Source organism: Amphiura filiformis, chromosome 7 (genome assembly GCF_039555335.1).
Source record: "Amphiura filiformis chromosome 7, Afil_fr2py, whole genome shotgun sequence".
Classification (NCBI taxonomy): domain Eukaryota; kingdom Metazoa; phylum Echinodermata; class Ophiuroidea; order Amphilepidida; family Amphiuridae; genus Amphiura; species Amphiura filiformis.
In genome coordinates this window covers 4,936,361-5,008,449 of record NC_092634.1, presented here as the reverse complement: position 1 = coordinate 5,008,449, position 72,089 = coordinate 4,936,361, and the positions used below count along the sequence as shown (strand labels likewise).

General features: G+C 35.7%; 2 protein-coding genes across 2 annotated transcripts; both read left to right on the top strand.

The window, feature by feature from the left end:
- The first annotated feature begins 10,806 nt into the window (after positions 1–10,806).
- Positions 10,807–12,436, top strand: LOC140156577 (5-hydroxytryptamine receptor 1A-alpha-like). The gene is made up of 2 exons (XM_072179516.1): positions 10,807–12,227; positions 12,269–12,436. Exons 1-2 carry the CDS (start codon positions 11,059–11,061, stop codon positions 12,366–12,368), a joined length of 1,269 nt encoding a protein of 422 aa, XP_072035617.1. The 5' UTR covers positions 10,807–11,058; the 3' UTR covers positions 12,369–12,436.
- Positions 12,437–37,625: 25,189 nt separating this feature from the next.
- Positions 37,626–68,521, top strand: LOC140156576 (mannan-binding lectin serine protease 1-like). Its single transcript, XM_072179515.1, has 12 exons — positions 37,626–37,648; positions 38,204–38,438; positions 43,282–43,459; positions 43,885–44,007; positions 44,421–44,614; positions 45,834–45,990; positions 46,932–47,105; positions 47,514–47,696; positions 48,352–48,469; positions 49,602–49,797; positions 66,457–66,799; positions 67,690–68,521. Exons 1-12 carry the CDS (start codon positions 37,626–37,628, stop codon positions 67,881–67,883), a joined length of 2,118 nt encoding a protein of 705 aa, XP_072035616.1. The 3' UTR covers positions 67,884–68,521.
- Positions 68,522–72,089: the final 3,568 nt, after the last annotated feature.

Here is a 72,089-nt window from a genome sequence, read left to right as displayed (position 1 = left end):
TGATTTAGCATGGTTTCCATCTCATCAAAATGAATGACCAGGGATTGAGCGTAAACTGGAACTAATAATTAAAAATGGCTCAAAATGATATAATATATACTTGTTTATCATGTTTCATTTCCAAAAAGTATATTGATGATCAGTTATGACGTGTTTGGTTCTTATTATAACATGTTATGTGATGGGCATTGAATATACAGGGTGTCCCAGAAAAAAATACCGAGTGAATAAAATTGAATGTAAGTCGAGAAGTATACATCAAAATCAAAATATTTAAAATGTAGCGCATAGCCTATTTCATTGTGCGTACGAAAATTTTAATTGATTCGGTTGACTGGTTGCGAAGAAATTTAATGATTACATAATGCGCGCATCAATGCAGTTCATTCCAAGTTTGATCACAGGCGCTTTTTTCTTACTCGTTCACCACTTCCTAAAGATTGTGTTTCTCATTAAATTTAGTCCACATTATCTATTTTATAATCTGACGGTGTTATGTTATGCATGCTATCACTGAAGATGAATAACAGTTTGTCCGAGAAAACTTTGATTTCTGCAATTGGAAGCTTTCCAACTTTAATTCTTTAGGTTGTGCAAATATGTTACATTTTAACTTTCCAAAGAACATTTGAGCCAAGAATGACAATGATCAAGTGCTTACAGTTTACGTGTGATTCTTGATCCCAGGCAACATTAATGTTGAAGTTTTAAAAGGTTTAAACTTTGCATTATAATTTCTACGAAATATTCCAAAAAGTTTAATGTTTGTGAGAATTTTTTTAAGCCAGCTGGAATTCTTTTATGCAATAATTATTTACGCAACATTTATATCAACAAAACCGAAAAAAGATATTTACTAGTACCGAGCATCATCTTACATGCAAGCTTTCATTTTCAATGTTGCAAGAAACAGGTTGTTTAAAAAGAACGAAAATGATTTCACAGAACAAAACATGAAGACCATTGACAGTTAACTACTAGTGCGCATTGTGTTGAATGATCTTTCTTTCAAACTTCGAATGAAGTGAATTGACGCATGCGTTATGTAATCGCTCATTTCTTCGCAATCATTCAACCGATTTCAGTAAAATTGAGGTATAGGATGCAAATGGGCTGCACGCTGATGTTTAGATTTTTGGATTCTGATGTAATATATATCTCGACTTACGTCCAAATTCATTCGCCCGGTAATTTTTTTTTCTGGGACACCCTACCTCATCTTGACGCATACAGTACCACTTTTTTTCTTTGAAATCTCGATCAACTGAAGAGAACATGTAACAAAGAAGAAAAAACAATTGTTCAACCATACCTGTTTGTTCAGGTCAAAAGGCTAAATTAGAAAACCATCTCAATTATCCGCACCGACCAATGTGGTTTGTTCCATATAATTTTTCCACTAATATGGAATGTTAATTTTGCTATTATATTTACAGTTGATGGACGGTTGATGGGCTTGAAAGAGCGTGGTGCACTTTGCTTCCTGTCTGTTTGTCTGTCTGTAAGTGTGTCGGGGTGTCTGCGTCAGGGACAGGACAGGATTTTGACAAGTAAAAGACCCAAGTTCTTTTTGATTCAGCGCATTTTGGTCGCGGCGGGTTCCAATCTTTACATGTTCAGAATACATAGAAATCTACCATTAAAAATATGAGCTGTATTGCTTCAGAGAGTTTGATATGAAAAGCAAAAACAAACATAACAATGCCCAATGGATAGTACATCTAAACTAGCATAGACTGGGCTCAAAAAGAAACTTATAATTTCTCACAAGGTTATATCTTAAAACCCTGTACATAAAAATGAACCAAAACTACACACAGGATTATTTCAATACTCTTCAATACTCTAATCTAAACACATGTCAGTAACCAAGCAGTTGTTCAACTGACACAACAGCAAAATGCAATCACATGGAACAGCTTCCTGGACCACATTCACAGGCGAATAGCTGGCACCCGGCAAAAGAAATCTGTGAGAATGCGTACAAGATCCTTACACAGGTGATTCTTTTCAATAAACAGGTCTTCCACACTATTCCACTTACTCACATATTTCTTGTGTTGAGTGCGAATTAATGTGGTCCAGGAAGCTGTTCCATGTCAGTAACTTTTGCTGTTGTGTCAGTTGGACAACTGTTTCGTTACTGACCAGTGTTTAGAGTAGAGTATTAAAGTAATCCTGTATGCAATTTTGGTTCACGTTTATGGAAAGGATTTTAAGATATGACCTTGTGAAAAAGTATAAGTTTCTTTTTTAACCCAGTTTATATAGGGTGCTAAATTTGACTGGGAGAATGAGAAAAACAATAATGAGCATTTCTCCTGATAATATATATACCAAAATCTCAGTTCTGATGAAGAAACATTAGGCACGAGGCTGTCAATTGGGTCACATCCCTTTAGATGTCTACCGCGCTGATTGAAACTCATTCTTTTTTGTGTATTTTAATAGAGCGTCAAGCTATTCTGACGTAAACGATAGGCACTAGAAGCCTAGATTTTCAATATCATTTGACCATGCACGTTTCACATGCAACAAGTGACAAGTATGTGTGAAAAAGACATTTAAAATGATTCCCATCAGCACGCGAAGAAAACATTTCTTTGAACATATGAATTGGAATCAGGCCTGTATAATATGGTATATAATCTAAAGTATTTCCGTCGGTATCCTTTACTACATGACGTATGTTTCAATACCATTTGTTATTATGTGTTTAATATTTAAACAAGATATTTAACCATAATGTATTAAGGGTCCATAAACTTGTAACATTATATGGGTCGAAGTTCACTTTTGTCAGAAACACGAGCTGTAAACAAACTAATTAAAAGTACGAAGAAGGAAACGTGTGAGAAATTAATTAGTGTGCGAACGTCTTTTGTGAGCTTAAAGTGATACAGGACATTTGCACAAGAGATGTCCATGATTTGAGATATGGGGAAAAGACACTTCGCATCCAGCTCCGAATAAAATTACTGGCTTTTGAATCAAGAACAAATTATGCACCCACACGGAAACAAAATGGTTTGTCAACATTAATTTACACTTTATTGAAATCAGCCAAAGTCATTGTATTTGCAAGACAACAGAGGGAATTAATGTCGTATAATGTCGTAATTACGATTAGTAAATCTCATAGAGCTCCACGATGAACGGTCAAGATGGCAAATGTGGTTTGTTTCAGTTTACCTCATTATTTCGGCTAAAATAGACATAAAACATTCGTGACAGTCATCACTAATTATTTTCTCATTTTTGGTAAGAATCATCATCATCATCAGCCCATATATAGTCCCATTGCTGGGTAAAGGCCTCTCCCAAATTCTGTCAATTTCGCCTGTCTTCTACTGTTCCCAAGTAGCTGCATCCGTCTCCATCTAGCTCGAAGTCTTCCTCTTTGGTAAGAATAACAATATTAAAATTGGACGGAAATGTTGAATTATGGCATTTGTTAAATCGAATGCAAATCCTTACAGTATAACCTTAATAATATATATATATTTTCCCTAATCAGTATCCAAATCCTACATTTCCTATTGGATTTGGTTGATCAGAATAAATATTTATTGCTCATTGAAAAACATAAAACCTTGTCGGTAATACCAGGTTAACAAAGTAATTACTTGAAACTAGCAAAGTGTCACATATAATGGATTACCACCGAATTCTCGATCAAATGACAAGTAAACGTTACCTTAAAGCAATAGGGTCTTATTTCTTACGAAGATCGCGCATGCGTGTACAGGCAAATCTGATTGGCTGTTTAAGCCCTGGATTTAATTCGAGGATCTTAGTTGTTGTATCACATTACAATTTTATCTCTTAAAAAGCAGAGTTTTAAGAAATTGAGGGCCTCATCTTTCTTCAAATCTTCCATTGTTGCGACAAGCCTTATAAAAAGCTGAACAGATCAATATCACCTTAAACCACTTTGAGTAATCATCGACATTACGGTGACATATAAAATATTCACGTGACGTGACGAGTCATCTATTATTGTCTTAGAGGAGGACTTACTACGGTACTTTTATTGCTATTGAAACATAGTATCGTTGGTAATGTAGACATTTTGATTTCTAAGAATGAATTCAATAATGTCTTTTAAATTCATTATGTTTACTTCATCCGTTAACATTTCCTTTCTTTCTTCCTGTTCAAAGTGCAACGTCCAATTTGTTTCAATTTGCTGAAGTTGGTTTGTCTTTTTAATACAGTGTATACCTAATGGATTGCAAGTCAACGCTACTGACAGGAGGCTGAGTTGCGTAGCAAATACGCGGAAATTTAAAACTAGGAGCTTAGAAGTACGAAGTGACATTTTATCGGTAATTTATGCTCGCTTTCTCTAGAAATAGAAATGACGATATGATGGCGCTTCAGTGTAGCTCATATCCGTGATTTAATTTATCTATCTGTAAAATACCTAACCGTAATGAACGCAAAAAAGTAATGAAGTGCAACAGGCGCTGATCATCTGAGAAAGTATAACTTCATAATATCGCATGAAGAGAAATACTCTGCCTGATGTAATTCATCGATTCATGTAACTATTTCTGGCGTTTTTATAATGAAGTGAAATCAGGCATTAGCGCATGGACTCATACGGTGAAACTGCTACGAGTATTGTTAAAAGGGTAGCAAGCAAGCAATCACAACCATCTGTGGAGTACAGCAAGTGGCAACTCAACTACCTATGAAACAAATTGAAAATGCATTCAAACACGGATTGAGAATACTGACGCCTTGGCCGTTTACTCGCGAAGTGAAAGGCACAGTGAAAAGATAAGATCAACCTACTACTGCAAACAGAAATGGTTACTTTGTCAAATATGTACTGGACTGACAATATTATTGATTTCGAATCCCGCAACGATACCAGTAACGTGTCCGACAAGATGGACCAACAAGGAAACAAAGATGGGGATCTACTTTATAAAATTATGCTTAGTATTTTACTATCAAGCATTGCAATTGCTGGCATTTTTGGTAATTTACTAGTTGTCATCGCTGTATGCCGAATTCGGACACTCAACAGCGTTACCGATTATTTCATCTGTAGTTTAGCATGTGCAGATCTATTCGTCAGTGTATTCATCATGCCATTCGCTATTGCCACGGAAATTTTGAGAGGTGTTTGGCTATTTGGAGACTTATTTTGCTCTATATGGTCTAGTTTTGATATTTTATGTTGTACAGCATCAATTATGAATCTCTGTGCTATTAGTATTGACAGGTATATAGCTATCATAAAGCCATTGACATATAAAGAAATTGTTACGCCAAGAAAAGGACTGATAGCAATTGCTATTGTTTGGATTATAGCATCAACACTGGCATGTTCACAACTGTTATGGAAATATTTATTAAAGGTAAGCGATCCTCCCAATGTGTGCATTTACGCTCCTGATAAATCTTTCCGAATTTACTCAACTGTTACTGCATTTTTCATTCCGATGTTCATAACTATTGTTATATATTGTCGCATAATACCGGTCGCTTTTAAACAAGCGCGTCGTGTAACCCATCTTCAAGGAAGTCCAAGCCTAAGTTCACGTCCGAGTATGATTCGCGATTTAAATGTACGGGGAAGCCCTGACAGAAATGCAGACAGAAAACAATTCCAAAAGGCTGCCTCTGTATCGTCTATTATAAAACAAACTTTTAGTCCAATACGCGAAACAACCGCATCATATTCCACGTCCGGTAATAAACAAGGCAAGAAACCTCGTATAATAGAAAACTTCGCCTTACGTAGAAATCCGTCAGAATTGTCAGAGTTATCCACTACTGGTAGCAGCATCCAGGGACACACCACAGGTCGAGGAGGAGGGCCAGTTATAAGAAAATCCAGATACAAAGAATGGAAAGTGATCAAGACATTAGTAATGGTTGTTGGTGTGTTCTTCGTATGTTGGCTGCCTTTCGCCATCACCACCGCCATTGAACCGTTTGTTTCTCAGCCTCTGTCTCCACAAATGTTGTCGGTATTTCTGTGGTTAGGTTATTTTAATTCCGTTAGTAATCCTGTAATCTACGTATGGTTAAATAGGACATATAGGAGAGCTTTTAGGAAGGTCCTGTGTGGAAGACGGTTAAGTCATGATCAGGATTTAAGCTAGGAATCTTGATTCTATTCTACAAACGTGCATGGTATAATACATACTGTTGAACATAATTCGTTATGAATTCGGTGGAGTGATGAATCGAGAATTTTGAGCAATTTGAGTTATTGTATTTTTATAATTATCTTTCAAGAGATCTTTCATTTCCACCAAACATTAATGGTAAAGCTTACTCCCCGACGTAGATATTGCAATTTTGATTTGGACGAATAACGCCTCAAGTGCGATTAATGAATTTGACATAGAGACGAGTCGTGTGCGTATACTTAGCTGTACAAATCAAGTTGATCTATTGTATTTTACATCTGGAATCCCCGAATTTTCTATGCTGTTATACCGGTATGTGATGCGATCAAGCAAAATCAGTCGGAACTCGGAAATATTGATTTTGAGATATAGCCGAATAAAGGAAATATTTCCCTTTGTGTCCTCTTGTTTTGGAAACGCTTTAATTGCTCATATTTTTGGAACTGGTTGTTCAATTTCAATGGGGTTTTCTGCAAAATCTAGCTTTGTAAATGTGTTTTACTATCCTGTAAGAAACTGAAAATTTATTATTGCTGAGTTCCGACTGATTTTGCTTGATCGCATCACATATTTGATACCAATGGATAGCTATATGTATCTTCTATCCTGTGATACCAAATTAAGTACAAACATTCCCCAATGTAATTACATGAGTGCCCCTCGCGAAATTGGGAAATAAAAAAAAATCTTTTCGACCCCGCATGCAACTCTTTGAACAGCGGCAGACACTTTTTTGATTTAGCATAAAGCTTAGTAGCTGTAAATACCCGTTTTGAGGGATATATCATTTGTTTAAATTCATATAATTATTGCAAATAATTGGTGCACATTCACTTTTTTTTTAAACAGTGCTCACGGATGTTTTCAATTTTTAGAAGCACCAATGGAAAGGTATGTACTAAGATTTCTTACTGAAAACAGCAATTTTGCGTATTCGGCAGTCTGCCGTGTTCACAGGAGAGCTTGAGATTTCCAAAGGCCGTGACCGAACGCACGTCTATCTATTCAAAATCACTCTCCTGTATCCAAACGAGGTTGCGCGTATTGAAGATTTTGCACGTACGAAATGAAGGCGGAGACAACGTTGAAAATGCACAAAAAATGTCGATTTAACAATCCGCCTTGTTCTTCTTCGTGACGAAGGAGCACAATCCAGCTTGCAACTGAGACTATAATAGCAATATCTACGCACGGTCCACGCAGCACGTATGGAACATCGCAATCTCTCTAGTATAAAGCATGACAGAGAGCCTTTAGAATTGTATCATCAATCCTTTGCACGCGGGTATCGACAGCAGACGACAAGTTTCAATTTATTTTTGAAAAAAAAAATTGCAGGATCAGCATATTTGGAATCATCATGAAATACATTAAAATTAGTACAAATAAACCTGTGTTGGTTCAGTGGTTCTTGAGGTAGCTCTTGATATTTTAAGAGAATATGTCAAAACTATGAATTTTACGTTGGAACCTATAATGCTAGCACGCAATGAAAGGATAAAACAAGTAACATTGTAATAAGTACTTACCATGTAAACACAGTGGTTTTTGACGTAACATATATGGAATGGGCACAAACATGACAAAGGTTGCAATAAAACGTTGATGTTGTATATAAATAAATACGAAACGTGAATTGTTGATTTTAGATAAAGGTTTACTGTAAGGAACATTGTCAAATGTTGCCACAAACCAAATAGATTTACAACAGCATGTTACAATATGCACATCAATAAACACCTTTTCCATCGGAATTACAACGCCCGGTTACAACGGCCAAAATAATTTGGATGCACATAAATGACTAGATTTGGTTTTTTCTATTAGATTTGGATAAAGCTTTAGAATTTTGACATTGCCGTTTGTAATTAAACAAACCAGGAATGTTTAACATACCTTCTTAGCAGACCTTGTGAATTTCCTGGTTTGGGCAGGCTGGTCCGCGTTGGGAGATAATGCGATTGCAGCCGTTGTCAAAGGAGGGTGTTATTATACAATACTTAACACTTTCCTTAACTGATATTATGTGAGTTAAAGGTTTACCAAATGACTTTTGTCAAATCGTTTTGTACAAATATTTTATAGTAAAATGTTGTCAACATTATAACAACGTTTTTTGTGGAAATTTTAATGCAAAATGTTTAACAACGCTACGGTCTTTATAATTTTTATTATAAAACAGTATTAAAAGTTAACTTAAACTTGTTTTGACTAATTGCAAAAAAATATATTTAAAAAAACGTGTGTATGTATTAAATTACTGTATTATTTATTTATGTCGTAAATATGTTATTTGTAATATGTCACTTTCTAAAATGTAAAAAAAATCACTTTCTCTTTTACAAATGTGTGAGCAAGTATACAAAGAACAATGTTTAAAGTGAAGAGTTCCAACCTGAAAGAGCTTAAGAGTGCAGTATTTGCACCCTGTAACGATATAAATACCATTCTAATAATAGCATATGTTTGAGAGGAACAACTTCAATCCAAGAAGACTTTTCTTCTAATACCTCTTTCAACAGATATGTGCTCAGAATGTATGACGCATCACAAACAGTATTCAAAGCTTATTTACATTTTACTTCCACGTGTCTTTGATATATTTGAACGTTTAAAACAAAACCTCAATCTGAGCATCAATTTCGGAATTGAAATAGCAACCAGATTAGTGATTCTATAAATAATAAAAAAGATCCAGATTCCGAAATTGCATCACATCTCTGCGTAATATCTCGAGTTCTAGAGAACGAGACACATTTGCAAGGAAAACAAACTATTTTGATGCAACCTTGGGGCCTTAACCTCTTCTCATAAAAAGAAGCACTCTAGAAACAACATAAAAAAGCGTTGATGTGTTTCATTATCACCCACATTGAGTCCAATTTAATATACGATGATTTAAATACAATGTAATAAAATGAAGTAACGTCTCACTGACAGAGCTATAATTTGCCATAATATGTCAACATGCAGTATTATTACTTTCTTGTATAGTACATGGACAACTTACCATGTTACCACTTACTATGCTTATACGTGTTCAAGGTCTCCTGTACTCCGGGGGCAAGGAAGAGGGGCCAACCTCCGAACCCCACTTTCCGAGTAGATATATGGACCAAAATGATTCAATATGGAGGCGATCCCAAAGCACCAAAATTTCCACAATAAACGCTAAGATTATTTAGTTTTTTATAACTCAATTACTATTGAATATTTTTGCTTTTTATAGAAAAAACCCATTGCACTCCGCGCCAGTGCAATAGTCCATTTTCCATTGCACTGGCGCGCAGCTACCATGGCCACGGTGTCGGACGCGGGCGTATGTCGCTTCTAAAATAAATACAGTTTGTAATATTTTTGTAATTTATTTTGTTTTACTGGTTATTTATAAAATTAAGTGGAAGATAAAGAATTTTATATGAGTTATATAAAACAAATATTGAATGTTTTTATTCGTTCAATGGAAAGAATAGTTTCATTCGGTGAAATATGAACTGTTCCATTCAAAGCCTCGTTAAATGGAACAGTCCATATTTCACCTTATGAAAATATTCTTACCATTGTACTCATAAACATTCAATATTTGTATACCATTTCTAATTAGGAGAAATATCATTCGCGATTGCTGGATTTTCATCACTGTATGAAAACTAATGTAAACGAAGAACATAGTAAATATTGGATTTCGCTTTAAGTACAATTTATAACACATCAATAAGTTGACCGTTGCCTTTTGTAATTAGACAAGCCACGGATTTATAACACTCCATGAGGATCTGTAGCCTATACCTTGGCAGACCTGTAAAGTTTCCTGGTTTGAGCAGGCTGGGAGATTGCCGCCGTTTTCATAGGAGAGTACTTAACACTCTCCTTGACTGCTAATGTGTTGACTGCTAATGTGATTTAAAGGTTTAATTGTTTTGTACAAATATTTTACAGTAAAATGTTGTCAACAATAACGTTTTTGTGGAGATTCTTAATGTAAATGTTTTAACACAATATTAAATGTTAATATGTTTGGACCAAATACCAAATACAATTTTTTTTTTAATGTTCTTGAAAATATGCTAGTGTATGAGTTCAAGTAATGTACTATTTATTTATGTCAAGTCATTTTCCAAAATGTAAAAACACACTTCCTCTTTGACAAATGTTTAAAAGCCATATTGTAACATTTGCTGAGGAGGACGCCCTTTTTACACAACTGTAATGAACTTTAGTAAACAAAGATACTCTGCAAAAATCAAAACTTTAGGTGCTGTAGTTTTGTCAAAATCCGAGATTTTGAATAAACCGTCTTAATAAGACGGTTTATTATTACGATGGAAATATTAGTCAAACATGTATGCGATGTTCATAACACAGTACGTACACGACATGCGGGACACATACACTTAGGGATTCAATCATATTTCACCGTTGTTCACCACCGATTAACAACGATGCGTCCGCGTCGTCTGCGTGGTTTACTTCGCGAGGGCATTTTAGCTGCCCGAGCGAAGTAAACCACGCAGACGCGCCGGACGCAAGTTTTTAATCGGTGATGAACAACGGTGAAACATGATTGAATCCCTGTCAACAACGAAAACAAGCTAAAGATCGTCTAATTTACATGACTGATGTAATTCATCGATTCATGTAACTATTTCTGGCGTTTTTATAATGAAGTGAAATCAGGCATTAGCGCACGGACTCATACGGTGAAACTGCTACGAGTATTGTTAAAAGGGTAGCAAGCAAGCAATCACAACCATCTGTGGAGTACAGCAAGTGGCAACTCAACTACCTATGAAACAAATTGAAAATGCATTCAAACACGGATTGAGAATACTGACGCCTTGGCCGTTTACTCGCGAAGTGAAAGGCACAGTGAAAAGATAAGATCAACCTACTACTGCAAACAGAAATGGTTACTTTGTCAAATATGTACTGGACTGACAATATTATTGATTTCGAATCCCGCAACGATACCAGTAACGTGTCCGACAAGATGGACCAACAAGGAAACAAAGATGGGGATCTACTTTATAAAATTATGCTTAGTATTTTACTATCAAGCATTGCAATTGCTGGCATTTTTGGTAATTTACTAGTTGTCATCGCTGTATGCCGAATTCGGACACTCAACAGCGTTACCGATTATTTCATCTGTAGTTTAGCATGTGCAGATCTATTCGTCAGTGTATTCATCATGCCATTCGCTATTGCCACGGAAATTTTGAGAGGTGTTTGGCTATTTGGAGACATATTTTGCTCTATATGGTCTAGTTTTGATATTTTATGTTGTACAGCATCAATTATGAATCTCTGTGCTATTAGTATTGACAGGTATATAGCTATCATAAAGCCATTGACATATAAAGAAATTGTTACGCCAAGAAAAGGACTGATAGCAATTGCTATTGTTTGGATTATAGCATCAACACTGGCATGTTCACAACTGTTATGGAAATATTTATTAAAGGGAAGCGATCCTCCCAATGTGTGCATTTACGCTCCTGATAAATCTTTCCGAATTTACTCAACTGTTACTGCATTTTTCATTCCGATGTTCATAACTATTGTTATATATTGTCGCATAATACCGGTCGCTTTTAAACAAGCGCGTCGTGTAACCCATCTTCAAGGAAGTCCAAGCCTAAGTTCACGTCCGAGTATGATTCGCGATTTAAATGTACGGGGAAGCCCTGACAGAAATGCAGACAGAAAACAATTCCAAAAGGCTGCCTCTGTATCGTCTATTATAAAACAAACTTTTAGTCCAATACGCGAAACAACCGCATCATATTCCACGTCCGGTAATAAACAAGGCAAGAAACCTCGTATAATAGAAAACTTCGCCTTACGTAGAAATCCGTCAGAATTGTCAGAGTTATCCACTACTGGTAGCAGCATCCAGGGACACACCACAGGTCGAGGAGGAGGGCCAGTTATAAGAAAATCCAGATACAAAGAATGGAAAGTGATCAAGACATTAGTAATGGTTGTTGGTGTGTTCTTCGTATGTTGGCTGCCTTTCGCCATCACCACCGCCATTGAACCGTTTGTTTCTCAGCCTCTGTCTCCACAAATGTTGTCGGTAATTTTCTGTGGTTAGGTTATTTTAATTCCGTTAGTAATCCTGTAATCTACGTATGGTTAAATAGGACATATAGGAGAGCTTTTAGGAAGGTCCTGTGTGGAAGACGGTTAAGTCATGATCAGGATTTAAGCTAGGAATCTTGATTCTATTCTACAAACGTGCATGGTATAATACATACTGTTGAACATAATTCGTTATGAATTCGGTGGAGTGATGAATCGAGAATTTTGAGCAATTTGAGTTATTGTATTTTTATAATTATCTTTCAAGAGATCTTTCATTTCCACCAAACATTAATGGTAAAGCTTACTCCCCGACGTAGATATTGCAATTTTGATTTGGACGAATAACGCCTCAAGTGCGATTAATGAATTTGACATAGAGACGAGTCGTGTGCGTATACTTAGCTGTACAAATCAAGTTGATCTATTGTATTTTACATCTGGAATCCCCGAATTTTCTATGCTGTTATACCGGTATGTGATGCGATCAAGCAAAATCAGTCGGAACTCGGAAATATTGATTTTGAGATATAGCCGAATAAAGGAAATATTTCCCTTTGTGTCCTCTTGTTTTGGAAACGCTTTAATTGCTCATATTTTTGGAACTGGTTGTTCAATTTCAATGGGGTTTTCTGCAAAATCTAGCTTTGTAAATGTGTTTTACTATCCTGTAAGAAACTGAAAATTTATTATTGCTGAGTTCCGACTGATTTTGCTTGATCGCATCACATATTTGATACCAATGGATAGCTATATGTATCTTCTATCCTGTGATACCAAATTAAGTACAAACATTCCCCAATGTAATTACATGAGTGCCCCTCGCGAAATTGGGAAATAAAAAAAAAATCTTTTCGACCCCGCATGCAACTCTTTGAACAGCGGCAGACACTTTTTTGATTTAGCATAAAGCTTAGTAGCTGTAAATACCCGTTTTGAGGGATATATCATTTGTTTAAATTCATATAATTATTGCAAATAATTGGTGCACATTCACTTTTTTTTTTAAACAGTGCTCACGGATGTTTTCAATTTTTAGAAGCACCAATGGAAAGGTATGTACTAAGATTTCTTACTGAAAACAGCAATTTTGCGTATTCGGCAGTCTGCCGTGTTCACAGGAGAGCTTGAGATTTCCAAAGGCCGTGACCGAACGCACGTCTATCTATTCAAAATCACTCTCCTGTATCCAAACGAGGTTGCGCGTATTGAAGATTTTGCACGTACGAAATGAAGGCGGAGACAACGTTGAAAATGCACAAAAAAATGTCGATTTAACAATCCGCCTTGTTCTTCTTCGTGACGAAGGAGCACAATCCAGCTTGCAACTGAGACTATAATAGCAATATCTACGCACGGTCCACGCAGCACGTATGGAACATCGCAATCTCTCTAGTATAAAGCATGACAGAGAGCCTTTAGAATTGTATCATCAATCCTTTGCACGCGGGTATCGACAGCAGACGACAAGTTTCAATTTATTTTTGAATTCAAAAATTGCAGGATCAGCATATTTGGAATCATCATGAAATACATTAAAATTAGTACAAATAAACCTGTGTTGGTTCAGTGGTTCTTGAGGTAGCTCTTGATATTTTAAGAGAATATGTCAAAACTATGAATTTTTACGTTGGAACCTATAATGCTAGCACGCAATGAAAGGATAAAACAAGTAACATTGTAATAAGTACTTACCATGTAAACACAGTGGTTTTTGACGTAACATATATGGAATGGGCACAAACATGACAAAGGTTGCAATAAAACGTTGATGTTGTATATAAATAAATACGAAACGTGAATTGTTGATTTTAGATAAAGGTTTACTGTAAGGAACATTGTCAAATGTTGCCACAAACCAAATAGATTTACAACAGCATGTTACAATATGCACATCAATAAACACCTTTTCCATCGGAATTACAACGCCCGGTTACAACGGCCAAAATAATTTGGATGCACATAAATGACTAGATTTGGTTTTTTCTATTAGATTTGGATAAAGCTTTAGAATTTTGACATTGCCGTTTGTAATTAAACAAACCAGGAATGTTTAACATACCTTCTTAGCAGACCTTGTGAATTTCCTGGTTTGGGCAGGCTGGTCCGCGTTGGGAGATAATGCGATTGCAGCCGTTGTCAAAGGAGGTGTTATTATACAATACTTAACACTTTCCTTAACTGATATTATGTGAGTTAAAGGTTTACCAAATGACTTTTGTCAAATCGTTTTGTACAAATATTTTATAGTAAAATGTTGTCAACATTATAACAACGTTTTTTGTGGAAATTTTAATGCAAAATGTTTAACAACGCTACGGTCTTTATAATTTTTATTATAAAACAGTATTAAAAGTTAACTTAAACTTGTTTTGACTAATTGCAAAAAAATATATTTAAAAAAACGTGTGTATGTATTAAATTACTGTATTATTTATTTATGTCGTAAATATGTTATTTGTAATATGTCACTTTCTAAAATGTAAAAAAAATCACTTTCTCTTTTACAAATGTGTGAGCAAGTATACAAAGAACAATGTTTAAAGTGAAGAGTTCCAACCTGAAAGAGCTTAAGAGTGCAGTATTTGCACCCTGTAACGATATAAATACCATTCTAATAATAGCATATGTTTGAGAGGAACAACTTCAATCCAAGAAGACTTTTCTTCTAATACCTCTTTCAACAGATATGTGCTCAGAATGTATGACGCATCACAAACAGTATTCAAAGCTTATTTACATTTTACTTCCACGTGTCTTTGATATATTTGAACGTTTAAAACAAAACCTCAATCTGAGCATCAATTTCGGAATTGAAATAGCAACCAGATTAGTGATTCTATAAATAATAAAAAAAGATCCAGATTCCGAAATTGCATCACATCTCTGCGTAATATCTCGAGTTCTAGAGAACGAGACACATTTGCAAGGAAAACAAACTATTTTGATGCAACCTTGGGGCCTTAACCTCTTCTCATAAAAAGAAGCACTCTAGAAACAACATAAAAAAGCGTTGATGTGTTTCATTATCACCCACATTGAGTCCAATTTAATATACGATGATTTAAATACAATGTAATAAAATGAAGTAACGTCTCACTGACAGAGCTATAATTTGCCATAATATGTGACCGTACAGCACGAATGAGCCGTAAATGTCCTCAATTGTATTCCGAGTTACAGTGTAAAATGGGCATGAAGGTCATATTCATAGGTATTTCAATTTGGTGCTACGTGTATCTCATTAAATGAGGTACACGTATCACCAAATTGAAATACCTATGAATATGACCTTCATGCCCATTTTACACTGTAACTCGGAATACAATTGAGGACATTTACGGCTCATTCGTGCTGTACGGTCACATATGTCAACATGCAGTATTATTACTTTCTTGTATAGTACATGGACAACTTACCATGTTACCACTTACTATGCTTATACGTGTTCAAGGTCTCCTGTACTCCGGGGGCAAGGAAGAGGGGCCAACCTCCGAACCCCACTTTCCGAGTAGATATATGGACCAAAATGATTCAATATGGAGGCGATCCCAAAGCACCAAAATTTCCACAATAAACGCTAAGATTATTTAGTTTTTATAACTCAATTACTATTGAATATTTTTGCTGTTAATTGCACTCCGCGCCAGTGCAATAGTCCATTTTCCATTGCACTGGCGCGCAGCTACCATGGCCACGGTGTCGGACGCGGGCGTATGTCGCTTCTAAAATAAATACAGTTTGTAATATTTTTGTAATTTATTTTGTTTTACTGGTTATTTATAAAATTAAGTGGAAGATAAAGAATTTTATATGAGTTATATAAAACAAATATTGAATGTTTTTATTCGTTCAATGGAAAGAATAGTTTCATTCGGTGAAATATGAACTGTTCCATTCAAAGCCTCGTTAAATGGAACAGTCCATATTTCACCTTATGAAAATATTCTTACCATTGTACTCATAAACATTCAATATTTGTATACCATTTCTAATTAGGAGAAATATCATTCGCGATTGCTGGATTTTCATCACTGTATGAAAACTAATGTAAACGAAGAACATAGTAAATATTGGATTTCGCTTTAAGTACAATTTATAACACATCAATAAGTTGACCGTTGCCTTTTGTAATTAGACAAGCCACGGATTTATAACACTCCATGAGGATCTGTAGCCTATACCTTGGCAGACCTGTAAAGTTTCCTGGTTTGAGCAGGCTGGGAGATTGCCGCCGTTTTCATAGGAGAGTACTTAACACTCTCCTTGACTGCTAATGTGTTGACTGCTAATGTGATTTAAAGGTTTAATTGTTTTGTACAAATATTTTACAGTAAAATGTTGTCAACAATAACGTTTTTGTGGAGATTCTTAATGTAAATGTTTTAACACAATATTAAATGTTAATATGTTTGGACCAAATACCAAATACAATTTTTTTTTTAATGTTCTTGAAAATATGCTAGTGTATGAGTTCAAGTAATGTACTATTTATTTATGTCAAGTCATTTTCCAAAATGTAAAAACACACTTCCTCTTTGACAAATGTTTAAAAGCCATATTGTAACATTTGCTGAGGAGGACGCCCTTTTTACACAACTGTAATGAACTTTAGTAAACAAAGATACTCTGCAAAAATCAAAACTTTAGGTGCTGTAGTTTTGTCAAAATCCGAGATTTTGAATAAACCGTCTTAATAAGACGGTTTATTATTACGATGGAAATATTAGTCAAACATGTATGCGATGTTCATAACACAGTACGTACACGACATGCGGGACACATACACTTAGGGATTCAATCATATTTCACCGTTGTTCACCACCGATTAACAACGATGCGTCCGCGTCGTCTGCGTGGTTTACTTCGCGAGGGCATTTTAGCTGCCCGAGCGAAGTAAACCACGCAGACGCGCCGGACGCAAGTTTTTAATCGGTGATGAACAACGGTGAAACATGATTGAATCCCTGTCAACAACGAAAACAAGCTAAAGATCGTCTAATTTACATGATTCTTTTATTCACAATATCCGTTTGTCATTGCCACTCAACCTTTCAAGAAGATTGATGATATCCCTGTTGATATCAGCAATAAAACTAAGAATAAAGCAAAGCGGTAATGTTTAGCGGTTACTTTACGTGTTTACGCATAAGTTCCAGGCATGACGAATTTTACGCGCTCACGGGTAACGCGTACACGTAACCTTGCGTTCGCGTATACGCTACTGTTAAAGTATGGATTCATCACGGATTAACAATGGTTGGCTCCTGTACAAAAGTATAGGAAGAGTTGCTGAAACACACATCAATGATTCCGTATGACAACCGCCGGAGTAACATGCATTGTTCTTCTCAAAATTGAAAGGGGACATATCTCACAGTAAGAAATAATAATCTATTTTTATAGAAATGTTACAATATGGCCTGAACTAAATATACAAAGAACAAGTCTATTTTAAGTGGGGAGTTCCATCCTGAAAGAGCACAGTAGCCTGTAACGATGTAAATACCATTTTAACAATAACACATGTTTAAGAGCGACAATTGCAATCCAAGAAGATTTTTCTCCTACCTACTTCAATAGTTATGTGCTCAGAATGTATGACGCATCACAAACAGTATAAAGCTTATTTACATTATACATGCATATATCTGTGATATATATATATATATTTGAACGTTTAAAACAAAAACTAATCTGAGCATCAATTTCCAAATTGAAGCAACAAACAGAAACATTTGTGACTCTATAAATGAAAAAAGATCCAGATTCCGAAATTGCATCACGTCGCTGCGTAATAAGCTCTAGCTAACGAGGCACCTTTGCAAGAGAAGCAAACCATTTTGATTGTAACTTTGGGGCCTCAATCTCTTCTCATTCAAAGAAGTACTATAGAAACAACATGAAGATATAAATTCTAAAGCGTTGATGTGTTTCATATCACCCACATTGAGGCCAATTTAATATACGATGATTTGAATACAATGTAATAAAGTGAGGTAAAGGCTCACTAACAGAGCTATAATTTGCCAAATATGTCAACATGGTGGGTACCCAGCAAACGCTGACATTTTGACATCATTCGCAAAAGGTTATAAAAGGTTGTCAGAAAACGTTTAAATGTCGGGTTATATAAAGGGTATATTAAGAGTATAAAACGTTTTCATACCTTAAAAAACAATTTTTGATAATCTACTGCTCAGCAAACAAAAATGTTTTACAGAAAACGTTTAAATATCGGGTTATATAAAGGGTATAAAAACGTTTTAATAACATTCCAAAAACATTCTTGAAATCTTGATACAAAACATTCTAAACAAAAGAAATATTTTACGAAAAATGTTTGCTCAAAATATTTTCAATAACGTTTTAAAAACGTTTTCATGACCTTTATATAACCCGACATTTAAATGTTATTAAAAGGTTTTGAAAAAACATTTTAAGAACATTTCTGTGTTTGCTGGGTTTAAATATTTTAACATAATGTTATTTAAGTATTCACACAATATTTGGCAAAAATGTTTGCAAAAATAGTTTGCAATAACATTTTTTGAAAACATTTAAAAATATTGTTGTAGTGTGTTTTCACACAAAACGTTTTGAAACGTTATCATGACCTTTATATAACCCGACATTTTAATGTTATTAAAACGTTTTTACTTAAACCAAAAGCCAAAACGTTTTTAAAACGTTTTTGTGTTTGCTGGGTATGTACGTTTATAAATTGCATTCACGTATTGTACAGGGACAACTTAGTACTGTGTAACCACTTAGGCATAATTATTATGTATATGTGTGCAAGGTTTCCTGTACTCGCATTAATATGGCCAGGAGGAAGGCCCAACATTCGAACCCCACTTTCGAGTAGATTTGTGGACAAAATTGATTCAATATGGCAAATTAATTATTTCCCTTTCGAAATCATTGTTTTCTATGCAAGCAAAAATTTAGGGGCAAAATTGCGTAATTTTCCCGGTAATTTTCTAATGCATCTTGCGTACATACTGTATAATCTAGTCTGACACTAAAGAGAGGTTGTTGTTCGTGAAGTGCTGGAGTGAAACCGTATCAAAAAAGTGAGCTTTTACTCTCACAGTGACTTCCCTGATCAGATCCAATTACAGGGTTTCCCAGAATGATATACGGTATACCGGGAAAGTTGAACACTGTTAGGTTAATGTTATTGGTCGTATTGTTTTAAATTATAATGTTCTACACATATTCATCTTTCATAGGAATTTTAGAAGTTACAGAATTTTGCGTGAAAATGGTGAATTCCAAGTTTTGACGAAACAATAACAAATCAATCTCCGCCAACATTTCAAAACATGGGAATAGACGGACCACACTTGCTTTATGGGCCTTTGCTCGGCTAAAATCTGGTCCAACCACAACCTGACAAGATTTTTAAAGATTATCTATAATGCCCTTAATATACTTTATACATGTACTACCAATTACAACATATGGGCCACACACAAGGACTACTTAGCACAAACTGGAAGTCTTTGGGATGAGATGTCTCCGCTCAATAATATACAAGTTGGTACAACATGGAGAGATAGGATGAGAAATGAGGAATTTCATGTGAAGTTTAGAAGCTGTTTCCAAACAATGTCTAAAGTGTCACCAGGATTTCAATCAAGAGTAACATGCCGTCCGCAACTGTGTTAGAAGAACCAAATATAACAGGATTCCCAGCTCCTTCCTAATCGGCGAAGGCAGAACATCTTGCAAGGACGGACAGGAATGGAGGCGACGTTTAAATATTGGTTTAAATAAAAGTTGCTAGAAATATTAATGTTGCCACATAACGTTTACTTATGATTTAAAGAAGACTGTTCCGTCAAACTCATCTGCCAAAAGGAATTTAAAATTTTCCACATTTGCGAAGAATCTAAAACAGAATCACAAGCAGTATTTGAACAATAAATAATTGAATAGTTGAATTTGAAAACAAAAACTAATTAAAACAGCAAACAGAACCATAATTATTACGTTCTGCATATAACATTTGTATTAATAAATCCAGAATCGTTGCCATAGTGACTCTATGGATAAAAAGAGATCCAGATTCCATAATTGCATCACGTCTCTGCGTAATAATTTTCAGCTAACGAGACACTAATACAAGGAACGCAAACCATTGTACAATAAGTGCAACCTTGGGGCCCATCTCGTCTCATTCAACAGTGTTCAGAGAATCACTATAGCAAAATAGAACATGCAGAAAGAGAAATTATAATGGGCACAATATAATAAAATGATGATGTAATAAAGTGAGGTAAAGGCTCACTTACTGAGCAATAGTTTGCAAAATATGTCACCATGGAGAATATGGTATATTTTACACTTTGTTTTTACGTATTTCACAGGGGAACTATTTACTGTTTTTATTACACTAAAATAAATTCATCTCTTGAACCAAAAGAAGAAAACATTCAAACACCCTAGAAAAGCATTACTTAAATCAACCGCTCTCAGGCAGGAGAAAACACAATTACAAACAGCAAATACAAGAAAACAATTGTAATCATAGCGGGAAAAAAACAGTTAAAATTAATAACTTCTTGGGCATTCCGTTTTGGCTCATTTCAGGAATTAAAGATTGAATAGCATGACATCAGAATAGACTTGCATATTTGATCTTTCAATTCATTGAACTTGATGGAGATGTTTAGTTGGTTTGTCAAACAAGTCGGCCTATTTTTGCTGTCGGTGTCGATCAAACTAACAAGCATACCCGGTGTCGGTATAAATGTCGGAAGGGAAGAGTACCGATCGTTTTAGATACAATAAGGTTTACCTATGTTCCGATCAAAATGGCAACTGCAATATTCAAAGAGAATACTATACCATCATCGTAAGGACATTTTGTTGTTGTTTCTTGTTAGGATTTCATTTAAAATATGGAAAAAGCTGCGTCGGCAGTGTGAAAAGTAATATTAAGGTAAAAAGTACGATACTGCCGTAAAATATACAAAGTTTGGCGATCTTTCGGCCATAGGCCTTTTTCATAGCCATAATAAACTACATGTCAATCCACTTGTTGAAAGTAGTTCACTATATTTTATACAAAATGTTAATTAGGAAAGAAATTGGTTTAAGTTATTTAGAAGGGTAAATGTAAATTAACTTGTCATTATTTTTAATTACCTACAGCTCGATGTGCACACCAGGTTCACTATATTTAAACAATGTTAATCAGAATGCAAAAAATGCAAAAACGAATAAAAACTCTGCAAAACAATGCACGCATCAATTTCATGACATTGCAATCTCTGTAAAATTTAATAATCAGAAAAAAATGTTTGGATTTACTTAGAAGGGTAGGATTTAATTTAAAATGTCAATCCATTTAATTTAACTATCGTTTATTACATCTAGATGAGAGTGCACAGCTGGTTTACTGATATCAAGCGGAATTACGTTTACACAAAATGTTAATCATGAAAATGAAAAATGCACAAATGTCCCTACAATCTCTTATAAGGTCGCACAATAGCGTAAAATTCTCAAAATGTGATATATTTCTGTAAATTCCACCACTTCAGTGATGCAAAAGTGCAAATTTGTCGGTAAACTCAGTAAAGTTTTTGTTCACTCTTAGAAAAAAAGGTACAAGTTGGAACCCCTAAGAGTTCTTGACTTTGTACCGAATATGGAACCCTCAAGGGTTCTTCCAGGGAACCTTTATATTGGGGTTCTTTGAAGAACCCAAAAGGGTGCTTCAACGAAACTCTAAAGGGTCCCCAAAGAACCATATCACAAAGGTTCTTTATTGAACCCCTAAAGTTTCTTCAATTTTATCCCGTATATGGAACCCTACGGTTCTTCAAAGAATCTTCATGATAAGGGTTCTTTGAAGAACCCTCTCAAAAGGTTAACCTTTAAAGGTTCCTGGTGGAACCTTTAAAGGTTCTTCGTGTTTGTCCCCATATATGGCACCATATGGTTCTTCAAAGATCCTTTGCAATAAGGTTCTTTGAAGTATGGTGTCACGTACTCTTAAAAGTCTTAGGGGTGACGGGTATAAAATTCTACGTATTTGCTGGAAAATGTAAAATCTGTGATGTTAAATAGCGTTTGCTCTGCGTTTCAGTAGTACAGGGTGTCCCAGAAAAAATTACCGAGTGAATAAAATTGAATGTAAGTCGAGAAATAGATATCAGAATCAAACAATTTAAAATGAAACGCATAGCCTATTTTATTGTGCATCACATACGAAAATTTTATTTGATTCGGTTGACTGGTTGCGAAGAAATAATGATTACATAATGCGCGCATCAATGCAGTTCATTCCAAGTTTGATCAACAGGCACCTTTATCATACTCGCTCATCAGTTCCTAAAATTTGTGTATCTCATTTAATTTAGTTCACATTATATGTTTTATAATTCCACGGTGTTATGTTATTCATGTTTTCACTGCTTTGTCCGAGAAAACTTTGATTTCTGCAATTGGTAGCTTTCCAACTTTAATTCTTAAGGTCGTGCAAATATGTTATATTTTAACTTTCCAAAGAACATTTGAGCCAAGAATGACAATGATCAAGTGCTTACAGCTTCATGTGTAATTGTTGATACCATGCGACATTAATGTTGAAGTTTTAAACCTTGCATTACCATTTCTTGGAAATATTCCAAAAACATTAACGTGTGTGAGAAAGATTTTTAACCAGCAGGAATTCTGTATTCATTAATTCTTTATGCAACATTTATATCAACATTAACGAAAAAAGATATTTACAAGTACTGAGCATTATCTTACATGCAAGCTTTTATTTTCAATATCGTGCAGATTTTCAAATTTGAACACAAACTAATTAAATGTTTTGCAAGAAAGATTATTTAAAAAGAACGAAAAGGATTTCACCGAACAAAATATGGAGCCGATTGACAGTGACAAACTAGTGCGCATTGTTTTGAATGATCTTTCTTTCAAACTTGGAATGAAGTGAATTGACGCATGCGTTATGTAAACGCTCATTTCTTCGCAATTCGCAATCAGTCAACCGATTCCAGTAAAATTTGCATATAAGATGCAAAATAAGATGGGCTACACGCTGATTTTTAGATTTTTGGATTTTGATGTCTATTTTCTCGACTTACGTCCAAATTCATTTGCCCGGTAATTTTTTCTGGGACACCCTGTATGTAATACATAACATAAAAGGCATTTATTGAACGCCCCACAAAGAACGGAGCGCTTTACAGAAGAATATACAGGTACATGAACCATAAGCTAATACAAACAATACAAAGTATAATATATGTCATGACAATTGGATAAGAGCATGATAACCGAGATCAGTTCTTGAAGATATGATGGAGATTGTGAATGGAGGCATTTGAACACGTAGACCCGTAGTTTAAACTTGATACTTTCGCGAATTGGTAGCCAATGAAAGAGACGTAGTAAAGGAGCACTGGGATGGTCTCGGACAACAAGCATAATCAATCTGGCGGCCCTTGCAAACGCGTTTTAAGTCACCTTCATTGGCACCATAGAGCAAGCATTGCCATAGTCAATCCGGGAGAAAATGGGCGACTGAACAGCAAGTTTACAAGCATCTTGTAACAGCGGATGCGTGACAAATTCCTGAGATGATAGCTAACAGGTTTAATGATGGAAAAAAATCAGACTTTCATACACAACGGAGGATCGAATACGATGCCAAGGTTCCGCAAAGACTTAGTAGGTGTTATTGTTACATTACCAAGACTTCGAGTCAGAGTGATGTTATTGAGCCGGGCAGCAAACCCTGAAGAAACAGCAACAAAGAACTCGGTTTTAGCCTCGTTTAACTGCAATTTGTTTAAAGTCATCCACTGCTTTATTTCAGAAACGCAGGATTGTAGTTTCTTCAAGGCAAGTTGACATGCTCCGTCTACTCTCGGATCAAAGCTTATGTAAATTTGCGTGTCGTCGGCGTAAATGTGAAAGCAAACACCGTTTACACGAAGAGGTTTCCCATTCGGGTGAGTGTAGGCATTGTATCTCAACGGTCCCAATATGGATCCCTGTGGCACTCCAAATTCCATGATATGATTGTCAGAAAATGTACCAGATAAGCAAACTCTGCTTGAGCAATTCCTGAGATATGTATCAAACCAGTTCAAGGCGTTACCTTTGATATAGGTCTCGCGAAGTCTATTGATAAAAATGACATGATCAAGCGTGTCAAACGCCGCCGAAAGGTCGAGCATTGCAAGAAGAACGGCATGCTGTTTGTCAATAACAGACGCTATGTCGCTTTTTACCTGGAGGAGAGCTGGTTTATAAGCCGATTGAAACTTTTCAGAAAGATTGTTTCTGTTGATATGTTCATTTAAGCGAGTTACCGCTGCCATTTCCATGATTTTTGCCACAGTTCGACACTGGCCGATAGTTGAGTTCTGTAATGTATTTGCGTCCAATGTAGGTTGCACATGCACGAGGAATCCTTTTCAAGTGAAATTAACTCAATATTCAAAGATAATTACTTTACCATTTTTCGCTCATAAGACGTAATACAACTCACTCGCTAGCGTTCGCTCATAGCGCTGGTGTACGCACGCACGTGAATAGATACGTGCGCGAATCAGCTGCCTCACCGGTGTTGACGTCACTGCCACGGTGAAAAATGATACAGGTTTTCTGCAGGCTAATATATAAAACGATTATTACGTAACTTCAACAGCGTATATTAATAGTTCTATGGTTCCCGGTTGCTTAATTATTTCTATTTATGTTCTAGTAACTCAGGTAAGTGGAATAGATCGCCCTGCACTACAAGCAGATTACACTAATCATCTGTGTATGTCAGCAAACATAGATTGAATACAGTACCCCTTTTTTCAAAGATACCAATCTTACAGGTGCAAGTGATCAGCCTTTCTTTGGTTCAATGCATAGATAAAGCGTGAACGTTGTAGTGCAGGGCGATATATACAAATTTTCATTCATCTATTGCTATGGACAGTATTTAATCCGATTAATTACGTCACTTCTACGGCGAATAGCAAAATGTCGACTGCAGAAGGCAAGTATCCAATTTTCTTTTAACAGAAATTTCTTCAGCACCTTTCCATGATCATATTTGGAATCAGCATGAAAATGCTGATAAATTAGTAGGCATACAAACAAGTTCGGTGGTTCTCGAGAAAGCTCTTGATATTTTGAGAAAATATCTAAAAACTGAGGACTTTTTATATTGAAACCTATAACACGCAGAGCATTACATGTAAATGGTTTTGACCATAGCCACAATCAGATTATGATTATCATTTAAAGGATGGCTGCAATACTGCTTTAATACTAATAGTCAAGTGAAGTTATTATTGCTGATGTTTATGATCGTTCACAAAGGTATATTATATTAGTCTAATAGTCTTATATTCACATCCAAGCAGCCCATCCAGCTTGAAAACATCCAGAAAAGAGCTCTAGGAAATATCCTTGGGTCCAATTGTGATATGACAATGCTCTTGTTTTGTGTAATCTTGATAAGCTATCTGATTGGGTAGATCAACATTGCCTTAATTTTGCGCGTACATTGTCCAAGTCTGATCGTCCAAGTTGTTTCCTCCCAGCTGAGGTCAGGCTCATGGTAGACAATGCCCGTACAGATAGGTTTGTTAGGAGTCCAGTTCCTTACTTTGTTGGGCTGCTAAACAGCAACCCATCATAATACTGCCTCATCTCCTATAATTGCCTTACTGTGGATCCTGTTTCTTTTTGGCTGCCTTGAGTTCTGATCTCATTTGTTGTTTAGATTTATTTTGATGTTGTTATATATACTGCTTTTCTCATTGTTGTTTTTGCTCATACTTTGTGCATAGTGAAATTGGGCCTCCGGGCTGCAATTTTGTGCAAATACAAATCATATCAAATCATAATACTTGATTGGTAGAACGTTATGTAAGTTAAAGTTAACATTGGATAATAATTTGCTTGATGAAATAAAAGTCAACATTCAGCACATTAAATTACTGATTTGGTTAGCAAACAATGTTATTAAATAGCTGGACTTTGTACTTATACTTAGATGTATAGCAACTAGAGAATTAGAGAATGTGACCCAACACGAGTAATTGAGACTGAAGTTGAAAATTGATATCACAATCTTTAATATTTTAAATAAAAATTCAAATTCCATAACTAAGGAATGTCGATTTCAAGGTAATTTCTGAGTAGAAATTATTACCTAGATGTGAGTCATAATAAGAACGTGTCAATATAGCAAGAAATATACTAATTCTAATGTCACGGTTTAAACCTACAACTACTCAGCTATATTTCGTAACACGGACAACGTAGAGGGGTTGCACCCCACCACCCCACCCCCCCCCACCCCCATTTCAATTATAAACGTCATATACCGTTATATTTGGTACTAATGTATAGCTATGGGTCTTCTATATCCAGTGATACCACAATAAGTACAAACATCCCCCACATTATGTCGGTATGACGTCATAATGTGAGGGTGCCCATGCAAATTTGGGAAATTCTGGCTATGGACAAAAGTATAGTGAAAATTGATTTTCGGCTAAAAATGCTACAAAAATGTAATTTTCGCCGAATTTTCCCCTAAATATAAACGCATATGACTATTTTCACCTAACTAACAAGCCAACACTCAGTAACTCTTGGAATAATTTCACAAGAGCGAACCATCAACCCCCGCTCTATGGTCATCTTTGATGGCCGATCCTACCCCGGATAAGGTGCTGGGGTAAAAATGTTATCACTAAAATGAGCACAAAAGATGGATCTACGATTAGCTCAGGTCGTTTGGGCGTAAATACGTGCGGTTTTTTTATGACAGATAAAAAATCTTATGGGGGTTGGTACACCCCCCCCCCCCTTCGTAGATCTAGAGTTAATATCCTTTAGGATAATAACCAAATAATATTCTTGTTTTATCATGATATTGTAGTCTTTCCATACCTTCACAACTTGAGCTGTGTAACATACGTATTAAATCGGTTATCATCGGTTTTAGTATAGATGCAATGTTAATGGGATATGTAACCTTCTTTTCTGGGCGAGTCGGGTAGCTTCATTCAAGATGATCCCATGTCTTGCGAGCACTTCCTTTACTCCAACTGCCCACCTCTTTCTCGTGCCCACCTCTTACTCGGTCTTCTTCTAGCCCTAGTTCCTGTTGTTTAGCTGTTATAAGTTCTTGCTGCAGGTTGGCTAGGGGTCATTCGCATAAGGTGACCGAACCATTTAACTTGTTATTTTGCAACATATTCCGTGATTGGTGTGGTGCCCACCATCTTTCTGATATCTTCATTCCTGATTTTAAACCTCCTTGACTTATTAGCCGCTCTTATCTCATTTCACAGGTATTGAGCTTTTGGGTTGTTCTTTTGATTAGAGAGTCCAGTGTGCATGCTGCATTTAGTGTCTTGTAAATGAGGCTCTGGTCATCTGCAAAGAGAAGCCCATTTACTTCTCCACTAATCGGATTTGCTAGCCATTTTCAATTCACACAGAAATCAAAATTTAGGTCAAGCCATAGATTCTGGATGTATAGAGGTTGTTGTTTGAAGAAGCAAATGGCACTACCGCACCGCAATCACATCGATAGGACATACAGCTGCAAGTACATCTGCAAAATAATTATGACAGTATAAAATTCATAATTGGAAGGAAAACCAGACAGCGTTATTGCATACATTTAATTAACGCAGGCGTATGAGTCAAACAATAAATCTACCAATAATTAGGCATAATACCGGTCATAATACCATACATTAATCCAATTCAATACACAATTAATATGTTCCAATAAACATTTTTATTCTTTTTTAAAAGCAGATGCCGGAATTGATCTCAATTATGCTCATATCAGTGCAAATTAAATTTCGTTCGATATTATTCAGTGTTTTTAATAAAGAAGTTCACCCCAAGCTTGTCTACAAGCCATTGCATTACCCACTCATCACTGCTCATTTGAAGAGCTTTGTTGCAAAACCCCTTACATCCATTTTAGACTTTTTGAGAAAAACAACTTTTTTTAATTGTGCAATTACTACTTGTTCGATTTGATCCCTTTTGGTTTTGTATAAAGTGTTGATGAATTGACACTAAATTAATATGTTTGGTACAATTGTCAGCCTTCCTAATTATTTTATTATTTCTTCTATATCACGCCTTTTGTGGATGTAAGAGCTTTACAGCTAAATAAATTTACCCCTTTTCTACAAACCACCTGTGCAATCAAATTTGAGCCCATTTGTTTGCACTACTTTATGTAACTTGACTATAATGCTTTCAAAATAAAAAATAAAAATTGAAATATCTCATTTATTTTTTTTATTGTGAATTAAATTTTTAATTAAATTAGGCAAAATGCCATTTTTTAGTATTTTGGAAGCTACAACTTTTGTTAATTAAAATGTTTTTTTTTTTCAAAACAGTTCCTGTGGGTTTTAATACTTACAGAACATTCAAGGCTACTATTTAATATACTAAATACATCAAAAAATTAAAATGAATAGCATAAGCTTAAATTTTCCTTTTATTTTTTGTTCAAATAATACTCAATCCAAATGAAGAAATGGACAAATATTTGAAATGAAATGTCCCTGTTAAAGATTTTTGGCAAATTGCAAACAATTTACTCCTCAAAACAAATTTAAAGCTTATCAAGGCGTCTCAAGTTAGCCTTTTTACGACAAACAATCGCTTTCATTAGTGTTTCATTGACATCCTCTACATTGACTCACGCTTAAACACATAATATTTCAACCCATAACCAAGTTGTCACCGATATGCCCGTGTCCAGACAATCTAAGTAAACAAGATATTCTTTTAGGCACACTGTACTCGTGAATAAGGTATTACAAACGTATTTAAAAGTTAATTGTGAGGCATAAACGTATAGGCCTAACCATTGATTTATTACATTAGTGCACGAAATTTCAGTTCGCATGCACCGTACAATCGTGTAAATCATGTTCAAGTCGTAATATTTTGCAGAGTACTAGTAAATAGTACTTATGGCCTATTTTGATTTAAATATTTTAACTAATAGATTACGAAATTTCAATCTAAGCTTGGATTTGAACAAATTTAAATATTTACCCAGAGCAGCCAGCGCACATAAACGTTGAAAGAAACCGTGCAGCTGGCCGGATTCGAACTGGCGTCCTTCGTATTACTAGCACGACGCTCTGCCAATTGAGCCACAGAGACACACTGGAGAAGAGCGGAAGAAAACCTATAGGTGATAAGTTTGAATGGTGTTCGTCGCAGACGAAATAATTATACAAAGTCACATAAGGATGAAAATTATATCCTTAGTTCTCTGGGTTGATAGGATGAACTAATTTTAATCTTTACCCAGAGCAGCCAGTGTACATAAACGTTAAAAAGGTTTGTCTTTGGTGCCAAATGAGGGCACACTCATGAAATGAATTGTACTTGCTGTGGCAAAATCCAGTTGAATACACAATGCACCTCACCTATACCTACACAGCCTTGCAAACACAAACACTCCAGAACTAACTCTCCCACCTGCAGTATATAGACCTGCCCCCTCCCCCACCTGTCAGAATACCCCACCTACATTTCTACACACACCCTACATACTCTCACACCCAGACTATCAGCCCCCACAAACACACACGCACAAACCAAAACCAATCCCACAGAGGCATAACATAATATAATTATGACCTTTTTAAACGTATGTGACCGGATCGACAACCTCATCCCCCCACTTTATTCATCAAAACTGGGATTTTGATATCAGAACTTGGAAAGCTCATATTTTTTTCATTACTACAGTGAAATCTAACGCCCGAGATATGTTCCGTTTAAATGGTGTAAACAAACACGCACTTGTTTGTGGTTACCACATCCATGACAACGGAAGAGTATATACTATTCTACGGGACATTGTTATGCAAGTTTCTGCTTCTCATTTCAAAACCGCTGCAGTAATGCAACTCAAAATTTGGAAACGTATTATTTTAAAGCTAGGCATTAATCTACTAATGTAGAAAACAGAACATGCAAAATTGGACCATGTCTCTTTAAATGAATTAGATTCAAACTATTTAGCTTGACAAATCCATTAAATGATTACTCACGACTTTACCTTTCGCCATCAGGGCTAATGGCTTAATCACAAGTGAATTAGTCCACTGCTTTTCCCGCGAAACGGCTTCTTGACATTTCTCGTATCTCTCGATCACGTGTACGATCCACTGCTCAAAACAAAAACATCTTCACTTCCGGGAAATGTCAACAGGCCGTTTCGCGGGAAAAGCAGTTGACCAATTCACTTGTGATCAAGCCATCAGCCCTGATGGCGAAAGCTAAAGTCGTGAGTACTCATTTAATGGATTTGTCAAGCTAAAAAGTTTGAATTATTTATCTACAATCCTACAAATCCATCTATTTACTTAAATGAATTTGATTTCAAATCTGATTTCTTTGCGTAATTTTTATCATGAATCAGACTGGGCAATATTGTAAGTTCTAATATTCTAATTAGACATCCCCTCATGGTTTGGAATATTTTTTATTTTTGTATCAAATGCAGTTTTTAATCATATTAGGAACAGATTTATTGTTCTAGAGTGGTGCTCAGACGAATTTAATTGAAAGGTACAAATGTCCTTTGATGTTTACATCACACAGTTTGTCAATTAAACAAAGAATTATCCGAGGAAGCGCATTACAATGGAAGGATCACATAATTGCAACACTCTTTGGCGATCTCTTTGTATCACAAATTGAGATTAAAGACACTGGCAAACTTTCTTGTTCAAACAAAAACTTAAAATCTCACTGTGACATGTTCAGATAAGTCTCTTGCTTGAGAAAACGCAACTCAATATTTGGTGTGTCTATCCCTTGTCAGCTCAAGGTCACGTACGGGACGTGGCATTCTCTTGACCAGGTTTGCCAATGTTCCTTGTGGAATATCACGCCAGCAAGCAATAAGGACGTGTCTAAGTTCCTGCAGGGTGATTGGTTGTTGTCTATATTACTTAGCCTGCGGGATACTTCGGCCTATATGTTCTCTATAGAGTACATATCCGGGTTCAAAGCCGGCCAGTCCAGGTGTTCTCCATTCTCATTTTCAAGGAATTCCCTCACGCGCAGGGCTCTGTGCGCCGTGGTGTTGTCATCTTGGATCACAAAATTGTTCCCGAAGTCTCTACTTGCAAACGGAAACATAAATGTATCAAGAACATGCAGGTATTGGTCCTGGTTCATGTGTCCTTCTAGCTTGTAGAGGTCTGATTGTGACCTGCTGTGAAATGCTCCCCATATTGTGATTCCACCACCACCTCCATGGACTCTAGGAAGGATACAATCCTCAAGCAGGGCTTGACCAACCTGTCTTCGGACCTTGAATCGGTCATCTTGTCTGTAGAGAAGAAACCGGGCTAATTCGTCACTCAAGATCACATCACGTCAAGGGCCTACTGTCAAATTCCTATGTCTCTGTGACTAACGCAAGCGCGCGTGCCGATGTCTTTGCAGAATTATCTGCTTTCTTATTGGTCATCTTGCGCGAAAACCTGCACTAACCAGTCTGTTGTTCACAGGTTTCCTGGTAACAGGCGAGTTTATGGACCTCAGACATTCTGCTCGTAGCCGAGGTGCAGGCTTCGTGCGGCTATTGTGGCAAAGTCTCAGAAGAGATCGGGCTTCCCTGGCGGTTGTCTTTCGGGGCCGACCTGACCTTGGTCTAGGTGTAGCAGTTCCGGTCTCTCGACGTCTCTTCAAAATTTTAGAAACTGCACCTTGTGGAATTCCTAAAGCGGCACCGATATCCTTCTGTTTGTTGCCGCGATTACATAAATGACGCGGGCGTATAAATCTGCGCTAAACTCGCACCCCATGATCAGAAATATTGTATACATAAGAAGCCATTGTGCTACATTACGTAATGTGTTATATGGAATGGTACCTAAGAGCTTGCCTGAAACTCGTGATCCATTTTGCATGACTGACGGGTCATTGCTGGTAAGAAATCTTCACTTAAAAACAGGGCTATGCAAAAAATAAAAAATATTCCAAACTTTTGTCCATGACTGTAGTATGGTAGGTATTTTATTTAGTTTTGTATTTTTTTTTCATTTCAACTCAATTCAATTTCAATGTCGACTTAAATGTCGACTAAAAAACCTTGCGACAGTTCTTACTAAATTATTATTTTATCCATCGTATGTTATCGCTATGGGCTTAAACACCTTATGCATTTACATTGCGCAAGTACAGTGTATTGATAATTTCCCCCATGCATAAGAAGTAACGACATTATATTCCATTTCAGTGTCGCAATTATACAGGGTGTAACAATAAAGTAATAAATCACATATATGTCGTTTATGTTGTGGTTTGATATTTATATGTCTATCACGATAATTTCTTTAGCCACCAGCTCGACGGTATAAAAGTGAAAATATGGCCAATTATGTAACCTAGTCTTAAAACCGCTTGGGCCACTTTTGTCTAAACTGTTACAAAAGTGACTGAATAGAGTTGGAACAATGGACGATGCTCTTATGATAGGTAGTTTTAAACAATGGGGTATTCGAAGTGGTAGAAATGATTACATAATAGAATATCTCCTTGAGTTTTTGAAAGTCACAACTAATCACTGACATAACAACCTCATTTACCAGAAATCGTGGCTGCAGCTCAACAACTTCAACCCCAATTCACGTTGGAAGAGCGTATTTTTATGATTGTGACATTCGGTAGCACTGGAGTCAAGCAGAAACCATAAGATTGTTTATAGCTCATTTTCGAAACTCATGTCTTCCATCAAGGCATACAATTACATATAACTATGAGAAGTATGTGGAATTTGTTAACAGAAATGCTGGCAATAGTGGTCGCCCAAGAACAGCTAGAAGCCAAGCTGAACTTAATTTTAAAATCCTATTGTTTTGTACTTATGGATGCAAAAACTGTTCTCAGTTTTACCAACGATATCTCAGGGATATGAGAAATTACTTTATTTATAAGATAATTTGAAATAAATTTCATGACGTCATTTATAGATTTTAAAGAAAGATCATATTATCATTAAGTTCATGTTAATTATATGAAGAAACACGACTTATAATTATTTTGTGTCAGTTCTTTGATGTTTAATGCACGATAAGCATATCTACGCGGTACAAACTTGATGTGCGCAAACATGGCAAAAGTGGCCCAACACGTTTGCTGGACGTTTTAATTAATCGGACATAACTTTTGAACCCAAGCTAGTAAAGAAACCAACTAAACGTCTTCTTTTAGCCAAGATATTACTGATTATATTGCATATAACATTTGTGCCATAACTCTTTTAGTTTTTTCCTGAGAAGACAAAATGCAATTGTATAAATTTTATTGTTACACCCTGTACAATCGTGCGTGGTATAAAAATGAACCCATCAATTTAGGGAAACAATTTATTTCAAAATACAATGACACGAGTTTCCATTTGTCACAATTTCTCAAACGATCCATCTGTCACAAATTTAGGATGACAATGGGTTATTCCAGTTGAAATCCATACACCCCCTATGAAAGACATGACCTTCCACACAGGGAGTGTGAATTTCAAATGAGGTTACTTGAATGGGTGACTCAATTTGAAATCTGCACGCTTTGTGCATGCCTTTCAGGGGGGAGGTGTGTATGGATTTTAACTGGAATAGCCAAATATCCGTGTCATATATCACCGATATCATATGACATATGAGGCAAATTTTCGATGGAAACAAAATTGAGATGGACTAAGGGAGTTGATGCCATTGATTTAAACAAATATGAAATTCAGTCAACTAATGCTTGAACTTCACCCATTACATTATATTGTGCCATGATTGATTACTTTGCATAACAAACAGAATTCGTTTTAAACATTTTCATGAAATTCCAAATGTATACTCCAACATGATTAAAGTGTAAAGATTCATGTAAAATAAAATAAAATTTGGCTGATTCCGTTAGCTGTAAATATCTCCAAAAATCAGGTTTGAAAATAAAAAACAATTTCATGTTATAAGATCGTACATTATGGCTTAATTGTTAACCCGTACATGCATTAAATCATTATAATCTCTAATATTTCGCTTCAGTGGTTAAAAGTCAACCTACACGAGTTATAGGCTACCTGTGTTTAACTTGTACTATTTGATAATCCCCATAATTGACAGTGAAAATATAATCCTAACAACAGCAGAAATAATTATAACAAATGGAACGCAACTTGGGCTTGAAAATGGGAACAATAGCATAAGAGAAATAATATTATTATCATCTTATGTAAATTACCAAGTAGTAAATATACACGGATTTTATCGAGTTACAGAAGCCTTTAGATATAATGGTATAGGCATATCTTGAGCTAAAACGGGGCAAAATAACTTGAGTAGGATAAAGGATGGAAAAGGGTGGCACTACCGAACAGTGCCGAGGAATTGAAAATTGCCTTTGCCAGCACTCACAACCCTGTTTACGAATATTTAGTGTTTCAAGAACATGATGCAGTAATGTCTACAGTAGATTTCATCACGACCTTTGCAGGACTTAAAACCCATTAAAAGCTATTAAACCAAGATAACACTCATTGAAAACAGCTCAACTGATTAAATCAGACCTTCTCTGGTTAAATCCACACAACACATGTGTCTGTTTTACCTGCGCTGGTATTATAGTTTCAGTTGGGTAACCTATTATAAAGCATACGCAAGGTAACAATAATATGTGGCCTTTGTTCACGAAATGAGACAATAGTCTGCTTATTGTTAACCAGCATTCTTGAAAATGAGCAACATAATGATTGTTGACTTAACATGGTTTAGAAATAATTTCTTCATATTTTTTGGTGTTATCTTTCATTTACATATCCTTCCTAAAACACAAAAGTGCGAATACTTCCAAACACCTAAATTGGCTAAAAATTTAGGACATGTTACAAAACTATATTTCCAAGAATTTCAGAAAATACTTTAAATATTGGCCGGTTATGTTTCACACAGTGACGTTAACTAGGAAATATCATATACTTCTAACATACACTATTTGTAGAGGTCACGCGTCAATGGAAAGAGCATTGTGTATTGTGTATATGAAAATGGACAGTAACTGCAGTATGAGATGCTTTTTCTGGGGTTAGATTTCTACCTATAGAGCCGTTTACATATCAGCCGTCTCTGCATGCTATCACATTTTAGTTATAGTAAAAATATAGTTTTTATTTAGGCTCAGAGACATTATTGACCGAGTGATTTTTCATTTTTCAGTTGCATATTCGACAGGTTTTAGAGCCCATACCTGAACGAGGATAGTGTTGTTCCCTAAATGACTTTTTAGAGCCCATACTTGAACGTGGATATTGTTTTTTCCCGCTACCAAATGACTTGAGTTAATTTTAGGACCATTTGCGCTCATTTGTTTTACCTATCATTAAAAGAGGGGTAGTGGCGGGTTGGAGAACAACACTGAGTCCATTGTTGCTCTTACACAAATATGGTTTAGTGCTGTTAAATTCACACTCGATATTTAGGTTAGTCATTTCGTTGACGTATTCTTTGTGCAATGCTATTATTTCGCAATTGTGCGAGGGCGCACCTACATTATGGAGCCATAGTCAGGGCCATGGTGACGGCTATCTATCTGTTAGTATTGGCACCGCCTAGGTACTAGTATAGAAATCCTAAAAATCCAATTATTATTTTTCGTACGACATTTTAGCACAAAGCTTTATGTTTTACAATTTGTATACAGTCTGGTAGTTCTGATCTTGAGCGGCCAAGCTGCATAGTGAGCAACCCTGTGCATGCTGAGTGTAGCTGAGTGCGATTGGTCATTTGACTACTTTCTCTAAGCCACTGGTAAACTGTGCTATGTATTCCATAGAATAAGTTTCTTATGACCAATAATGATTTACTTTAAACCTGACAGTTTTGACTATTTTGAGCGATGACCATCTTCAGAGTGATGTTTCTTGATCCAACTTCTGTACACCAACAATTGCACCCAGAGGATCGGACGTGACTAAGGTAAAGTATCGCCTCGTCTCTGTTTATGGTGTTCAGTGGTCTCTTCCTTATCCAAATTGCTTCTCTGATACGGCGGACTCCCAAATTCAGTTCATTCCTTCTTGAGAACTTGAGCATCTTTCCAGTTGACAACATTGTTTGTTGAACGGAAAATAATGTATGTAATGAGCCCGATAATGAGTTTCTTCAATCGTAATGATATACGTGCTGCTGTTGAGAGCTAGGCCTATCTTGATGACCACTTATATTTAAATTAATAAACGGTCTATGGAACACCCGGACAGAATAATGCGCTTCAGCTAAGGATAATACAGGCTTTAACGACTCGACTCAAATGACTCGAATCGACGTTCTAGGATTCGTGACTCTGCATGACTCATAATATATAATCATGGTTTACCCATTTTATTGTCAAATTATTTCGTATTTAAGATTATCTGATATGTATTCAACATAAATATCCGAGTACCTTTACAACAAACATTTTCTATTGAAAAATGAAAAAAATGTAAATTTGCATATTTGAATAATCAATTAGTCAACTTCAATTTTTTTCGAAACGTTTCCATTGATACACAACTAGACTTCTTTGGTTTTCGTTTAACGTTTCGGCGCCCATTGAAAAATATGATTTGCCTACTTTCTCCCCGCCTGCGTCGTGCTGAAGATGCTGAGCCAGATATACCCGGCTCCCGACCAATCACGAGCGCTGTTAGATGGATAGCGCATATGTATAATAATTATAATGCTTCAAGACAATGTAAGATTTGTTGATAAATCAAAGCTTTTAAGCAATGTCATGAGAAATTCCGTTATATCTGAAACAAACGTATAGATTTATAAATCAATATATTCACAACAGCGGACAGGAAAACAACGATGATTTTTTAAAGTTCACACCACGATAAAGCAAAGTTGATGACCCTAACCAAAACCACATTATTTACAAGTTCAGTTTTCTTGCTATCATATGACATGATTATGATAGATAATACTCGTATGATGTTATGATATCACATTTAAACCACGATTTTGATCAAACTTACCCGCATTAGACAAGTAAAGTACTTACCAATTATTGCAATAGCGCCTACATTTTGTCTAATAAGCTTATATTTACAACCAAACTGACCGCGTTCTGTTTTTCTATATTTGCCCCTTGGCTCGCCTGGCTAGCTAAAGAAATTCGTTTAAAAATACTATGACGGTAAAAAGGTATGACTGTTGGCGCACCCTGTATAATTGTTGACACATTACCAAAATCAACAGAATTGCAACAAAGACAACAAATTGTTTGATGATTGATAAATCAGGCTGCGAAACTTTTACGAGCAAAGTACACACACCATTGTTATAAACAAGTTCAAAGATGGCGATATATCTACGTGCAAGGTAAGATTGCAGCTGAGTATTAATTAAATTTTATTTATTTCAATAGGTTTTACTACAATTATCGACTCGAATACTCTTTGGTGTTTTACAATTATAGGTAATACAATATATTCAGGAATCCATTTAATTTTGTGATCAGGTGAGTATAAAATTCCACCTAAATATTTTTGGCTGAATTGGAATCGGACAACGGAAGTGGTATAGACATGAATTGGTGTTTTACTTTGGGCAAAGGAAGACGTTAAACTCCTAAGTTTACTTTAATAACTGAAGAAGATACAGATCATTTATGAGGCTTACTGAAGATATGTTGAAGGCACGATCAGGAAAATTGAAATATTAAGATTTCTTACGTTAACGTTAAATTCAGCACTTACGTCATTTTGTGACGGATTTCGAATGATTTATATGGCGTGCACGTAGATGATACAACTTCTGTGCAAAATATATTGCAGAACCTCTAACATCAGCATAAATATTGCAAGTTATAAGAATCGGATACAGAAAACAAAATAGATGATTGTGACAATAAACATGAATGTCTTCTTTTTTCAGATTGGTGTTGGCATTTTTAACTTTTACTTTGTACGCCACTTCATCAGTACAAGCAGAAACTATACGGCTTGAAGGGACTCATGGCATCTTGTCCTCACCAAATTTCCCACATCCGTACACCATCAATACAGACCTTACTTGGAACATTACAGTTCCTGAAGGCAGAAGAGTAAGCCTAGAGTTTACTGAGTTCGATCTTGAAAATTCTTGGGAATGCGAGTCAGATGTTGTAACGGTATGTATATTATATTTAAGTCATATTTTTGTTCACATAAAATTATTAAATGAAAACAAAAATGTAGAAAAAAAAATCAACTGAACTTTCATTTATGAGGACAAAAAATTATCAGGCATATACATTATTTATTATGATTTTTTTTAGTTTCGGATATCACTTAAAGGGAGTTCAATTTTTGGAATACGGTTACATAAGTTTCAAAGATAACTTTACTGAACATGTTCATCAGGACTGTTATGAAATAGTAGAAATGTCTTACTTCTAGTCCAATAAACTCACTGTGGATGTCTACCAGACATCTTTTTCTACACTATTGTTGCTGTGACGATCTTTTGTATCCCACTGATGCTGGCAACCTCGTTGCTAAGCAACCATCAGCAATTTTAACTAATTTACAACTAAGACTGGAGTGTGGCTTAGTCTAGGTCAGGCAAGATCTTAAGTATTTCATTCAGAGGATCCAAAACAGTGAAAATTCTAAAATTGTGCCTCTAATTTCCACCACTCTATATGACAGTACACAACACAACATTACCTGTTTACAATATGGTTTATCTAAGATGTGATTTTAAGGTGGCAGAAGAGGGGGGGGGGGGCGACGGGACGTGTCCCCGCATACATTTTCCACGGGGGACTTCCCCTTGAACATACTAGTAGAAGAAAAAATAAAGCAAAATTGCCTCGTACATCCTTCTTTTTAGCCCGGAAATCACAGTGTGTTGAGCCCGAATAGGGTAAAATTGTGAACTGGCCTATGAACAACTTGAAATTTCGCCTTCATTTCGGGCTACTTTAGTCTGAAATTGAAAGTCAGCCTTTTTACGTAGACAGTGTGATATGCCCTAAAAGTAGCAAAACTTCTCTGATCGGATAAGTAGTGTAGTGCAAAGATTATGTTATCATATATATATATCTACCAAAATACGTTTCAATACGTAAAAAGGGGCCAAAGTTTAAAAAATCTTTCCTGTGTGGCTTTTCACCCTTTTTTAAACTTGGTCCCATTCAGTATAGTAGTAATTTCTACAATTAGGTTTAAGACTGTTCAAAAGCATAGGCTATGTATTATCAAAATCATTTGAAGGTTTATGTTTTATTATATTGCGTGATCATAGAGAGTAGTAGAGTATTATATATACTTAGCAAATTGACTGTCTGTCAACTTGCATATAGGCCCTACATCTGTACATGTGGCGCAGAATCGCACAAGACGATGAAGAATTTAACAAAGTGAGTATTTGCTACTTTTGTTTAAATCAAAATACATTATAACGTCTTTACGGAAAAACTTCAATCACGCACGAACATTAATTCATTTACTCTACAAAATGAACAATGACAACTAAGAAAACAAACAAGTAGCCTAAAGATGACTTCATATGGGTCTTTAGAAACTTTCATAAATGGGACCAAGTTTAAAAAGGGTGAAAAGCCACACAGGAAAGATTTTTAAACTTTGGCCCCTTTTACGTTTTGAAACGTTTTTGGTAGATATTATTCTTTTTTGAGGTAAAAAATATTGCGCAGTAAGTGGGTTCTTTGTAGCCATGCGAGGCGAACTAGTTGGATATCCATATTTCGCGGTTAATGGTTCTTTGTAGCCTTGCGGGGCAAACTAGTTGGATATCCATATTTCGGGATGAGTGGTTTTTTGAAGCTTCGAGGGGCAAACTAGTTGGATATCCATATTTCGCGGTTTGTGGTTCTTTTTATCCCTGCGGGGCAAACTAGTTCGATATCCTCATTTCGCGGTTAGTGGTTTTGACGACCCGTAACCACCCCAATCAGCTGCATGGGGTAAGAATTATTTAAAAAAATTAATAGCTGAACCCAATAGTTCAGCGAGGGACTGGAAACGACATATTGATGACTATATATAGAGTGTATTCAATAAACCCAAGCAGAACGAGAGCTGCTAAGTAACCGTTATCCATAACCATAAACACATGCATGATCAGACAACGAGTGTTCAATTTCCTCATAGGTTCCCACGTTGTACACACGTCAGTCGAATTTGGCGGTGTTGGTTTGTTAGCCCTCCAAGCTATAACATCGTTCACTTTTTGTTGAACTTTGTATGTGGGCCTCACTGTAATAACATAAAGATCAGTCTGATCAGTGTGATATCATTTCAAGAGGTCACTTCACATGATTAAGCTAAACAGCCTAATTCGGCCCTGATTTGGTAAATGATCTAACTTAAAATTAAAATCGCTGTTTCGAGAAAAAGAGCTTTAAAGTTTGAACACTTGACGTTTTTCTTTTTGAATAAAATAAATTATTAAACAGATCTAATGTCTTAGAAAATATATAAATCTCATTATTTGGTGCAGAAAAAAATTAAGAGTCCCACGTAACATCGCATGGTAAAAAGTGAAAGGTAATTGAACAAAATGGTGTTGTTCAACGATGTTTTAATATAAAGTTATACACTGACTTTCGTACAAAAGTACTTTATCAAAGTGAGCAAAACAACCGTGACACTCCCATCACGCGCCACTACAACGAGATTCCCCAAATTCCGTCTGATCTTAAAGTCACTGGCCTTCTCCAAACCTCAGGTTCAGATCACTAGCGTTGGTTGAAGGAACAACATACAATCAATCAATCAATTTATTGTATCCATTCATATACATACTATATGCCATTACGGCACCCTTGTTGGCCCTGATAGCATCGGACTTAATGTCCAATTTTCTGCATTCAAACTTTAATTTCCTTTTGGTCACGCCCTGCCCATTTGGTAGATCTTCATTCTCTCCATTATAGCAGTTTTTTGTATTAATTTCTTTCTCTCTTTCTTTCTTTCTCTCTTTCTTTCTTTCTCCCCTTCTTTCTTTCTCTCTTTCTTTCTTACCCTCCTTTCTTTCGTTTTTCTTTCTTTCTATCATAGGCCTACTTTCATTATTCCTTTCCTTTTTAGTTCTTTTTCTTTTCTTTATTTCTTTCTTCTCTTTTCATATTCCTTCCTTGCTTTTTTCCTTTCTTTCATTCTTTCTTTCTTCCTTCCTTTCTTTCTCTCCTTCTTTCTTTCTTTCTTTCTTTCTTTCTTTCTTTTTCTTTCTTCCTCTTTTTCTTTCTTTTTCATTCTTTCTTTCTTTCTTTCTTATTTTCTTTCTTTCTTTCATAGGCCTACTTTCATTCTTTCCTTTCCTTTTTCCTTTCTTTATTTCTTTCTTCTCATTTCTTTTTCCTTCCTTTCTTTCTTTCCTCCTTTCTTTTTTTCTTTCTTTCTATTTTCTCTTTCTTGTTCATTCTTTATTTCTTCCTTCATTTTCATCAGTCTCTCTTCCTCTTTCTTTGCATTTCATTTAATATCTAGAGTTTGTCTGCGACTGCTTTCGCTCGCGCTGCTTTAATTTGCGTGTTGCGCCATTTCTAGTACGCACCTTTTAACATCGCGTTTCTCATTTTTATTTTCCGCGCTCGCAGACATTCTCTATTTTGCTCACTTTGATAAAGTACTTTTGTACGAAACGTCAGTGTATAATTTTATATTAAAACATCGTTGAACAACACCACTTTGTTCAATTATTTTTCATTATTTGGTGGCATGGTGGTGATTTGAGGATGTCACCAATGAAAAGGGCGGCATCCAAATTTCAAGTTATTGTCAATTCATTTTAAGCCAGTGGTAACCAGTATTTCAAAAAAAGGGTGTAGCTTTGAATTGATGTGATGGGATTCAATTTTATTCAATATCTATGCCAACCAACAGATCGTTCTACGGTTTCACGATTTAAATTACTATAGGCCTATGGCCCTAGATTGCCGAGAAGGATTGATGCAAACATCATGCATGTGAAATGTTCCAAACGTTAATGAACGAGAATGAAAAGAACAGATTAACTTTATCATGTTTGTCTCCCTATGCATGAGTGCGTATATTTATGGCCTTTACAATATTTCCTTATGTTCTTGTTAGGTATGGGGTATTATTATAATAAAAAATGGTTATATTAAATGAAATCCTGGCATAAATAAATCGTCTTCATTCAATTGTGCTCTCTCTAAAGCAAGTAGAAAGAACTTGTACACTTTCAACATGGGAACACGTTTTGACGTATCTATAATTAGTAAAAAGATGTAGCTCAGCGGCCAGCCAACAAAAAGAAAATGTCTATAGTAGGCCCTTAGCTGGCCCTATACGTGAAACAAGATTTTCTCTCTGAATTGGCCGTATTTTACGTGTAAGAAAATCAATCGCATTATCGTGTTCACTCAAAAATTTAGAAAATAAATGGGCACTTCTGGGTTGGGTATCTATAGATTCTATAGAATTTAAGTATGATATATTTTCGATGGTAAATATATTTCACTTTCAAAGTTTGTAGTTTTCATAATTGCAATTTCTGAATATGATATAAAAAGCGGTAATAAGTCTATAAATGTAAGAGTATCGGATCATTTTGAATGTTAATAAATGCGAAACGCCGTCGGTAGACACCAGCAATATCAGGAATTGCCGCGATTCTTGCAATAGCTTTTATGAATAGAATACAATAGTGGATACAATAGCGGATACAATAGCGGAACAATAGAGCTCTCTTACGGGCAAATAAACCTTGTCGCGTTTTGCTAAATTTCACTTCTTCTTTTTCATGAACTAACCGTTATTTTTAAAACTTGTGGCAAAACATCGACCGATGTTTTTAATATATATAAACTTACCGCAAATTTATATTTTAACAGATATCATAGAATGGAACAGAAGCATTCTGTGATAATAGCAAAACCAGCAATGAAGTTACACCTTCAAAGGAAGCATAATATCCAAGGAGAGGAAATTTTATGATAATTAATGTAAAGATTATCTTATTGCAAATTTATATCTTAACAGATATTAGAAAATGGAACAGAAGTCTATAGATTCTGTGGCAATAGGAAGACCGGTAACGGAGCCACACCTGCAGGGGAAGCCATTAAATCGGCAGCAAATAACATGATTGTAAGCTTCCATTCGGACCATTCAGATTTGCTCCGATACACTGGATTTCGTGCGATATTCGTCGCAGAAGGTAATTAATTTAAACATCTAATCTTATCACATGTATTTTACGGCATTGTGCAGAAGAGAAGTTATTCATCGGTAGAACACCAGCGCTGTCACTTTCAGGGACTTATTTTACCCTTTTTATGATGAGCACTTCATTGTAGTTTCCTCTTGTCATGCTTGTGAAGGTGGCTTTGGACTTACAAAGAAACAAAATCAGCTTATACTTAAGCCTATGAATAACAGGGCTTAAGCTACACTAGCAAGTGCCACACCGTTGCAACGGTCCTTCCGGGGTGATGTAAGGCAGCAGGGAGGACTAATATAGAGCTTTAGGCTGAAATTTACAAACTGGTGGACATGCGTGTTTATGCCATTGAGCTATTGAGAATATTTTGACATAAGACCTGCCAGCTAAATTTTAAACGTGGTAATTTTGTTTTTATTCAGATATCAATGAGTGTGAAAACGACAATGGAGGATGTGTACATTACTGTCATAATTACATAGGAGGACACTATTGTTCTTGCAAAGAATTTTACCTACTACATGAAGACGGGGCTTCTTGTGTTGGTAGGTATTACCCGGGGGTATTACACCTAGATACGTAGCCTTGCCTCCCTCAATCGTTTCATTGTTTAAACCTAATATTAATAAGTACACAGCACTAGTATTAGCAGCGTATAATACTAAAGTCTATTTGGGCAAGGGGTAGTAGGGTATTCGGACGCCGTTTATAATGGTTTTAGACTGTTTCATCTGCTGATTATATTTTGTCGGTGACGCTGTAAACACATATCTGCCAAAAGTATGAAAGATGCTCTTCCTGCAATGTCTACAAATTGACTACATGTACATTAATTGCGAGACTGGCATTAAAAAAAATAAATGTTACCCAATTATGGCTCTAGGTCCATCTGCCATGATTTACTCTTAGTTTTCTCCTAATGAGGATCTGGGATTAAACAAAAATATTCATATTTCAGCACAATGTTCAAGTAACACTCTCACCGACTTGACTGACATCATCAAGACTCCAGAATACCCGGATAAATATCCTGGCTACAGCGATTGTGATTGGACCATTACTGTGGCAGAAGGTTACGTCATCGAGTTGGTATTCAATGATTTTGAAATAGAAGATCACCCAGATGGAGGCTGTCCTTACGACTCACTTATGGTAAAGGTTTTGTTTTTGCTTCAAGTTAACAAATAAAAAGTGCTTGCTCTTTACCTATACCTATCAAACACACTACAGTAAGCCAAAAAATTAAGGTACCAGTTGTGTTCACTCCTGTATATCCTAATAAAGACAAATATGTAAGATTAAAACAAGCAGCCAATACCTGTACTCTTTAGCTCTGATTTAAGACCTTATTTGTTGAAATTGGTTGAGAATTAAAGATACAGTGATCTAAAACCTACTGAAGAAACAAAATCAAAAGTTGCACTTTTGTGTTCTAATCAATGAAAGCACGACGCTAGTTTTAACGTGCTAATCAATGGAAGCACGGCCTGCTGCGTTGTGTACAAATCTATAGGGCATCATATGGAGCAAACTGCAACTTTTAAATTGGCATCTACCTTGAGTTTTTGGATCGTCGTGTGTTTATTTCTTGAACAATTTCAACAAATGAGGTCTTAAATTCGAGTTAAAAGATGTAGCTATTGGCCGCTGGTTCCAATTATGACATATCTGTCTTTGTTTAGGATATACAAGGGGTGAACATAACTGGTACCTTAATTATTTGGCTTACTGTATATTGGTTAGTAGCTCTGGTAGGGCCCAAGTATTTCTTAATGCCAAAACCAACTAAAAGCAGCCTTCAAAATAATTTGGTACTATAATTATTTGTAGTTTGTGTTTTATGATCAAAAAAAAATTTATATGGAGTTCTTTTATTTGCGTATGATTTCGTTCAGAGTGATTCCAAATTCGGCAAATAAGTGCTCTTATTTTTATGATTTCAATGAATTGTTATGCTATCAGAGGACAAATGAGATAGTAGATATTATACATGAAGAATTTGATGGGATTTTTGTAATTTCCAACATATCTTTAGTGACACGCACATGGACATTTATATTATTGGGAAGGAATTGATACCAGAAAGAAACTCACTTTTCGGACTAACAATCAGTTAAACATTATTGACAAACGTAAAATAATCCCCCCCCCTCCATTTTTTTTAAAAAGCACCATCAGAAGCAGCCTGTATGTTTAGAATATTTAAACTTAATAATGAATTGCATCCAAATGTCACATATTCGAGTCTGGTTTGGTATAATTATATGCAATAAAGCGGTAACTTTTGATCATTTAAACCATTAAACCAATAAAACCATTGGCAATATCTAGATTTGTCAATAGTATGAAATGTAATCCTTTATTGTTTCAGATTGAAGCAAACGGTCAAACTACTGGTCCATTCTGTGGAACTACCACAGCCGATTGGCCTCAACAAATAACCACAAGTGGACATGAACTGAAGCTTACATTCCATTCAGATAGATTGCTTGGCTTAAAAGGTTTCAAGGCAACTTATCATGCGATACGTAAGTAAAAAGATTCTACCATCTGAGCTATCGAGCCCTTTGATAAACGGCAATCTCAATTACCAATATCTTTGCTCGGACGCTGGTCAGAGCCATGTATTATAGGCCTATATTGTTTACTAAATAAAGTACAGCCACACATAAGTTTAGTGAACATCAAATTTTACCCATGGGGCGGGGGAAATATTTTCCTGTTGCACTAAAACGGCTAAGGCACAACATCGGTTTTGGTCCTATAGCGCTATCGGTGCCCGAAGAGGTGCGATGGCACTTTAATCATAGGCCTATACCCTGAATATTTGTACAGTGCACTTCTTTTTTATTTGATTTCCACAACACTCTGCAACTGTTAATCATTAATCTTGTTACAACATATTACATCTCCAGGGACTGATGTTAAGAGTTATCGGTACCTAACCGAGCACCGATAGTTCTATAGGACCAAATTCGATGTGGTGCCGAAATGGGCACTATGATAATAAATAAATAATAAATAAAAATGGGCGCCCAAATGACTTAAGCTAATCTTAGGTTCATTTATCCCTTGCGATCTTCAGTAAGACAAGGGATTATAAAATGTTGGTATTTATACAGCGCCTTTCACATGTGAACATGTACCAAAGCGCTTTACATTTATTCCGCCGTCGTTAGAATATGTCAGCTGCCATACAATGCCCAAGGCATGCTCATACCTTTGGGAGGCGCTCAATGGACAGTATTCATAACAGCTCCCATTTCACACCTGGGTGGAGAGGAGTAATCGAGATAAAGTGCCTTACTCAAGGGCACAACACGATGGCGTCGGCGGGGTTCGAACCCGCAACCTTCCGAATATGAGTCGTAGCCCGTTCCGCTCGGCCACCGTGCTCCCTTGAAAGGGAAAAGACTTAATGAAAAAATCAATATGTTTAACTAAAGTACACCTGCAAATGTATTTTTAGCTAAGCCATGTGATGCGATTCAAGCACCAGTCAACGGAAGGCTTACTGTGGAAGAACTCGTCTATGGTCAAATTGCAATATATGGCTGCTCAAGTGGTTATGAATTGGTAGGATCGTCCGAGAGAGCCTGTATGGCAGATGGGTCGTGGAGTGGAACGGAACCAACATGTTTAGGTGGGTAGCGTGTTGGATCTCCTTAAACACAACACCTGTTTCTTTGCGCCTGATTTAAATACTGTAAAAGTACCTAGTAGGGCATATCCATAAAGTTGTGATTTATCGATTGATAATGACAAAAACGTATGCTAATCATGGACGTACTATTATGTAGTCAAATGTTAGCGGAAGTGTGCGGCAGCCACGTCGTTTCGTTTCGTTCCGTTTCGTTTCGTTTCGTGTGCGGCATGGGTTCTAGACCCACCTCTGTCACGTTCATTGTTAGAAAATATCATCTTAGGGAAATGGGGCTAGGTGAATTTATGTATGGCGTAGGGTGGTTTGGTGACACGGCAAGTTTTTTGATTTGTTATTGATTGATAGAATAATCAATGCATCTTGTTTGACTCCACCTAACCATTTCAGCGGTAAATTGTGGTGAGCCAACAACTATCAGCAATGGTGATTACACAAGCGCTGCTAATGACTACACATACACTAACACGATAACATACCAATGTAATGATCTGTATCAACTTGTTGGGGAGGCCACTCGTACCTGTCAGGCCGATGGCACCTGGTCTGAAGAGCAACCCTACTGTATCCCGAGTAAGTTTAGAATAAGTCTTTGTTTAAAGCGATGTAAAGAACAGTGGCGTAACTAGGAGGCAGGGGTAGCAACGTGCCCCGGGCGCCACCCTTAGGCTTCGATTCTGCGCCCCTCCAAGCGATGAAAGTCAAAATTTACGCGCGCCTCTCTCGCATTTCAGCACAAAATCAATTGAAAGTACATTTTAAGACCGATATTCAACTTCTAGTAACCAAATTTAATTAGTGGTAGGCCTTATTGGGGGCATAATGTATCCTTAGCCCTGGGCACCACAACCTCTAGCTACGCCAATACCCGCGTCTAAGATATTCTCGGGTGGAGGTAGGGGCGCCAATTTTGTTTCTTGCCCCGGGCGCTACCAAACCTAGCTACGCCACTGGTAAAGAACAAGGTATCTCACCATGAATTTTGGAAAGTAACATTAAGGTTGTTAGGGATCCTCATGATTATGCAGTATGCCAACAAAAATTGAGAAACGGAACGGAATTTGCACAGAGAAATTAATTATTCCCAAAATATGGGATGGAAGCTGTAACTTAGTCAAAGTAGTGCGTTTAGCGCAGGGATGATTCTTTAATTAACTATTGAACCAAAGTAGTACGTATGGTATTAGACAATTAGACATATCCATCAGTATTTTATTGCTGTTTGTAGTTTGTGGACAATCAAAATTCCCACCACGTGAAGCACAGCGTAGCAGGATTGTAGGCGGACAAGAAGCAAACGAAGGCTCATGGCCATGGATGGTACACCTACAAATGAGAGCGCCAACGTAAGTAAAGAGCACCTTTATACCAATATTTAATACTTTTTACCTCACAAACAACTGTGTCACTATAAATTATGAAAGTTTCACAATATCGCAAACAAGGTTCGCTATTAAAGTGGAAAATGAAATACGGTTCGCTCTGTCGAATGCCAGCAATAAGGTTGGCTAAGATTAGGGTTAGGGCTAAGTTTGTGTTATGGTTAGGGGTACGGTAAGAGGTTAGTGTTTAAATATGACACAGCGAACCATATTCTTATTCAATGTTATATTTATTTCGACATAGTGGGCTATAACCGAAACTGTGCAACAACAGCATCAAAAGCACAGACTACTACATACTATTCGCAACCAGTCAAAGTCCCCGTGTTTTGTATGCTGTGGATTCTCGCATATTCATGAGGACCGGTCGTTCGATTGTGCCGTGTCTAACAATCACGGCAGCGTGGGTAGCAGTTTTGCCTGTCGTATTTCATGGAACAATCGGCCCTCATTATCGGGTGAGGCTGAGACTTTGACTGTTTGGAGTTGTCTGTTATCTCTTTTGTCTATGATAGACGATCCGATTGTGAAGTATATTATTAGTAAAATAAGTTTCAAACATTACACAACAGATTTTTCCTTAAAATAGCAGTCTAAAAGAGTGAATTTCTGACCTATCAGTTAAAGCCATAATAATATGAAATTGGTTAATTTTTTTCAAACCTGATTTTTTTGCATATTTGTAATGTTTACACATGTCCCAACTTGCACAAAAATGGAATTGGCCAAATTTGTTGTCTTTGTAGGTCAACAGAGCAAAGTTCGACATATTATCATAATTTAAAAATTATGATAATATGTCCTCCCATAGAACTGCGTGTTAAATGGCCAAAATAACCAGTGGGGTTTCTTTCACTTTACCTTGTTATTTCAAACCTAAAATGAACAGCAACCCTTCCCGTCAGTTATTACTAATAGGACTTCAACATTTTGAATAAAGAATAACAAAATCAAAATTGGACGGAAATCGTACATTAATTAAGGCTTTAAGTCGGATTATGGATACGAGATAGGGTTAGAATAAGGATTGATGTCAGAGTTTGGATAGGGTTAGCTAGCACGCAGAGCATTAACAGTTTATGTATTTTCCCTAAAGATTTGGGCTGGATGGGAATACTTGCGGAGGTTCATTATTGAATGAATACTGGGTGGTGACAGCAGCTCATTGTGTAACTGGCTTATCCGATTCCTTGAGACGAAGCGGTCTGTATGGTGCAACGATACCAACAAACTCAATTACAGCTACACTTGGAATGCATACGAGAGACCAGCAAGATCCAAACGTTGTTCAGGTAAAGTTAGATCTTGTCTTTCTGAATGCTTTTCTTTGTACATAGTGCACTTATGTCCACGGCAAAATCACCGTGACCTTTCCAGCCATAAACCCGCTTAGTGAAAATTAAACCAAGATATGCAGTACTAAACCATTATACAGGGTGTCCCAGAAAAAATTACTGGGCGAATGAATTTGGACGTAAGTCGAGAAATAGACATCAAAATCCCAAAATCTAAAATTCAGCGTGTAGCCCATCTTATTTTCCATCCTATACACTAATTTACTGGAATCGGTTGACTGATTGCGAAGAAATGAGCGATTACTTAACGCATGCGTCAATTCACTTCATTCCAAGTTTGAAAGAAAGATCATTCAAGACAATGCGCACTAGTGGTTAACTGTCAATGTTCTGTGAAATCATGTTGCTCTTTTTGAATAATTTGCTTTTAATTAGGTTTTGTTAAAATTTGAAAACCTGCACGATATTGAAAATGAAAGCTTGGATGTAATGATTCTCGGAACGAAAATATATTTTATCGTTAATGGTGATATAAATGTTGCATAAAGAATTATTGCATAAAGAATTCCAGCTGGCTTAAAAAATTTCTCACACATTAATGTTCTTGTAATGCAAAAAAATTGTAATGCAAAGTTTAAATCTTTTAAAACTTCAACATTAATGTTGCATGGTATCAAAAATCACACGTAACGCTGTAAGCACTTGGTCATTGTCAATTTTGGTCCAAATGTTATTATAACATATTTGCACAACCTAAAGAATTTAAGTTGGAAATCTTCCAATTGCAGATATCTTTTTGAAAAAAGTTTTCTCGGACAAGCTGTTATTCATCTTCAGTAAAAGCATGAATAACATAACACCCTCGGATTATAAAATAGAAAATGTGGACTAAATTTAATGAGATACGCAAACTTTAGGAAGCGATGAGCGAGTATGAAAAAAGCGCCCCTTGATCAAACTTGGAATGAACTGCATTTATGCTCGCATTATGTAATCGTTAATTTCTTCGCAACCAGTTAACCGAATCCAATACAATTTTCACATGTGATGCACAATAAAATAGGCTATGCGCTACATTTTAATTTCTTTGATTTTGATGTCTATTTCTCGACTTACGTTCAATTTTATTTACTCAGTAATTTTTTCTGGGACACCCTGTAGTAATCGATTGTCCAACGCAAATTTATTACCACGTGATAATATTAATCCAATGAGCGATCGAATTGTCCGCTACGGTCGACTAATCCAATTGATAATGACGCTATTGACATGTACGGGCGGAGCTCCACTGACTGAGTTTTGGGGTATTTTTCACTGGTTTGCTGTCATTTACTCAGCGGTCCACTGTTATTATAAGGACTATGCTAATGATTTAAAGATAGGCATGTAGAGAATAAACCATACTTGATTGACAGAAAGTACTAAATTTGTACGGTTTCGTGACACCTCTCTTGCCAATGTGACCAAGCCAGGGCGGCATTGGAATAACACGGGAGTTTGGATATAGATGGTAGGCCTATTCTGGGTATATTTCTCATACAAATGTATGGTCCCCCGTTATTAAAGCTTGTACCTGGTTGAAAATTCAGATATTTTGAAAAGAATATTAAGTAATTGAAACATAGAGAAAGTACTAAAATCATAGCTTTTATACTTTTTCATATATGACGCTAACTAGTTCATCTCGTATATCTACAACACAGCGCTACCAGTAGGGTTCAATTGCCTATTGTGAGTGCCCCTGTGTTATGTGCATACATGTAGTTACCAATAACTGCATGATGAACATAAGCTATGAAGAGTTGTGAATACTCTCAATCATCTGGGAATCGTAAACGAGAGATTAGATTCAATCTAGTCAACCAGATTATTCCACATACCTTGGAGCAACCTTGCGATGAAGAGGGTTCCTTTACCATGTTCACCCCTAAGTTTCTGTATACACCAATCCGAGAAGCGTTTGAAAATCACTGTTGTGTACAATTCTGTATAGCACACTAACAAGTAATTGATGGAACCCCCTATTTTGGGACACCGCAGTTTTATATCGGAGACACCGCAGTAATGGCCTACAATCCCCGAAATATGTCTTGAAACGTTAAAGCGTCTTTAGGGGAAAATAAGTCCCCCACTCCCCCGTGCAATGTTGAAACGTGCAAATGTGTTCAGCGTGTCTCTAAAGAGTCGCAACATTGAATGATGGGGGGAGGGGAAGGGAAAAGTGTTAATTGATGGCCCAGCTTTCTTCTAACTCCAAATATTGAACATTTTTATCCACATTAAAAATACACTTTTGATTTCATTCAAGATGCCTAAAGCGTTTCAACGACATATTTCGGGGATTGTCTGAGGCAATCGCTAAAATTAACATCTGATTTTAATCTTTTGGCTATAACTTTAAAACTACTTGATAGAATTACTCCAAATTTTTAATGAATATTAGTTAGTGCATAAGCTATGATGTGGGTATAAAATAAAACAACTAATTGTATCAATTTTGACTATATCGCCCTGCACTACAAGCAGGTTGCACCCATCACCTGTGTATGTCTACAATCATAGATTGAACACAGTAGCGCTCTTTTCAAACATACTAATCTTAAAGATGTGAGTGATCAGCATGATATAGTTCAATGCATAGGTATCGCGTGAATGCTGCAGTGCAGGGCAATATAGTCAAAAACGACCATGATATAGTTCAATGCATAGGTACCGCGTGAAAAAAATTCCATGACTATATTTATTAATAGCTAGGCTATGGTGTGGGCACAAAATAACACAACTCATCTTTTATTTAGGTAGTGGTCAAATAATTCTTTTGTACTCCATCCATTTGCATATCTTCTGGAGCGTGCCTATAGAGGAGATGATTTGAACTAATGACCTTATGTGCAAGCACTCTATAAGTAAATACTTATGAAACGTATGAAACTTGAACGTTAGTGGGTGTGTGGGTGTGGGGGGTATCTTACAATTGCTATAGTGCCCATATTCATGACCTTTAAAGATGTCCGGATCTATGTGTGTCTTTATTACAATTTAAAAAAACAACAATCAATTATCATGCCATAGATAAATTAGGGTTTTAAAACTTATTTTCGTGTTTCACAATGTCAATTGTCATGAATATAGAAGAATAGTTTATCTTACAATTGCTAAAGTGCCCATATTCATAACCTTTAAAGATGTCCGGATCTATTTGTGTCTTTATTACAATTTAAAAAAATCAATTATCATGCCATAGATAAATTAGGGTTTTACAACTTATTTTCGTGTTTCACAATGTCAATAAGTCACACAAAAAAAAAAGGAAAAAAAGGTGAAACTGTTGGGGCTCGAACCACTAGCCTTTCGTTTCACCGTCTGAAGTACTATCCATTACACCACGCTGTCATATTGAAATAATTACGGGATTCCGTGATAATTATATGGGTGCGCATTGCATTCTCGTTATTATGAAAATGGTAAACCTCGACAGACGATTTACATTTGCTATAATCCGTAAAATGTAAATAATATTAGAGCTAACAAAACGGTAAATAGTAAAATTAGATGTAGTTTTTAACAAGCTTTCAAACAAAACACTTTACAAATAAAAGTTGACACCAAATCGGCCTAAATTATGAATTTTGTCAACGGTTTACCATTTCTAAATTAAAGAAACTCCTTGTATTAATATTCAGTATTAGGGTATGGTAAACCGTCAAATCACTATGTGATTCAATGGGACGATTTACAATTGCACTTTACCATTTCACGCAAATAAAATGATCAATTTTCAAGATATCTCTGCATGAGTAGGCCTACTTCATGAGCGTACTAATGCGATTTTTTTATTGGTTCGTTTTTTTTTTTTTTTTTCTTTGGGGAGGGCGTTGGTCTGAAAAAGGTGAAAAGGTCGTTTTGTGACTATATTGCCCTGCACTGCAGCGTTCACGTGATACCTATGCATTGAACTATATCATGCTGATCACTCACATCTGTAAGATTAGTATGTTTGAAAAGAGCGCTACTGTGTTCAATCTATGATTGTAGACATACACAGGTGATGGGTGCAACCTGCTTGTAGTGCAGGGCGATATAGTCAAAATTGATACAATTAGTTGTTTTATTTTATATCCACATCATAGCTTATGCTTTAACTAATATTCATTGAAAATTTGGAGTAATTCTATCAAGTAGTTTTAAAGTTACAGCCAAAAGTTTAAAATCAGATGTTAATTTTAGCGATTGCCTCAGACAATCCCCGAAATATGTCTTGAAACGTTAAAGCGTCTTTAGGGAAAATAAGTCCCCACTCCCCGTGCAATGTTGAAACGTGCAAATGTGTTCAGCGTGTCTCTAAAGAGTCGCAACATTGAATGATGGGGGTGGGGAAGGAAAAGTGTTAATTGATGGCCCAGCTTTCTTCTAACTCCAAATATTGAACATTTTTATCCACATTAAAAATACACTTTTGATTTCATTCAAGATGCCTAAAGCGTTTCAACGACATATTTCGGGGATTGTCTGAGGCAATCGCTAAAATTAACATCTGATTTTAATCTTTTGGCTATAACTTTAAAACTACTTGATAGAATTACTCCAAATTTTTAATGAATATTAGTTAGTGCATAAGCTATGATGTGGGTATAAAATAAAACAACTAATTGTATCAATTTTGACTATATCGCCCTGCACTACAAGCAGGTTGCACCCATCACCTGTGTATGTCTACAATCATAGATTGAACACAGTAGCGCTCTTTTCAAACATACTAATCTTAAAGATGTGAGTGATCAGCATGATATAGTTCAATGCATAGGTATCGCGTGAATGCTGCAGTGCAGGGCAATATAGTCAAAAACGACCATGATATAGTTCAATGCATAGGTACCGCGTGAAAAAAAATTCCATGACTATATTTATTAATAGCTAGGCTATGGTGTGGGCACAAAATAACACAACTCATCTTTTATTTAGGTAGTGGTCAAATAATTCTTTTGTACTCCATCCATTTGCATATCTTCTGGAGCGTGCCTATAGAGGAGATGATTTGAACTAATGACCTTATGTGCAAGCACTCTATAAGTAAATACTTATGAAACGTATGAAACTTGAACGTTAGTGGGTGTGTGGGTGTGGGGGGTATCTTACAATTGCTATAGTGCCCATATTCATGACCTTTAAAGATGTCCGGATCTATGTGTGTCTTTATTACAATTTAAAAAAACAACAATCAATTATCATGCCATAGATAAATTAGGGTTTTAAAACTTATTTTCGTGTTTCACAATGTCAATTGTCATGAATATAGAAGAATAGTTTATCTTACAATTGCTAAAGTGCCCATATTCATAACCTTTAAAGATGTCCGGATCTATTTGTGTCTTTATTACAATTTAAAAAAATCAATTATCATGCCATAGATAAATTAGGGTTTTACAACTTATTTTCGTGTTTCACAATGTCAATAAGTCACACAAAAAAAAGGAAAAAAAATGTGAAACTGTTGGGGCTCGAACCACTAGCCTTTCGTTTCACCGTCTGAAGTACTATCCATTACACCACGCTGTCATATTGAAATAATTACGGGATTCCGTGATAATTATATGGGTGCGCATTGCATTCTCGTTATTATGAAAATGGTAAACCTCGACAGACGATTTACATTTGCTATAATCCGTAAAATGTAAATAATATTAGAGCTAACAAAACGGTAAATAGTAAAATTAGATGTAGTTTTTAACAAGCTTTCAAACAAAACACTTTACAAATAAAAGTTGACACCAAATCGGCCTAAATTATGAATTTTGTCAACGGTTTACCATTTCTAAATTAAAGAAACTCCTTGTATTAATATTCAGTATTAGGGTATGGTAAACCGTCAAATCACTATGTGATTCAATGGGACGATTTACAATTGCACTTTACCATTTCACGCAAATAAAATGATCAATTTTCAAGATATCTCTGCATGAGTAGGCCTACTTCATGAGCGTACTAATGCGATTTTTTTATTGGTTCGTTTTTTTTGGTTTTTTGCTTTGGGGGAGGGCGTTGGTCTGAAAAAGGTGAAAAAGGTCGTTTTGTGACTATATTGCCCTGCACTGCAGCGTTCACGTGATACCTATGCATTGAACTATATCATGCTGATCACTCACATCTGTAAGATTAGTATGTTTGAAAAGAGCGCTACTGTGTTCAATCTATGATTGTAGACATACACAGGTGATGGGTGCAACCTGCTTGTAGTGCAGGGCGATATAGTCAAAATTGATACAATTAGTTGTTTTATTTTATATCCACATCATAGCTTATGCTTTAACTAATATTCATTGAAAATTTGGAGTAATTCTATCAAGTAGTTTTAAAGTTACAGCCAAAAGTTTAAAATCAGATGTTAATTTTAGCGATTGCCTCAGACAATCCCCGAAATATGTCTTGAAACGTTAAAGCGTCTTTAAACGTGCAAATGTGTTCAGCGTGTCTCTAAAGAGTCGCAACATTGAATGATGGGGGTGGGGAAGGGAAAAAAAATGTTAATTGATGGCCCAGCTTTCTTCTAACTCCAAATATTGAACATTTTTATCCACATTAAAAATACACTTTTGATTTCATTCAAGATGCCTAAAGCGTTTCAACGACATATTTCGGGGATTGTCTGAGGCAATCGCTAAAATTAACATCTGATTTTAATCTTTTGGCTATAACTTTAAAACTACTTGATAGAATTACTCCAAATTTTTAATGAATATTAGTTAGTGCATAAGCTATGATGTGGGTATAAAATAAAACAACTAATTGTATCAATTTTGACTATATCGCCCTGCACTACAAGCAGGTTGCACCCATCACCTGTGTATGTCTACAATCATAGATTGAACACAGTAGCGCTCTTTTCAAACATACTAATCTTAAAGATGTGAGTGATCAGCATGATATAGTTCAATGCATAGGTATCGCGTGAATGCTGCAGTGCAGGGCAATATAGTCAAAAACGACCATGATATAGTTCAATGCATAGGTACCGCGTGAAAAAAATTCCATGACTATATTTATTAATAGCTAGGCTATGGTGTGGGCACAAAATAACACAACTCATCTTTTATTTAGGTAGTGGTCAAATAATTCTTTTGTACTCCATCCATTTGCATATCTTCTGGAGCGTGCCTATAGAGGAGATGATTTGAACTAATGACCTTATGTGCAAGCACTCTATAAGTAAATACTTATGAAACGTATGAAACTTGAACGTTAGTGGGTGTGTGGGTGTGGGGGGTATCTTACAATTGCTATAGTGCCCATATTCATGACCTTTAAAGATGTCCGGATCTATGTGTGTCTTTATTACAATTTAAAAAACAACAATCAATTATCATGCCATAGATAAATTAGGGTTTTAAAACTTATTTTCGTGTTTCACAATGTCAATTGTCATGAATATAGAAGAATAGTTTATCTTACAATTGCTAAAGTGCCCATATTCATAACCTTTAAAGATGTCCGGATCTATTTGTGTCTTTATTACAATTTAAAAAAATCAATTATCATGCCATAGATAAATTAGGGTTTTACAACTTATTTTCGTGTTTCACAATGTCAATAAGTCACACAAAAAAAAAGGAAAAAAAAGGTGAAACTGTTGGGGCTCGAACCACTAGCCTTTCGTTTCACCGTCTGAAGTACTATCCATTACACCACGCTGTCATATTGAAATAATTACGGGATTCCGTGATAATTATATGGGTGCGCATTGCATTCTCGTTATTATGAAAATGGTAAACCTCGACAGACGATTTACATTTGCTATAATCCGTAAAATGTAAATAATATTAGAGCTAACAAAACGGTAAATAGTAAAATTAGATGTAGTTTTTAACAAGCTTTCAAACAAAACACTTTACAAATAAAAGTTGACACCAAATCGGCCTAAATTATGAATTTTGTCAACGGTTTACCATTTCTAAATTAAAGAAACTCCTTGTATTAATATTCAGTATTAGGGTATGGTAAACCGTCAAATCACTATGTGATTCAATGGGACGATTTACAATTGCACTTTACCATTTCACGCAAATAAAATGATCAATTTTCAAGATATCTCTGCATGAGTAGGCCTACTTCATGAGCGTACTAATGCGATTTTTTATTGGTTCGTTTTTTTTGGTTTTTGCTTTGGGGAGGGCGTTGGTCTGAAAAAAGGTGAAAAAGGTCGTTTTGTGACTATATTGCCCTGCACTGCAGCGTTCACGTGATACCTATGCATTGAACTATATCATGCTGATCACTCACATCTGTAAGATTAGTATGTTTGAAAAGAGCGCTACTGTGTTCAATCTATGATTGTAGACATACACAGGTGATGGGTGCAACCTGCTTGTAGTGCAGGGCGATATAGTCAAAATTGATACAATTAGTTGTTTTATTTTATATCCACATCATAGCTTATGCTTTAACTAATATTCATTGAAAATTTGGAGTAATTCTATCAAGTAGTTTTAAAGTTACAGCCAAAAGTTTAAAATCAGATGTTAATTTTAGCGATTGCCTCAGACAATCCCCGAAATATGTCTTGAAACGTTAAAGCGTCTTTAGGGGAAAATAAGTCCCCCCACTCCCCCGTGCAATGTTGAAACGTGCAAATGTGTTCAGCGTGTCTCTAAAGTGTCGCAACATTGAATGATGGGGGGTGGGGAAGGGAAAAGTGTTAATTGATGGCCCAGCTTTCTTCTAACTCCAAATATTGAACATTTTTATCCACATTAAAAATACACTTTTGATTTCATTCAAGATGCCTAAAGCGTTTCAACGACATATTTCGGGGATTGTCTGAGGCAATCGCTAAAATTAACATCTGATTTTAATCTTTTGGCTATAACTTTAAAACTACTTGATAGAATTACTCCAAATTTTTAATGAATATTAGTTAGTGCATAAGCTATGATGTGGGTATAAAATAAAACAACTAATTGTATCAATTTTGACTATATCGCCCTGCACTACAAGCAGGTTGCACCCATCACCTGTGTATGTCTACAATCATAGATTGAACACAGTAGCGCTCTTTTCAAACATACTAATCTTAAAGATGTGAGTGATCAGCATGATATAGTTCAATGCATAGGTATCGCGTGAATGCTGCAGTGCAGGGCAATATAGTCAAAAACGACCATGATATAGTTCAATGCATAGGTACCGCGTGAAAAAAATTCCATGACTATATTTATTAATAGCTAGGCTATGGTGTGGGCACAAAATAACACAACTCATCTTTTATTTAGGTAGTGGTCAAATAATTCTTTTGTACTCCATCCATTTGCATATCTTCTGGAGCGTGCCTATAGAGGAGATGATTTGAACTAATGACCTTATGTGCAAGCACTCTATAAGTAAATACTTATGAAACGTATGAAACTTGAACGTTAGTGGGTGTGTGGGTGTGGGGTATCTTACAATTGCTATAGTGCCCATATTCATGACCTTTAAAGATGTCCGGATCTATGTGTATATTTATTACAATTAAAAAAAACAACAATCAATTATCATGCCATAGATAAATTAGGGTTTTAAAACTTATTTTCGTGTTTCACAATGTCAATTGTCATGAATATAGAAGAATAGTTTATCTTACAATTGCTAAAGTGCCCATATTCATAACCTTTAAAGATGTCCGGATCTATTTGTGTCTTTATTACAATTTAAAAAAATCAATTATCATGCCATAGATAAATTAGGGTTTTACAACTTATTTTCGTGTTTCACAATGTCAATAAGTCACACAAAAAAGGAAAAAAAGGTGAAACTGTTGGGGCTCGAACCACTAGCCTTTCGTTTCACCGTCTGAAGTACTATCCATTACACCACGCTGTCATATTGAAATAATTACGGGATTCCGTGATAATTATATGGGTGCGCATTGCATTCTCGTTATTATGAAAATGGTAAACCTCGACAGACGATTTACATTTGCTATAATCCGTAAAATGTAAATAATATTAGAGCTAACAAAACGGTAAATAGTAAAATTAGATGTAGTTTTTAACAAGCTTTCAAACAAAACACTTTACAAATAAAAGTTGACACCAAATCGGCCTAAATTATGAATTTTGTCAACGGTTTACCATTTCTAAATTAAAGAAACTCCTTGTATTAATATTCAGTATTAGGGTATGGTAAACCGTCAAATCACTATGTGATTCAATGGGACGATTTACAATTGCACTTTACCATTTCACGCAAATAAAATGATCAATTTTCAAGATATCTCTGCATGAGTAGGCCTACTTCATGAGCGTACTAATGCGATTTTTTTATTGGTTCGTTTTTTTTGGTTTTTTGCTTTGGGGGAGGGCGTTGGTCTGAAAAAGGTGAAAAAGGTCGTTTTGTGACTATATTGCCCTGCACTGCAGCGTTCACGTGATACCTATGCATTGAACTATATCATGCTGATCACTCACATCTGTAAGATTAGTATGTTTGAAAAGAGCGCTACTGTGTTCAATCTATGATTGTAGACATACACAGGTGATGGGTGCAACCTGCTTGTAGTGCAGGGCGATATAGTCAAAATTGATACAATTAGTTGTTTTATTTTATATCCACATCATAGCTTATGCTTTAACTAATATTCATTGAAAATTTGGAGTAATTCTATCAAGTAGTTTTAAAGTTACAGCCAAAAGTTTAAAATCAGATGTTAATTTTAGCGATTGCCTCAGACAATCCCCGAAATATGTCTTGAAACGTTAAAGCGTCTTTAGGGAAAATAAGTCCCCCACTCCCCGTGCAATGTTGAAACGTGCAAATGTGTTCAGCGTGTCTCTAAAGAGTCGCAACATTGAATGATGGGGGGGTGGGGAAGGAAAAAGTGTTAATTGATGGCCCAGCTTTCTTCTAACTCCAAATATTGAACATTTTTATCCACATTAAAAATACACTTTTGATTTCATTCAAGATGCCTAAAGCGTTTCAACGACATATTTAGGTGATTGTCTGAGGCAATCGCTAAAATTAACATCTGATTTTAATCTTTTGGCTATAACTTTAAAACTACTTGATAGAATTACTCCAAATTTTTAATGAATATTAGTTAGTGCATAAGCTATGATGTGGGTATAAAATAAAACAACTAATTGTATCAATTTTGACTATATCGCCCTGCACTACAAGCAGGTTGCACCCATCACCTGTGTATGTCTACAATCATAGATTGAACACAGTAGCGCTCTTTTCAAACATACTAATCTTAAAGATGTGAGTGATCAGCATGATATAGTTCAATGCATAGGTATCGCGTGAATGCTGCAGTGCAGGGCAATATAGTCAAAAACGACCATGATATAGTTCAATGCATAGGTACCGCGTGAAAAAAATTCCATGACTATATTTATTAATAGCTAGGCTATGGTGTGGGCACAAAATAACACAACTCATCTTTTATTTAGGTAGTGGTCAAATAATTCTTTTGTACTCCATCCATTTGCATATCTTCTGGAGCGTGCCTATAGAGGAGATGATTTGAACTAATGACCTTATGTGCAAGCACTCTATAAGTAAATACTTATGAAACGTATGAAACTTGAACGTTAGTGGGTGTGTGGGTGTGGGGGGTATCTTACAATTGCTATAGTGCCCATATTCATGACCTTTAAAGATGTCCGGATCTATGTGTGTCTTTATTACAATTTAAAAAAAACAACAATCAATTATCATGCCATAGATAAATTAGGGTTTTAAAACTTATTTTCGTGTTTCACAATGTCAATTGTCATGAATATAGAAGAATAGTTTATCTTACAATTGCTAAAGTGCCCATATTCATAACCTTTAAAGATGTCCGGATCTATTTGTGTCTTTATTACAATTTAAAAAAATCAATTATCATGCCATAGATAAATTAGGGTTTTACAACTTATTTTCGTGTTTCACAATGTCAATAAGTCACACAAAAAAAAGGAAAAAAAAGGTGAAACTGTTGGGGCTCGAACCACTAGCCTTTCGTTTCACCGTCTGAAGTACTATCCATTACACCACGCTGTCATATTGAAATAATTACGGGATTCCGTGATAATTATATGGGTGCGCATTGCATTCTCGTTATTATGAAAATGGTAAACCTCGACAGACGATTTACATTTGCTATAATCCGTAAAATGTAAATAATATTAGAGCTAACAAAACGGTAAATAGTAAAATTAGATGTAGTTTTTAACAAGCTTTCAAACAAAACACTTTACAAATAAAAGTTGACACCAAATCGGCCTAAATTATGAATTTTGTCAACGGTTTACCATTTCTAAATTAAAGAAACTCCTTGTATTAATATTCAGTATTAGGGTATGGTAAACCGTCAAATCACTATGTGATTCAATGGGACGATTTACAATTGCACTTTACCATTTCACGCAAATAAAATGATCAATTTTCAAGATATCTCTGCATGAGTAGGCCTACTTCATGAGCGTACTAATGCGATTTTTTTATTGGTTCGTTTTTTTGTTTTTTTGCTTTGGGGAGGGCGTTGGTCTGAAAAAGGTGAAAAAGGTCGTTTTGTGACTATATTGCCCTGCACTGCAGCGTTCACGTGATACCTATGCATTGAACTATATCATGCTGATCACTCACATCTGTAAGATTAGTATGTTTGAAAAGAGCGCTACTGTGTTCAATCTATGATTGTAGACATACACAGGTGATGGGTGCAACCTGCTTGTAGTGCAGGGCGATATAGTCAAAATTGATACAATTAGTTGTTTTATTTTATATCCACATCATAGCTTATGCTTTAACTAATATTCATTGAAAATTTGGAGTAATTCTATCAAGTAGTTTTAAAGTTACAGCCAAAAGTTTAAAATCAGATGTTAATTTTAGCGATTGCCTCAGACAATCCCCGAAATATGTCTTGAAACGTTAAAGCGTCTTAGGGGAAAATAAGTCCCCCCACTCCCCCGTGCAATGTTGAAACGTGCAAATGTGTTCAGCGTGTCTCTAAGAGTCGCAACATTGAATGATGGGGGTGGGGAAGGAAAAGTGTTAATTGATGGCCCAGCTTTCTTCTAACTCCAAATATTGAACATTTTTATCCACATTAAAAATACACTTTTGATTTCATTCAAGATGCCTAAAGCGTTTCAACGACATATTTCGGGGATTGTCTGAGGCAATCGCTAAAATTAACATCTGATTTTAATCTTTTGGCTATAACTTTAAAACTACTTGATAGAATTACTCCAAATTTTTAATGAATATTAGTTAGTGCATAAGCTATGATGTGGGTATAAAATAAAACAACTAATTGTATCAATTTTGACTATATCGCCCTGCACTACAAGCAGGTTGCACCCATCACCTGTGTATGTCTACAATCATAGATTGAACACAGTAGCGCTCTTTTCAAACATACTAATCTTAAAGATGTGAGTGATCAGCATGATATAGTTCAATGCATAGGTATCGCGTGAATGCTGCAGTGCAGGGCAATATAGTCAAAAACGACCATGATATAGTTCAATGCATAGGTACCGCGTGAAAAAAAATTCCATGACTATATTTATTAATAGCTAGGCTATGGTGTGGGCACAAAATAACACAACTCATCTTTTATTTAGGTAGTGGTCAAATAATTCTTTTGTACTCCATCCATTTGCATATCTTCTGGAGCGTGCCTATAGAGGAGATGATTTGAACTAATGACCTTATGTGCAAGCACTCTATAAGTAAATACTTATGAAACGTATGAAACTTGAACGTTAGTGGGTGTGTGGGTGTGGGGGGTATCTTACAATTGCTATAGTGCCCATATTCATGACCTTTAAAGATGTCCGGATCTATGTGTGTCTTTATTACAATTTAAAAAACAACAATCAATTATCATGCCATAGATAAATTAGGGTTTTAAAACTTATTTTCGTGTTTCACAATGTCAATTGTCATGAATATAGAAGAATAGTTTATCTTACAATTGCTAAAGTGCCCATATTCATAACCTTTAAAGATGTCCGGATCTATTTGTGTCTTTATTACAATTTAAAAAAATCAATTATCATGCCATAGATAAATTAGGGTTTTACAACTTATTTTCGTGTTTCACAATGTCAATAAGTCACACAAAAAAAGGAAAAAAAGGTGAAACTGTTGGGGCTCGAACCACTAGCCTTTCGTTTCACCGTCTGAAGTACTATCCATTACACCACGCTGTCATATTGAAATAATTACGGGATTCCGTGATAATTATATGGGTGCGCATTGCATTCTCGTTATTATGAAAATGGTAAACCTCGACAGACGATTTACATTTGCTATAATCCGTAAAATGTAAATAATATTAGAGCTAACAAAACGGTAAATAGTAAAATTAGATGTAGTTTTTAACAAGCTTTCAAACAAAACACTTTACAAATAAAAGTTGACACCAAATCGGCCTAAATTATGAATTTTGTCAACGGTTTACCATTTCTAAATTAAAGAAACTCCTTGTATTAATATTCAGTATTAGGGTATGGTAAACCGTCAAATCACTATGTGATTCAATGGGACGATTTACAATTGCACTTTACCATTTCACGCAAATAAAATGATCAATTTTCAAGATATCTCTGCATGAGTAGGCCTACTTCATGAGCGTACTAATGCGATTTTTTTATTGGTTCGTTTTTTTTGGTTTTTTGCTTTGGGGGAGGGCGTTGGTCTGAAAAAGGTGAAAAAGGTCGTTTTGTGACTATATTGCCCTGCACTGCAGCGTTCACGTGATACCTATGCATTGAACTATATCATGCTGATCACTCACATCTGTAAGATTAGTATGTTTGAAAAGAGCGCTACTGTGTTCAATCTATGATTGTAGACATACACAGGTGATGGGTGCAACCTGCTTGTAGTGCAGGGCGATATAGTCAAAATTGATACAATTAGTTGTTTTATTTTATATCCACATCATAGCTTATGCTTTAACTAATATTCATTGAAAATTTGGAGTAATTCTATCAAGTAGTTTTAAAGTTACAGCCAAAAGTTTAAAATCAGATGTTAATTTTAGCGATTGCCTCAGACAATCCCCGAAATATGTCTTGAAACGTTAAAGCGTCTTTAGAAATATGTCGTTGAAACGTGCAAATGTGTTCAGCGTGTCTCTAAAGAGTCGCAACATTGAATGATGGGGGGGTGAGGAAGGGATATGTGTTAATTGATGGCCCAGCTTTCTTCTAACTCCAAATATTGAACATTTTTATCCACATTAAAAATACACTTTTGATTTCATTCAAGATGCCTAAAGCGTTTCAACGACATATTTCGGGGATTGTAGTTGTATTGTTGTATACATACAGGGTGTCCCTGAAAGAACTGTATCGTCGGAAACTTAAATGTTTAGGTATTTAACGCGACAACTAAACATAACTAAATAATTGGTGTGGTTGAGGACTAAATCAACTATCACATACTTTTTCAATTTTGACAATTAACCACTCTTGTATTATAAGAATTCCCTCATTTTCAAGCCTTTCCAAGGATTCAAATATCAATCGATGACCTGTATTCGGATTGCTAATCACTGCGCATCATCAGCGCATGAAGCGTCTATGTCTTCGTGGAACGGTTGAAAATGAGGTAGTTTCTTACAATTCTTTAATTTCAAAAACGTCAATTTTAAAATTCAAAAGGTATGTGATAGCTGATATATTGCCCTACCATATCGATTATTTAGATATGTTTTGTTTATGCGTTACAATACCCATTTTTTGGCGTAAAACAACTCGACTTCGCCTCGTTGTTTTACTGAAAATAATGATGTCGCCCGTGTTATATGAGACAATAGATGCATTCCAGCGGCTAAAACAATACCTTTATCTTTAATTATTTGGCATCAATATTACAGGTAATACCGAAATAAGTACAAACATTTCCAAAACAATTTCGCTATGACGTCATAATTCGAGCTTGTCCTTGTCCTAGGTATTGTTGGTCGAAGCAGCCAAAATTTTCATTATCTAAATCGCTATATTATTGAAGAATAACACTTTGATGTTTTGCAAAAGTTCATTTTACAAATCATATACTTTGAAAACTTGCTTGATACAAAAGTGTTTTGTTTTACAAAAGTGTTGTTGTTTCAGCCCTCTTTACAACATAACTCAATAACCACAGGACCTACACAATATATCTGTGGTAATGGAATTCTTCTGCACACTCGCTATGAAATGATCAATGCAATTTTTGCCAGTGGGTTTTACTATAGTAACCTAATCAGGCGTCCCCTCTTTTTGATGGTTAGCCCGTAAGTCCTGGGTACGGCATCCCTCATCATCATCACCGTCATCGTCATCGTTAAACTGCAGAGCAGATAATCACAAAGTCTGTTTATGTCCGTATTACGGGTTGTGGCCAAAGAAGCTATGGCACCTGGTTGAAATAATGTAGGGCTTATCTACAAAAGTACATACAAATCTGATCCTAAAGCGATCAATGCGCCAAGGGCAAGGCAAACCATTGGCAAAAATAAAAAAGAGATAAAAATGAAATAAGATCACATTTATACGAGTGGATATTCACTGAAGACGCTAGTCGAACTAGTGAAAACGTTCCAGGTGAGCGAAAAATAGTGTAGTGTTGAAGTTAAACTCTTTAATCATCAAGATCACATTTAATTTATTGCTTCGCTCATTTCACCTTCTTTAGCGTACATTTGACGGTGTGGTTCTACGACCACCAGACTACGATTTGGAGCTGTACGATGCTGATATAGCGCTACTTCACCTTAGCCAACCAGTCCAATTGACGGAACGCATCAGACCTATTTGTTTGCCAGGTACACTGGATGATGAGGAAGTTTCCTCTTCCGTGAATGATGAGGATGACAATGATATTGGCATTATCATTGGATGGGGAAGACTACATGAGTTTAACGTAGCTTCTTCGACCCTGCAAGAGGCTTATGTACCACTGGTAGAAAACACGGTTTGTCAAGATGCCAACACGTACACCATAACGGATCACATGATTTGTGCAGGCTTTGAAACAGGTATGTTAGTTAGTGGCATAAGCAAGTTGGGAATTTGTAATGGAATGTTAAAAATACTTTTAATTTTTAACTGGCTGTCGTTTCTGTTATCATACATACGGCATTTATATAGCGCAATTTCAAAGAAATGATCATTGCACTTTACAGAAAACTTACCCTACAACTAAAGACTACAAGAAAACAAAAATATGCAAAAGAAACAACAAAAATCAGCAATGGTTAAAAAGATGGGTTTTCAGGCTACGTTTGGAAGTAGTAACTGTGGGAGATGACCTAATGGATGAAGGAAGATTGTTCCAGATTCTGGGTCCAAAGACACTGAACGATCCATCACCTATCAGTCTGTTTGTCTTAGGAATGATAAGGCGCGTAAGATCTTGATTTGAACGAAGGCCTTCCCTAGTTGGAACACGGATGGTCAGACAATCAGAGAGGTAGGGTGGTGCCAGATCGTTCAATGTCTTGTAAATGTAGAGTAGCACTTTGAAGCAAATTCTCTTGTCTATTGGAAGCCAGTGTAACGAATTTAAAAGAGTCCCCACAAGAAACATGAACTTCAATTCAAGGTTCAGAAGTGCTATCTTAGTAGAGATTATCATGTTGTATCGTTGGAAGTCAAGTTGACCATATTAATTTTTGTTTTTCTCAAAGTGTGACATTTTCCTCTTTTCGGAGTGGTCCCTTTGAGTCACTCCAAAAGAGTAGATTTCACTCTTTTAGGGATATGTAAGTAAGTATCGCAGATTCGTAATTGAAATTTAAAATTGTAGCCACTAATATGTTGGGAATACTTACATGTAAAAATGTTTGGACACCCAGTACCTGTAAAATATAATTATGTATTTCATTGCATTTGAATTACCGCATTTATCCCTTACTGTTCTATGCAGGTGGTCGTGATGCGTGCCAAGGCGACAGTGGAGGACCGATGATGTTACCTACAGAAGTCGGCAGTTCAACCTATGATTTAAAAGGTATCATTTCATGGGGCGAAGGATGTGCTCGGGCTGGAAGATATGGCGTATATACTAGAGTTGAGAACTTTATTGACTGGATTGAAGAGAATACGCGTATCAATAGATAAGGGGCTAAGCTTACTTATTTAGTTCATGATTGCTGCATTGATCTGTTGTAAAAAATGTAAATTGGGATACATATTGAGTATTTCTAAACACATGACAAATTGGATTAAATACTTGCCTGATATGGTTTTAAAAGTCGCATCTGTTATCACTGGTTACTGCATATTTTGTTTTTTAATTTGTTTTAATTTTTGTCTGTTTCTTTTTTAAGTCCCCAATCTCGAGGGGCTATAAACTGTAACGTCAAATACAATTTGCATAGTTTGTAACAATATTAATTGAGAACCGCCCATCAACCAAAATACCAAATTTCTGCCCTTATTGGAAGGTGATTATCTAGAGCACAATCATATTATCATGAATATAGATCGTGATCTATGATCAAATACACACTGCATTACTTTCAGTAAATTTGTTGCGAATACTCGCTTACCTGTCACAGAGTCCTGAAAACAAGAAGCAGTAACTCAGTGACGTAGTAGCCAGGAACACCTGGTTTAAAACTTATTATGAGCCAAAATAGTGTGAAATTGCATTTTTATTGCATGATGATGTTATAAGATGTTTATGACGTTGCGTTGATGAAGTGATTATCAGCAAAGGAACAACGCACAATCACAGTCATCATCATCAGCAGCAGCAGCATAGACCTATGCTCAACGCTACATGTCGTTATGAATGCGCAGGGGGGGGCAAGGTTGACTGAATTTTGACGTCGTCCTTGGTTTAACACGTAAACGCAAAAATGTCTCAAATAATTCCAAAAGTGTATGTTTGTTATCAAGCACTATTTTATCAGTCTAAATCCGTTGAGGTTCGACAGTGAACGTCATTTTTGTATGAATAACGCACATATGTTATTATATATACGGAATATTTCCTCCATGTATCCAATACGAATACGTGGTGTTACGGTAAGTGTCTTCGCCTGCCAAAAAATAGGTCCGGAGATCGATTCCCACCCCCGGCGATATGAATTTTTTTCTTTACATTCATTTTGAATCCAAAATTATTTATTTTCATGTGAAAATGTATACATTGTACTGGGAAATATATTTTGTGCATTTTTTTTCTGTAACGGGGCCAATAGAGCTAAAAACGCACCTTGGCTCGGGGGAAAATAATTGCGCCCAACGTCCAGGCAGTGTTGCCGTCATATTGTCTGTTTTGTTTACGCTGGTTGTTGCCACATTGAATAATGTCGGCCACCATCGTCTGTGAATGCGCTTTTTTCTGTCGCAGCGCCCTCACAGAAAACGAAAAGTAACCAATTACAACCACTCACACATAAAATTAATAACTCTTACCCAAACGATACCACTTGGTGGCGTTTGCGATTTTTACAATTACTTTCTACTGCATATTCTTTTGTATTAATTTCGCCTAGTTTAAAGTACTACACCCCTTGATAAATTTGTGACTATGCATTTTTCTCAAAAAATAATAATACACAGGTAACAAAAGTTTTGTATATTATAGGGGCAAGGAACCCAGATACTACACTGGAATTTCAGTGACTCAAGACAAGCGTTATACGTTATTTTAAGAAAGAGGTACTCAGTGAATGTACCTCATTTCTTTACATATATAATGAGCCACTTGTCTTGAATCACTGAAATTTCATTAACGTAATTGGATTCCTTGTCTCTATAATATACATAACTTTTGTTACCAATGTGTATTATTTGTTGAGAAAATGCAAAATCAATCACAAAATTTACCAGGGGTGTAGTTACTATAAATACCACCTTAAGTACTATAAATGTCGTTCAATATATCATTTTTATGTCGCATTTATAGACTTTAATCACCGTTCTTGACTTCACTTTGTAAACGTGTTTAAATATTATATAGTCATATTTAGAGTATTGGTTAAGGGTATACGAGGTATTGTTGGCCAAAGCAGCCAAAAAAAATCGATTTTCATTATCTGAATCAATTTATTATTGAAAAATAACACTTTTGGAGTTTTGCAAAAGTTCATTCTACAAATCATATATTTTGAAAACTTGCTTAATATATTGTTAATGAGTTATGTACGTTTAACAAAAGTGTTGTTTCAGCCCTCTTTACAACATAACTCAAGAACCACAGGACCTACAAAAGTATATATGTGATATTTGAATTCTTCTACACGCTCGCTACGAATTGTGCAATGCAATTTTTGCTAAACCTAGCTACAATTCGCAAGATGGTGCGAACTACTTTTTTTGGCTGCTTCGACCAACAATATATCGTATACCCTTAATACTGTTTAGCCATTGAACAATGATGTCTAGGAATTTGATATGTAATGTGTAGCTTCTAAACATATTTGCGAAGTGGGGGCAAGAATGTGTTCCATGACTAAACACAGTTTTTGGAGTGTATAATTGCTTATTATAGGTTATCGTTGCTTGTTACCAATAAAAAGGTCGAATGGACTTTAAACATATGCATCTGTCAATACTGTAGCTCTGTTTTCCTGGACATGATTCACAATTATTTTTTTAATTTTATGACAAATTGTTGAAAATTTATATATATTTTTTATTTTCAAATTATTTTTATTATTAATTTTTAAAAACTAGATACAAATATCTAGGACCTGTTTTTTTATCTTTATTTTATTTTGACCAACTTTGAGAAATTTGGAGCCAAAATGGTCAAAAAATGCATACAAATCCCTGATTTTCTCCCAAATTTCAAATATTAAATATAAGTTGATCAACATTTGAAAAATAAAAAACGGCTCCCAGATATTTTTATCTATATAGTTTTTAAAAATTAATTTTAAAAAAACTTGAAAAAAATATTTAATAATTTGCCATAAAATTTGTATTATATCGCTAATTTAAAAAAAAATCATGTCCGACAAACTTTATCGTTCAAGCGTTGCTATCTGATAAAGTTGCCTTAAATTGACAATTTCAATACGAATAAAGATTATACAGCTTTTGGAATTAACCTGTATCTAATCCCTTGAAATTCCTTTAAAATAAACCATTTTTTACATGCTTACATCATGAAGCATAAACCGATTTATTCTTAATGCGATTTTCTTTGCTGCTGATCCAGAGAAGACGATTCGTTACGCGTCGTGACTTTTTGATTCCTCTTGTAATACATGTTTGTTCACAATGACGAATTCCCACCTCAAGGATGTAAGTGTAATTATTGTAAGAGATCTGGATGGACGGAAATACAATGAATAAGTTCAATCAATCAATCAATCAATTTATTTCATCCATTCATTATACAACAATATAAATTATGATACAATGAGTTACAATAAGGATGTATTTTATAAACAATAATATAATGGAAAAAGCAACTATTTTTATGAAAAACGTCAATGAGATGGATGAGGACACTGCTAAACGCAGAGCGTGAGGTGCAGTGCCCTCGGCCTAAAGTTACAACATACAACATTTAACCAAAAAATAAAATACGTTCGGTACAATTTTCACTAAAAATCGTGCACTGAGTGCCTATGGACGAGATAGTGAAAGCAAGCAGTTATGGCCACAAGGCTGTCCATGCACTGGGCACACAATTTGGAGTGAAATGATACATAACTGGAAAATATAAAACTGATGGTAAACTAAATAATGTACCAAAAAATTAGGGTGCCGACATAAAGCTGACCTGATAGCAAAAAATGAGAGACCGTTTTAAAGTAGCAATGAAACATGAATGTAATTACGATTCACTTGGCAAATATTTTCCAAGGAGATGTTTTTTCATGTGTTGTTTAAAAACAGCTACCGAAGGTGCGCTTTTCAGAATTTGGTGGTAAATTATTCCAAAGTAATCCACCTTGGATTCTGATGGTGTTATATGCAAGGCACGTGTTGGTTTGCTCAATATGGATATCACCTGCATGACGAGTGTTGTAGTTATGCACATCACTGTTGATAGTAAAATACTTTTGATCAAGTAGGTCGTTAGGAAGGAGAAAATGATAAAATTGATACATAAAAATTACAATTTGAAGAATGTACAAATCATGAATTTTTAATGTTTTAAGTGATGAAAAAAGTGGGTCAGAATGTGCTAACCAGAGTGAATTAGTGCAGGTTCTGACGAGCTTCTTTTGCAACAGGAGAACAGAGTCACGGTGTGAATTATTATTATCAGCCCAGATAATTGCACAATAGTTTAAGTAAGGATAAACCAACGAGTTGTATAAGGTTGGCAAGGACTCAATTGGAAGAAATTGCTTAAGT

What these genes read in the sequence shown, in the direction of transcription:
- LOC140156577 (XM_072179516.1), top strand. Translation starts at nt 11,059, where the DNA reads ATGGTTACTTTGTCAAATATGTACTGGACTGACAATATTATTGATTTC. An exon ending in CCTCTGTCTCCACAAATGTT is followed by an intron (nt 12,228 to 12,268) that starts GTCGGTAATTTT and finishes TAATTCCGTTAG; the next exon opens with TAATCCTGTAATCTACGTAT.
- LOC140156576 (XM_072179515.1), top strand. Translation starts at nt 37,626, where the DNA reads ATGGCGATATATCTACGTGCAAG. An exon ending in TGCGATATTCGTCGCAGAAG is followed by an intron (nt 43,460 to 43,884) that starts GTAATTAATTTA and finishes GTTTTTATTCAG; the next exon opens with ATATCAATGAGTGTGAAAAC. An exon ending in GGCAACTTATCATGCGATAC is followed by an intron (nt 45,991 to 46,931) that starts GTAAGTAAAAAG and finishes ATGTATTTTTAG; the next exon opens with CTAAGCCATGTGATGCGATT.